This window comes from Aedes albopictus, chromosome 2 (assembly GCF_035046485.1).
Source record: "Aedes albopictus strain Foshan chromosome 2, AalbF5, whole genome shotgun sequence".
NCBI classification, from domain to species: domain Eukaryota; kingdom Metazoa; phylum Arthropoda; class Insecta; order Diptera; family Culicidae; genus Aedes; species Aedes albopictus.
In genome coordinates, this window is record NC_085137.1 from 214,032,849 (window position 1) to 214,104,937 (window position 72,089).

The following is a 72,089-nucleotide window of genomic DNA, read 5'->3' on the forward strand; positions in this document are numbered from 1 at the left end:
TTTCTTTTATATCAGGCCAAACATTTCAATAGGTCCTATCTGCATTTGAGAGGCTTTCTTTGTTCACTTCTAGATTGAGTTTAAATAAGGGCGAAAGTAACATGAGAGAGTTCTCTTCATCGACTCTCTCTTCTTCAAATTAAAGTGACAAGATGCAAGTATGGTTGAACTTTTAGGTCATAAATCGCTAGATTGCGATGCAATCTAGCGTCTAAGTGTAAAAAAGTTCGATTGAATTTGCATCTTGTCACTTTAATTTGCAGAAGAGAGAGTCGATGAAGAGAACTCTCTCATGTTACTTTCGCCCTTATTTAAACTCAATCTAGACTTTCTCTTTCAATCATTGCAATGTAATGGTACACTTTTCAACTACTTTTGCAGTACAAATCAAAAGACGATTGTCTTGACCATCGTTCAATGCAAGTAGACAATCATAATACAAATAAACAGCTCAGATATTAACGAAAGAGAGGGAAACCAAAGAGAGCCTCTCTTCTGCAGATAGGACCTTTAGACATGTTGTTACGGGTATAAATATTTGTTACATTAATAAGACAGAATAATTGTTTAATGTGTTCAAAGTTTAATATTCTTGCGTCCTTTGTGTTACATGTTGAATTTTAACTTGTATTGACGATCTTGCGCCAAATACGACGCACAGGCAAACAAAATTGTCCCACCACAAAATATGCACACCGGTTTCAGCATACATTGGTTGATGTCGCCGCTACAGTTTTCCAGTAACGGAGCGTTATTTTGGGGTGGTGCTTCGACTTATCGGTTTGTTTATGCACTGTTTCCTTTGTTGTTGGATGTGTGAACATTGTGCTGTCAAAGATTGAACATTTGCACGATCGTCGCAAAATCCTTGCAAAGCTCAATAAATATTCCCCTAGTATTAATTAACATTTATAGGGTTCTAGCAGGATAGAGGCCCATGAATTGCAATCCTACTTCGATTGCCAACATTCAGGCCATTTCGGGCCGCGATTAATTACTACCCGAATAAAATGGTATCATACATCAATTCAACAGTGTATCATTTTCTGATCATTCGTGTTATTGCGCGCAAACCCCAAAATTTTATTCCCACCTTTGGGTTTCCGCGCCGAGGACCCAGCGCCAGATTCGGCGACAAAGAAAGCTGACAGCAGTCGCCGAGCAGTTGGCAATCCTGCAAGGGGGAGTCGCTGAGCACATCTTTACTTGCGCCAATTATTTTCAGTGTGCCACCGGATATTGAATTGTGCCTCAGTGTGCCCCGAAGTGCCACTGCTTGATGATTCAGATTTTGCTTAGCAACTACCAAGACAACCAACTGTTTGTTTTCATTTTGCAGGTCAAATGCACATGGTTGCCTAGTTTTTTCACCCAAACTCAAGTGTCAAAATTGTGCCTCAGAGTGCCTCGGTGTGCCACACAGCGTATAAGACGGTGTGCTTGGCACCTCTTGGCACAATGTTCCAAGCGACTAGCCCCTTGCAATCCTGATATTTGACGGCGGTCGCCCGTTAGTCATGCGAGTGGATTGTTGTCACGCAAATAGAGCATTTCGCTGAAAATGCATGTGTATTGAGGTCTTGTTGACAGTTTTTCTGCTGTGTTAGTGTGAAATTCAGTGATTACCTGTATCGCGTAAGCCTTCGCTGGAAGGAAACGTCATGTTGCTCAGCGAAGCAAGGACAATTTTCAGTGAAAAAAGCAATATCGTAAACTGGATGAAACATAGATGATACGACATATCTTATTCATGATAGCAGTTATCATTTTCGGTGTTTCGATGATAGACCGAATGGGTTGTTAAGTATCGTTACCATTCAAAAATGCCATTTTTCTCGAACAAAAAATTTGTGGAATCATACATGTTATGATCGCTTTATCATCAACATTATCATACAGCGAATAATAAAAACAAAACGGAAATATTTCACCAAATCTGTTTTATCGACTGAGAAAAAAGCACACCCCTGCGGGCATTTGTCGGGCACTGTCAAATTTGTCTACGATTACGTGAATGATTATTTACTTTTGTGTTTTTTTTTGTGCCAAATTTCTTCAATTGGGAATTGAACCGTGTGATTTCCGAGGTTGCTTCTACTGCTTCTCGCGCGGTGTTTACTTACTCTAAATCGGATCAGTGCTCGCGGGTGGCTCAAATGCGTGAAAGTTCTTCATCTGGAGAAGTGGGTAGGTGAGAATAAAATAACAGAAGCTGCGGTAGGATAATTCCTAAGAGTAGTAAGAAACCGTCCAGTATCAACGACCGATCTTCTTTTGGTCCCCTCGCATGCTGTAGCAGCCAATGAAGGTGAGTTTTCATGAGAATTCTCGAATGAAATTGTTATTAGTCAACGGCTAGTGCACGGCGGTCGCTAAAAGTAGCTGTTTCTTATTACAGCGATCGAAAAGCTTGAACTCAAAAGTGCTGATTTCCGACGATTATAACGACACATGGAACACAAATAGACAATTTAAACCGTTTTGAAAGTGTGGCAGTGATCGAATCTCGGATTGAATGCTAAAAAACTCGCCAAAACTATTGTTATTTGCCGAGCTTACAAAAAACATATTATAAAAAATTGTTAATTGACCATTGGATGAATCATCATGAAAAGTGGTATGATACTTGAAACATACTGAATAATGCCAAATTTTCAACTTCAATCGTCCAATCATTAAACTATTATATTGCTTTTTTCACTGAAAATTTTCCTTGCTTCGCTGAGCAACATGACGTTTCCTTCCAGCGAAGGCTTACGCGATACAGGTAATCACTGAATTTCACACTAACACAGCAGAAAAACTGTCAACAAGACCTCAATACACATGCATTTTCAGCGAAATGCTCTATTTGCGTGACAACAATCCACTCGCATGACTAACGGGCGACCGCCGTCAAATATCAGGATTGCCAACTGCTCGGCGACTGCTGTCAGCTTTCTTTGTCGCCGAATCTGGCGCTGGGTCCTCGGCGCGGAAACCCAAAGGTGGGAATAAAATTTTGGGGTTTGCGCGCAATAACCTTTGTTGTAATCATTCCACGAACAAATATCTTATAATATGAACGATTGCATTGATCGTATTTTTCTATGCGGGTAGAGACGTAAACCTTTCTCTGGCACAGACTTCAAGTCATAGAGCTCTAGTATCGAAACCCGAAACGGGATGCCCGATTAGGATTAGGTTTCCTAGACAAAACCAAGCTATGAACACAGCAACAAATGCTGTGAACTAAAAGGCATACTGCCAAATGAAATACAATTTCAGGATGACTGATGGACCCAAATCTATACTAGAAACCTCGTCATCCTGTGATCAGAAGATGTTATCCATCTGGATAACAGGGCAAATTTATGTTATGTGTCGTGTTAAGTCAATTTGTGATGTTTCTTGTTTGTGCATTTATAAGGTTTTATGTGTTCGTGATATGTTAATACTTTGTAATAATTAATTTCTTTTATTTTTGTAACATGGCGCCCAACGTGGGGCCCTTGTATTTGTAGGGTTCCATGTTGTATTTTTGTAAGAATGTTTGGCCTGATATACCTATAAATTTTCACTGTCAATATAGAATCAGGAACACTTCAGGTTAGGAGTCTCCAGTTAGCCTAGTGGTTAAGGCTATGGATCGCCAATCCGGAGACGGCGGGTTCGATTCCCGTTCCGGTTGGGAAATTTTTCTCGACTCCCTGGGCATAGTGTATCATTGAACTTGCCTAAAAATATATAAATTCATGTAATGGCAGGCAAAGAAGGCCTTCAATTAATAATTGTGGAAATGCTCAAAGAACACTAAGTTGAAGCGAGGCAGGCCAAGTCCCAGTGGGGACGTAGAGCCACAAAGAAATATGAGGAAGAAGAAGAAGACCACAGGTTCTTCTCATCGTCGCCAGATTTCTAACTCCAATCTGTGAGAGAATTGAACATTATATTAGAAGTTTTGATCTATTTAATTGATTTTGATTTTGATCGGGTTGAAAGAGCTGTGTTTAGCCCTCGGTTTAGCCAAAACAGCGATAGTGGTCATAGGAGCACGCGTGGATTGATGTTTACATTTTACTTAAACGAAAAGACGGTACAGTTTTTTACTGACATTTAATTGAACCCAGTAAATCTTCAACTTTTCTGAACCCTCGGCACAAACTATAACCGTGTTCAGTAAAATGTCAAAAAATATTACTGAACATCAGTGACGCAAATGCTGAAAACTCAGTAGTTTTGTATTTTACGGTTCAAGAACCGTAAAATAAATTACAGAACAGAGAAATCGAAATTGAGTTTTGAGAAATTGAGAATTGGTCACGACAAACAACATCCAGCGAAGGCTTTAGAGCTTTAGTTGATGTGTCAGTGCTTCTCTTGCCTTTGATTTTAATTACGACAACATTCGTGTGAGGCGAGAGAGAGAAAACAACACGGCGCTGGGTTAAAACTGAAAATTTTCTAGCCAAATTTGAGCTTTTAAGACTTTAACTCAAGCATAATTTTTCAAATCGACGTATCTAACTTTTTCACTGATCTGAGTAAATTCATGGTCAATGTTGACGACAATTTCACTTAAATAGTTTTTTATAAAAAGACTTTTCATAAGTTTTTTCGTGCTTAACATCACCAGGGATATAGCACGCACTAGGTATGAAACAAAACCTACTCATTCCATATCATTTTCACAATGAATTTTGACAAAAATACACATACACCGGGTTGGTTAGAGATACGTCATGCCAGATACGTCGCTTTTGCATGGTGTCAGTTTGGTGTATTTGTTACTTTTGATTTTGGCTAGATACGTCGTTTGGTTTTCTCATATATCAAAACGGTGTATCTATCAGTAAAGTTGTAAACATCAAAATAGTTAGATACGTCGTTTCGAAACATATGCTTAGTTAAATAAATTAAGCAATAAACCATCAAACAGTGATGTGGATTCTTCAATTGGCTTCTTTAGCGGTTTTGAGATAATATCATATTCTGAATCTGCATGCCAAACTGAGCCGAAATCCAAATTTTCATGAATTTTGGTGCCCAGGAACCCATTTAAAAATCAATTTGAAGTTTGTATGGGAGCGATTTGCTGAATCACCCCTCGTCGCATTTTGTACTGGACGGAGCTGTCAAGCAGTTGCCCAGCTGTCAAAAGGTGATTTCAAAAAATCTCTTTGAAATTGATTTTAGGTACCAAAACAAAGTTTAAAATTCTGAAAAAAATCATAGCGGCTCAGAAAAAGGTGTTCTTTTGTAAAGAAATGAAAAATCGATACATTTTTGAAAATTTAAAAACCCAATTTGCTTTATGAATCATGCATGCAGTAGAAAACCCGGATTTGTTTACATTCTCGAGTTACGTCGGATTGAAAAGTTATGCTTGAACTGATGGGACATTATTTTTTATAGTGTGTCAACTTTTTTCGAGATGACCTAAATATTCGACCTTTCGTTTTTTTTTCTGATTTTTTCCGTGTAGTGTTCATCTGCGTGTTTATCATTCGCTCGTCATTTTGACAACCAGCGCGCCTTTGCCGTTGCTTTTTGCTGTGCGACTGAAAAGTGCGAGCATCGTTTCCGAATTTTTGCGAAAAAGTTGAATTTTTTACCGATAAATACTGTGAAAAGTGCAGAAAATATTCGTGGAATAGGTGCCAGCAAGTGTGATAATCAAACGAAACCTATAAAGTTGGACGGTGTGCTGAAAACAGCAGCGTGCGAAATCAACAATGAGTCTGTCGGAATCTTCCGCTCTGGTGGACTCGCTTGAGTTTGCCGGCACGATGCTGGAGCGCCACGATATCGCGGATTGCTCCACTCCCGGACTGCTGGAGGTAAGTGTTGGAACCATCAAAAGAATTCGCGTAGGTGACCTTTATTTTGTTGTGAAATCTGCGCCAAACGGGAGATCACGATCCTAACCTCCTCCCAAAGTGCATAGTAAACAAAGTATTTTTTTGTTTTAGGTGACTGGTATCAAACAATCGGGAATGGCAACCGCCAGTGGGCTGAACGACTATGATTACCAGAACTTATCCAGCCTGTCGTTGGGGTTAAAAAATCTGAACCAGCTTGCAACGGTGAACAAGATTCCCATTCCGCCGGAAATAATGGAGCATTTCAAACGTAAGTGCACTTTTTTGATTTAGATTTGTAATTTGAGCTTTATTATTAACGATAACCGTTTAGTGTATACACTTTGAATCGGGTCAAGGTAACTTATAGTAGAAACTTGAAACATTGGAAGGTAATAAAATTTAAACTACAAGAGAATATTTCATTCGATAAAGATCGGTGATACGCAGACAACGGTATTGAATTCGTTCTACCTTCATAAGGCGGCAGTTTGTTGCTGAGAGGAAACAGAAAGAGCCATACTCTAGAACAGATAGAATAGTCGTTTTGTAAAGTTATATGAGATCTTCCGGGTGAGCACTCCACCATGTTCTGATAATTGTGCGTAGAATATTGATCCTTTGTTGACATTTTTGCATAAAATAGGGTCTTGTACCATTTGGGCAGATATACCTATTTGGGCACTTGCTGCTATACCTACCTTGATACCTTGTTGGCTACAAAGTAACTTTAGGGTTCGTTCAAATATTACGTAACGCTAAGGGGGGAGGGAGGGGGTCTAGCTCCGTGTTACGCTTCATACAAAATTTCAAAATTCTTCATACAAAACTTGTTACGTGGGGGAGGGAGGGGGTCTAAAATTGTCAAATTTTGCGTTACGTAATATTTGAATGAACCCTTACTCCAATGTCGAGCGTATAGTAGAGCACCATCTTCGTCGGTCTTGGGCGATGTTCCTCCAGTTTCCCCGAACGTGTAGGGATCGTAGATCTTCTTCAACCGCGTGCAGCCAGCGAGTTCGCGGCCGCCCACGAAGTCGCCTACCTCTACCGGGTTCTCTGCTGAATATTGTTTTCGCTATTCTTTCTTCCGACATTCGCACTACGTGTCCAGCCCACTGAAGTCTGCCGTATTTTATACGTTTCACAATATTCGCATCTTCGTACACTTGGTACAACTCGTGATTCATGCGTCTGCGCCACACTCCATTTTCTTGTTTCCCACCGAGAATTGTCCGCAGCACTTTGCGCTCAAAAACTCCAAAAGCTTTTCGGTCTACCTCCTTTAACGTCCACGCTTCGTGACCGTAGAGGGCAACCGGAAGAATCAGCGTCTTATACAGAGCGAATTTTGTTTGCGTTTGCAAGTTACGGGACCTAAGCTGGCTACGCAATCCGTAAAAGGCCCTATTCGCAGCTGCAATATGCCTTTTCACTTCACGGGAAACGTCATTGTCACATGTCACAAGTGTTCCAAGATAAACAAATTCTTCAACAACTTCAAACACTTCCCCATCAATCACTACCTCAGCACTAACACCACTAGGCCTGCTTCTGTCTCTACCCGCTATCATGTACTTCGTCTTGGTAGAGTTAATCGTCAAGCCTATCCTCGCTGTCTCTCTCTTCAGAGGAGCATAAGCTTCCTCCACTGCCCTACGATCGATGCCGATGAGATCAATATCGTCCGCAAAACCGAGGAGCATGTGCGACCGTGTGATGATAGAGCCATTCCTCTGCACGCCTGACCTCCTAATCGCTCCTTCGAGTGCAATGTTGAACAATAAATTTGAAAGAGCATCCCCCTGCTTCAATCCATCCAAGGTCACAAACGACGTAGACACTTCGTCCGCGATCCGAATACTTGATTTTGATCCATCCAGCGTTGCGCGTATCAGCCTAATTAGTTTCGCCGGAAAACCATGTTCTGACATTATCTGCCAAAGCTCATTTCTTTTCACTGAATCGTACGCTGCTTTAAAATCAATGAACAGATGGTGAGTCTGCAAGTTATATTCCCGAAATTTATCTAGGATCATCCGCAGGGTAAACATTTGATCCGTCGTTGATCGCCCCTCACGAAAACCAGCCTGGTATTCGCCGACGAAGGACTCCTCAAGAGGTCGCAGTCTGTTGAACAGGACACGCGACAGTATCTTATACGCCGAATTTAAAAGGGTAATCCCTCTGTAATTGGCACACTCCAGTCTGTTTTTTTTTTTTTTTTAATTTCTTTGTATTTGTGAATTTTAACTTATTGCTAATTCTTCACACACTCCAGTCTGTGCCCTTTTTTGTAGATTGGGCATATGAGGCCATCCAACCAACTAGTGGGCAATTCTTCATCCTCCCAAATCTTTATGATAATCTGATGGATTGATTGATGTAGCTGCTCGCTTCCGTGCTTAAGAAGTTCGACCGGGATCTCGTCCTTCCCAGCAGCCTTGCTGTTTTTCAGCTCCTTAAGGGCCTTTTTAACCTCATCCAGTGTTGGTGGTTCCACTGCTTGACTGTCATCCATTAATCCTGTTAATCCTGTTCCTGGGTGCTCCTTCGCTGCTACCATTCAACAAATCTTCGAAGGGCTCCTTCCACCTGGCTGCCACCATTGTTTTGTCTGTCAGCAAATTTCCTTCCCGGTCATTGCACATGGCGGGCACTGGCGCAGTCTTGTGCCGCGCGCCATTGACAGTTGCATAAAATCTCCGCATATCGTTCCTGTCCATACTTTCCTGCGCTTCAGCAATAACACTCTCTTCGTGTTGCCGTTTTTTCCTGCGGTGGATTCGTTTCTCTTCTGCTCTTGCAACTCTGTACCGCTCTCTGTTCTGCCGGGTACCGGCCACTAGCATTCGACTTCTGGCGGCATTCTTTTCGTTCGTCGCTCGTTGGCAGTCCTCGTCAAACCAACCATTACGTAGGCGTCGCTGAGCGGTACCAATCACCTCTTGCGCTGTTGTTGTCACTGCTTCGTGGATACTTCCCCACAAGCTGTTGACATCTCCAGATCCGTTGGCCTCTCCTATCCTCTCGTCTAGCTTCTGATGGTACTGTGCAGCAACCCCTTCGGCTGACAAGCGCTGGATATTGAAACGCATCGTCCTGTTGTTTCTTGAACTCGTGACGCTGGATAATCGCGCCCGAATTTTAGCGGCTACAAGATAATGATCCGAGTCGATGTTCGGGCCTCTGTAGGACCTCACATCTATGACGTCCGAGAAATGTCGCCCGTCGACCAGCACGTGGTCTATCTGGGAGCAAGTGTCACCACTCGGGTGTCGCCAGGTGTGTTTTCGGATATTCTTACGTGCGAAGTAGGTACTGCTGATTGCCATCCCTCTAGCAGCAGCGAATGTCACAAGGCGCAGACCATTATCGTTGGTAACAGAATGAAGGCTTTCCGTTCCAATGACAGGCCGAAAGAAACTTTCTCTGCCGATCTGCGCATTTGCATCTCCGATGACTATTTTGACATCTTGTTTTGGGAACTCTCCGTAGGCCTTATCAAGGCTCTCATAGAACTCATCCTTCATGTCATCGGGTTTGTCGTTCGTTGGCGCATAGATGCTGATCAGGCTGTAGTTGAAGAACTTGCCCTTCATCCTCAACACACAGATTCGGTCGCTTATCGGCTTCCACCGAATAACTCGCTTCATCTGCTTCCCGATCACTATAAAGCCAACTCCGCGTTCTGCCTTATCGCCGCCGCTGTAGTAGATGTGGTACTTGAATGAAGTGTTGGCGATGGGATCCACCGCTCGGAATTCGCGTTCTCCAGTTTTGGGCCAGCGTATCTCCTGGATAGCGGCCACATTAACGCCGACATTCCGCAGTTCACGAGCCAGGAGCCCAACACGTGCGGGTTCATTCAACGTTCTCACGTTCCAAGATCCGACTTTCCAATCGTTGTCCTTTATTCGTTGCCGAGTCTGTTGCCGTTGAATCAATCCGTTTACTCTACTATTGCTTTTCTGGGTGTTTGAAGGTTTTCAGCAGGCTACCTTACCGGGGCCGCGCTGCCTACATTGCGTTGAAGGGGCTGCCTTCTTAGGTATAGCTGACGCAATACAGCATTTCATACTCAGCCGCTGGATGCCAGAACAGACGCTGTTTGAGCCGCACCTCCTTGGTGAACAGACGCACGGATCGTACCTCCTCAATCTAGCTGAAGTCAGAAGGACAACAGTGCCCAGGCTACACTACCAGCTAAGCACACAACTCTTAGCTGGCGGTCTTTGTCATCGTTTGACCCGTGGAAGCATGAGGTAGGAACTTGTGAGGACCAGAGCTATGTTGGACGCTCTCCTTATCGACTCACCGTTTTGCAGCCCACTTGCTGCTATAACTAAGTCAATTTCAAAACCGATTGATTCTAATTTTTGTACAGAGTTAGATACTGTACGTGCCTAACTCTTTACAAAATTTCAAATCAATCGATTTGAAATTGACTTAGTTATATTGTCTATCCGGTTGGAATCAAGACCGACATTCAATCAAAAATTGCCATTTTCTTAGGCTACAAGTGTCGCAACTGTTTCGCATCTAGTGCGCTGTGTTGCTGACAACAACGGGAAGGATGCGCACTACTTTTGAAATGATTAAAAAACGTCGCGAGTTGGGTCGCATCGCGACTTGATTGTGCGAAGTCCGGTTTGGTGGCGGCCCGACAATAGCAGCAAGTGCCCAAAATGGGTCTGGTACGTTTGGCATAAGGCCGTTTGGCATAATGCCATTTGGCATAAGGACGTTTGGCATAAAGGACATTTGGCATAAAGGACGCCTGGCATAATGGACGTTTGGCATAAAGAATATGTTAAATATATTTTCCCTCTGGAGAAAAATTAAAGAACAGCCTTCAAGGGAAAGAAGGCAAACTTGTTGTTGGTGCTATTGGATCTCTTATTTTCGAAATAACCTTTTGCTTCCATGAATATGATTTTTTCGGAAGGGGAATGTCCCTTCTTCTGTATATAGCCTATATATTTGATTTGATTTTTTCACCCACATGGAAATAATTTACTACGGTAAAGTCTCAGGTATATGAAAACCACGGGTATTAGCTTTTCGTAAAGTAGTGAAAAGTTTACATTTGCACCAAATTCTATTGGAGAATTCAAATATTTGTCAAGATTATCTTAATTTGAACCATTGTAATCATAATTTGGACCAATTTCAATCTAGATTTGAACTACAGGCGGCAGCAGCTCGAGCAATTCCACAACAGCCGTTTTTATACTAAACAAATAAAAATCACATGGTTCTCATAACTATTTTTCATTAGGCAGTACAATTTCAATTCAGAAAGTTAGGAATTCTTCAGGAATTTAGAAACTAAATTTGGATTTTTCATCCCTCAAGAGCAGTGAATCAAAATTCAAGCATCGCGCAACAATAACGACAATGTCGCAACCTGAATTTGTTGCGACATTCTACCCAATGCGACATACGTTTGTCCCAACTTGAACAGAATAGGACAAAGATCGCGCACCACGAGTTTAGAGATTTTTAAGGCTTGCATTGTGATTTTCGAGCGGTAACTTCGAATCAGTAACCACTGCAACGCTGCTGAAGATGTATCATCAAAAAGTTTCGATTTTGGGTTGGTAATAATTGATTATTCGCAAGTTGAAAAGTGCGCAACAAATTCAGGCTCCGTTTTGTCTGCAACAAAAATTTTCGAGATCATGTCATTATCTATTACCAGTTGGGATAAAGAGTAATCGCCGCGTCTTCTTTGTTGCTTGTTTTGTGCCTCTTTTGTCTGACAATTCTCTTCACTGCTCAAGAGTAAACAAAGCAACCACTAGCGCAGTCTGTCGGCCAACACTGGAAGTTCGCTCTCGTTTACTAGCTCAAAATCAAGATTACAAATGGTTCAATTCAAGATAATAAGATTCTCCTTGTAATAATTACGTAAATTTGATAACTTAATGATAAATAATGTGGAATATTATTCGGTTGGTCTATTCTACGATGAATTTGCTTTCGATTAACGTATTCATTTATTGCGTTTGCGTGCACAGCAAAAAATAAATACAACCCGCCCGATGTAATTCATTCCGATGTACTAAATAATCAATGTAATCACGATTCCTATGTACGATTACATCGTTTTGATGTAAAATCTTTTGTGCTTAAGTGTACATCGTCCGTGCAACCGACGTATTGGTCGGGTTGCAGCAGTTCAGATGTAATATTACACAACAGTTTTTTCTGTGTTTGATATAATGCGTGAGCTGTACAAGTGCACCAAAAATGTGCTTCCTCTGGGGGGAAATGGATGAGATCGCAGTAATTTTTCAATTACTTATTTTCAATGAACAAAATGCCTCATTCAATGCTACCAAGTTATATTACGGAAGCCATTTACCAACTTTTTTGGGACAATATTTTCCCAAAAAGTGTGTCATTTTAATGAATTTCGAAATAGTTCACATTAAGATTACAATTTGACTAGTTTAAAGCTAGATTTCTTACCCTAATCGTCTTTTGGCGATACCTGGAAGATTTTTCAGAAGATTAAACTTTATCATATTGTGTCCCGGAGCTGAATTGTTAGATAAAAGAAAAGTCATAGAGAACTCCAGCATGAAGAATGGTCTGTCTAGAGAGCCGTCTCCTGAGGAAGTTTCTCAAAAGAGCGGTTTAGCTGGGACGAAGTCTAGGCAAACCTTTTTTGCGAAGTTGAATATGCAGCGATTGGAGTATTCGTTTTTCTCATTAGAAGATGAGCGGTTTCGCGTGTTGCGCTCGCGAGCCACTCTCCAAAGCGTTGTCATCGAAGTTTCTCTGGAGAGACCCTCAATGAAATTTCGCCAATAACTACGCTTTTTCGCTTTCAGCAAGTTCTTCAGCTGTCTTTCGAGCTTAGCGTAACTCTTGATAAAGATCTGAAGTATCATGTCTAAGGAAAGTTTTGAAAGCATCTGATTTTTTTTAAGATGCAATTGTGCAATCATCATCCCAGTCTAGTGTGACTGGTCTTCTTTTGAAGGTCTGAGAATTCTAATGCACTCTTGTAAATCAGTTCAGACAGGAATCGATACTCATTCAAAGGTGAGAGGGGATTGAATAATTCAACTCCAAAGAATACCACTGCTGCAAATTTTTGCCAATCGATACTCCTAGTGTGGCCAAAAGAAATCTGAATTGTTTCACCTGACCTTTCACTATTGATGCTGGTTATAATGGGCAAGTGATCACTACTATGAGGATCTTCGATCGCCTTCCACGGGCAATCGAATGATAATGAACTTGATCCCAGTGATTTGAAACGTTCAAGGTGAAATCGTCGCATAAATCATATAAAATAGTTGATCTGTGATCGTCAAATGGTTCGCCTCACACAATATCATGTGAGTTTATATCACCCAGAATTAAAACATGATGTTATACTTAGTGCAGAAACAGCATTCCAAAGATGACGGTGGTTAATTAAAATGCATGAAGGTATGTAAACGGAAGCTACGCAAAGATTACCCTTTACGTTTAGTTAGCAAGCGATCTACGCCAGGAGGAGACGAGATTGGAATTCTATAAAATTAGTAGGGAATCGCGCCACTTAGGTGGTGGCTTCTATATTCGTCTGTTTCCACTATAACTCAGTCAAATTTGAACCAATTGACACAACTTTTGGAATGTGGTGAGATAGGTATAGTATCTGTATAACATTTCAAGTCAATTGGTTCAAAATTGACTGAGTTATAGTGGCAAACAGACGAATATAGAAGCCACCGCTCAAGTGGCGCGATACCCTAAGTCTGTTTGATCCCCATAATGATCATCTCGATCCTGGCGTATAGTGTTAAAATCGTGGAAGTTAGGTTCATCTTCAGAAGAAAGCCATGTTTCACAAAGTGCACATATATCACAATCAGTGTTGTGAATCAGAAACTAAAACCGGTCTAATGGAGCCGACCTACTGATGGCAGTTCCACTGTAGCACAGTGATCATACAGTATCGGACAATAAAAATGCACCAAAACCGTTTTCCCATACAAAATAGTCAACTATAGATTACCATATCTCAGCTATCTCTCAACCGATTGTTTTTATTTTTCTGTGACGAACTACAAAACATTCCAATTCTCAAAAACTATTGAAAAAGTTCGGTGATAACTATTGATGCAAAAGTTGCAGATAGGCTGAATTTTGACAATAAAAATGCACCAAGACAAAAGGTTGTATAGCAAAAAAATATGAAGTCATACCATGTTCGTCTCTTCAGCAAATGTATTCGTCATTACACAAGAAACATATTTGCCGAAGGTACCATGATTATATAATGTAGCAATTTTTTGCTATACATCTTTTTAACTTGGTGCATTTTTATTGTCAAAATTCAACCTATCTGTAACCTTTGTATCAATAGTTATTACCGATTTTTTTCAATAGTTTTCGAGAATTGGAATGTTTTATAGTTCGTCACAGAAAAATGAAAACAATCGGTTGAGAGATAACTGAGATACAGCAATCTAAAGTTGACTATTTTGTATGGGAAAACGGCATTGGTGCATTTTTATTGTCCGATACTGTATCTCGCACCTCACTTGATGAATTATTCATCGAAAGATATGATTGAAGCAAGGTGGAGCCATGATTGTGTCAACTTCCGAATATATTTTTCTACTGTTGAAATAAAAATATCATGAATGCCTCTGTGTTTCGGGAAGTCCGAGGACCGAGGGCATCATATAAGCGATCCATGAGAACCCAAAAAGTAAACATTCTTTGCTTGGGTTTAGGAGGTTTGTTTGAAATGCGAGGAACTTTTGTAGTTTTGTTCTTGCTACTTTGTCGAATAGATCCGAATCTAACGGAACCTGATTCTTCGGAGTTTTCAAGCTTTGCGTTAGGCAAACTTTTAAGGGCAGACTTAAAAAATACCTTTCGGCGCAATCCCGGGGAAGATGATGACTTCCTTTTTCCAGGTGCTTGTACCTCCAAAAGAGACCCACTCTCATCAGTTTAGCCATCGTCCGTGGTACGGTCTGGGCCCATTTGGGCAGGGAGACCTATTTTGTGCACTTGCTGCTTTGCTATCTGCATTTTGGGCAAACTTAAGTTAATGTCAGTTTTCGATCTTTCTTCGTATCTTCAGATGCGTGAATATAAATACAGGGGGTGGCCAAAATGTTTGGGATAGGCAACAATATTCTTTCACAAAAAAGTTCAACATGCTGTAACTTTACATGGAGTGCATCGAAAATTCTCAAATTTTGACTGTTTGTCGTTCTATTATATGTGCATCATTGGTACAAATTTAAGCTACATTGGTTAGAATTGATGCACATATAATAGGTTGACAAACAGTCAAAATTATCACGATTTTTTTTAATTTCACATAGAAATTGAATTTAAAAACTTCACGAGTTTATTTTCTCAATGTCTACTTTTTACAGATGGGACTGACTCGCGACTCACGGCAAATTTTTGGGACATGATCAGATACGTGCAGTATCTAGCCATGATAAAAAATTCAAGTCAATCGGATTGAAATTGACTGAGTTATAGCAGCAAGTGCCAAAATAGGTCCCCCTACCAAAATGATCTTTGATCCTAGTTAGTAGTAGTTAACATGTTTCAGAAATTATAAAAAAAATACCCAAAAGCATAGCAACCTCTTAAAAATGTCTATATTTTAATAATAATCATACAATCAACATTATCATGTCCATTATCAATCTTATTTAGTGTCAGGTATATAGGTTAGAGTGGGTCATCGTTTATATGGAAAAATGAAAAATTCAATGGTATCCCATCAGATCAAAGCTTTTTTGATCCCATTTCAGGACCCAAATAAGTGTGCAAAATTTGGGCACGATCTGTTATGTCTACGTTTTGCGCATCGCGTTTGAAGTTTGTATGGGGTTTTACATGGGAAAACACACTTTTTTGCATTTCTCTCATAACAAGCTCGAATTGACGGGCTTGGTGGTCTAGTGGCTACCGCTTCTGATTCATATGCAGAAGGTCATGGGTTCAATCCCTGGCCCGTCCCTTTCATCCTACTTTGTATCCTTTCTATCCACTTTCTCTCTCTCTCTTCTCTACATATACAACTCATGTATATTCATATGTTCATAGCCATCGCTAGAACCAGAAACGAATTGCAAAAGTCGTTTCCCTCCCTCCCGTTTCCACTCACAGCACAGTGTATATAACGCCTACAAGTTATCCAACCAAAGCGTGCTGTGCCGCTTGACCTTATTCACCACACAATATATCACCTTACGAACACTATAAATAACCCCCAATCCATGGATCGCATCACCGACCCAACGGTGACTCCCAGATCTCCCATCCTTTCAATCTAACAAATACCCCGTCCGTGCTGATTGTGGGGATGCAGAGGTGATCTCGGTCTTTAGTAGCAACAACCAGCACACTCTAACATTTCTTTCCCTTCCCAACTGGCTATAAGGACGTGGCCGGCGCCGTTATTGATCCAAAATGTATGAGCTGCCTCAATTGCACTTTGAGAATAAGTGGAGTGTCCCAGCCCTTATTTATTTGGATCTCGGTGCAATTGGAACCAGCTCAGATCAATCACGGAATAGCAACCATTGACATGTATAGTCAGATTTGATCGTTTTTTTCTCTCATAACAAGCTCGAATTTTTCTAAAACCGTGTAACCGATAAAGTGAAATCATAGCCTAGGGTGTCCTGAAAAACTTTGTCGAAGACCGCGAAGTGATCTGATGCTTATGAAAAAAGGTATAGCGTTGGCATTGCTTGGCGAAACAGCATGATTTTGTTGCTATTGTTATTCCTTTACATGTTAAAACATAAACACATGCATGCGGTTCGTTGGTTATTGTGGTGATTTATAATACTGCCTAGTAGGCCGTGATGTTTGAAGAGCCATTATTAGTCAACCTGTCAAGAAGTGAGGATCGCAAAATACCACATTGGCGACGACCAACAAGAACCCACCGTAGAAAATCGAAGTAGATTGGAATTTAGTTTGGAATAATAATTATCAATGGTAAATATATACTGTCTGATCCCGACGGATAGTATCTGATCGGGTCAGACAGAAAAGGGCAAGGTGCCTCACCGGCGGATGAAAATCTGGCCGGTGCAGGCGAAAAGAAAAGAAAAGCTGCCGTAAGAGGGAGCTAGATGCTTGTTGCGATAGGTCGATGGAGTTCTTCCAGCAGATATCAAATTACTCCCGATTCCGTGATAATCAGCTTAAAGCTAAAACATGTAATATATTTAGATATGTTTACAGATAGGAATGATATACGTTGCACTTACAATTCAGTCTCCGACCTGCTTCTGACCTTAATCGCAACAAATTGGTGTATTTTAGGCTTACTCCTACAAATTAGCATATAAGTATAATTCAATTAATGTTAGACAAATAATAATTCACTATAAATTACAAACTAGAAACTTACAAACGATCTCCTCACTCAACACTCAACACTCAACACTTTATCTGTTTTGTCTTTCCTAGATGTGCATTGAACCGTTGAAACGTTCGTTTAGTTTTGCATAGGGATGGTTGGGGCTGTTGTGGCTAACAATGCTGAAGCGATGGATTCGATCCATCGGGTCCAGCGATAGAATGCCTCCGTAAGAAGGAGGCAACCGAAGCGGCAGTTTCGAACTGTCGGGTCCGGTAGTTGTCAAAAGGCTCGCCTTTCGAAGGGAGCTGCTGAAGCGACGCGTCGATCCGTTAGGTCCAGCCAAAGTCCCAATTAAGTCGTTCATCTCCCATACATTGGTTTGAAATTTTGGGGTTCATGAAGTACTAGACCAAAATACTATAATACCTTCGCATAATGATACCTTGTACTCTACTCTGCTAATGTTGCTATGAGCAACGAACTAATGTTTATTCAAATAAAAACATGAAAAAATTAGGCTCCGTGGCTTCGGTAGGTAAATAACATATTGAGTAATCAATTTGTTCAAACTATTTAACATTTGTTTTATTTTAGGTAAATTAAACTTTTGACCTTGCTGGGAGGACGAAGGAATTGCAAAGACGTGCGATGATCTAACAGGATTTCAGCGGGCGATTCCCCACCAGGTGCGCCGTTGCTGCGGTTTAGCGCGTCTAAGTGAAGCGGTTTGTATGGTGCACGAACCCTAAGTTTTGAAACAATTATCATTTTTCTTTTTATTTTAGGGTTCACGGAACTGACCATGAATCGTCCGGAGGTTTCCCCAGAATTGCACAAGGATCTGTGAAACCCGAGAGTTCCACGGCATAAAAAAGGCGTGTAAATTTGTGCGCATGAAGCAATCATGATTGTGTCATGTAAAACTAGCAATTAAAATTTCTCAGTATTAATTTCCTTTTGAATTCCCTCATCAATTATCTCAAAAAATACTCCTTGAAATCGTCCTAAATTCTTAACTACCAATCTCTTATATCTCCTAAAGCTCATGACTAAACAAATATATATATTGCGGATTTTAAGAAAAATTTCCACTCTGCGGTAGCCGCCGAGTTCTACCGCAGCTGTCAAAGTCCTACCGCAGGCTTGAAAATCATCCTATCATTGAAACTGAAGGCCAAATCAAAGCATGCTTGCAAGGTGAATTGAACTGAAAACCAACAACAAACAATGATCATCGGCGTCGTATTCAAGGCTATCCAAGGCATCGCTAAGGTAGATCGATGATACCTCAGTGAAAATCAGTAGTCTGACAGCTGCGGTAGCTTTTCGTTCTACCGTAAAACGGAAAGTTTTCTCTAAATTAGCAATATTTCTGCCAGAATTTTCCTCACAGATACCAGACTGCAACAAGATTCTTATCCAGAATACCCACTAAATATCATACGCTCCCTTAGAATTCCCATGTAATTAGTTCTGATGCTGCATGCTGGGATATGAGGGAATGTAGTTGGATGGTGGTGTAGATAATGAAGGATATTGGACGTTACTGAGAGGCCTGGATGTCAGGGAGGGTAGAGAGTTGTTGACTGTATCAACAATACATGAATTAAATATGTACTCAGTGTTGAATCAGGAGCTTCAGACTAAAGCTTTTCTCTGACTCCACCGGAATTCGACCAGCTTCAGTTCCGACTAACGCCCCGTTGGTGGGAATCGGCAGCAAGGAATCTTAACAAACTGAAGAATTTCAGGCTATTTCTTTAATTATTACGGTGGTACATAGAAGCCTGATAACTTCGAGATGACAAATAATGCTCAATACCAAAAGTTATCTAAAAAGCCTTGTAAACAACATCCGGTTCGAAACACTTTTTTGCGAGATTATCATGACACATTGAAATAAGTTTGCTGTTTTGAACTACTACATCATCGTGAGCTACTGCGTCACAAAGTTAGTAAAATATAAGGTAGTCAGCCAAACGTCAAACTTGGGTACCGGGGACCAAATGTAGTACTAGAAGTGGTACCCGGTTTGAGACTGAGTGCTACGACTTTATTTGGACTTTGGTCCAGCGCCAAGAATGCTCACCTTATATTGCGGATTTTTAGAAAAATTTCCACTCTGCGGTAGCCGCCGAGTTCTACCGCAGCTGTCAAAGTCCTACCGCAGGCTTGAAAATCATCCTATCATTGAAACTGAAGGCCAAATCAAAGCATGCTTGCAAGGTGAATTGAACTGAAAACCAACAACAAACAATGATCATCGACGTCGTATCCAAGGTTATCCGAGGCATCGCTACGGCTCGCTAGGGTAGATCGATGATACCTCAGTGAAAATCAGTAGTCTGACAGCTGCGGTAGCTTTTCGTTCTACCGTAAAACGGAAAGTTTTCTCTAAATTAGGGTGCCGTTATAGTTACGCGTGAGAGTGGGAGTGCGCGTGCGCGAAGCCACAAAAAAAGAATATCAACAACAGCAAATCCACGAAAATCCTTTGGACGCGCACTCCCACTCTCACTTTGAAGCGGCACTATGGCAGCGTCGTTAGCAATAAAAGAGCAACCGTAGCGGCAAATACGATCTGTCGGGTCCGGTGGTCGTAAAGAAACAAATAAATACATTCTGCCAGGTTTGGCAGCGGAAAAAAGTTAAGGTATTTAGAAGGTATCGGAGACGGAATTTCTAGGGCACCATATCTCCCAACACGGCGCGTTAAACCAACGGAAGATAAAATAATGTAGTGTACTGTACAGTATACTTTATTTATGCTCACGCGAATGTTGTCGAAGATCTAGTTAGGATTTAGCTTTCGATTTTGAATAGATAACTGTAGCTATGACTACATTACAGGACTTCTGAAGTGTGACGCTTCTGTTTGGGAACATCTTTGGAAACTTTCTCTCACTTCACTTGGAAGAAAAGGAGATGTGGTGATTTATAATACTGCCTAGTAGGCCGTGATGTTTGAAAAGCCATTATTAGTCAACCTGTCAAGAAGTGAGGATCGCAAAATACCACAGTTATAACTATTTTTACAAGTATCGGATCGCTTTGCGGTCCTCAACAAAGTTTTTCAGAACATTCTAGGCTATCATTTTACAGTATTGGTTAAAAAGTTTCAGACCAACTTTTTCAACTTATGGCTAAAATGCAAAAAAAAAGTATGTTTTCCCATAAAAAATCTCATACAAATTTCAATTGCAATGCGCAAAGTGTAGATGCAACCGATCGTGCTCAAATTTTGCACAGACGCTCAGGACCTAAAACAGTAACAAAAAAGCTTTGATCTGAGAAAACGGTTCCGATGACCCACACTAATATAGGTGAACTTATGTATTTTCTGCAGTATTGTTCTCTTCGTCATGGTTTTTTTTTTTTTGAAACCTGTTGAACTTAGAGTTGGCCTCAAATCCATATGTTAATCCATATGTTATTTCTTTTTAGATATAAAATGCCACTGTATGATGGGACTTTTTCCTGAAATTGGTCGTGCTTGGTTGACTATTGATTCGGACATTTATGTAAGTATTCGTATTATAAATTATCAGAACAATCTAGGAAGTTATCACTGATATTGGCGGTGCCATTTCAGATCTGGACCTACGAGCATACGAGAGACGTTGCTTATTTTGACGGATTGTCACACTTGATAGTCAGCGTAGGACTGGTCGTCCCAAAACCAGGGGTTTTTATATCCGACGTCAAGCACCTGTTGGTGCTGACCACCCCGATCGAAATCGTCATTCTAGGGGTAACCTTCGGCGATTCGAATGCTTCTCCTAATCGGTCGATAACCTCCTCGATCGAGGAAATGCAGCTGTTGAACAAACCGATTTTTGTTTTGAACACTGATAATGTTGCAATTACGTGCATTGAAGGAACATCGGATGGGCGAATATTCTTAGGTGGTCGAGATGGGTGCTTGTACGAAATTTCCTACCAGGCGGAATCCAATTGGTTTGGCAAGCGTTGCAAAAAGGTCAATCACTCGCAAGGACTGATGTCCCACTTGGTTCCGGGGATATTCAAAGTATTTTCGGAAAATGATTCAATATCCAAGATAACGATCGATAACTCTCGTCGATTACTGTATGCCTTGACCGAGAAAGGAGCAATCGAGGCTTGGGACATCGGTGTCGATGCTAATTCAGTGAGACGCATTGCAAGAATATCACAAAATGATGTTGCCTCCAGCGCAGGAAATATTCTCCGTACAATTGAACCATCCGTTTTTAGGCCAGTAACGGCTTTGTGTCCTTTATCGCACGAGGACTCGCCTCAAGTCCATTTGATTGCTATCACGCAAACCGGAGTTCGGTTTTACTTTTCAACGGTCCCCGTGTTGTTCAGCATCCAACAACAGCAACTTCAGCTACAGCAGCAGCAACAACAACCGCAACCAGGAATGTCTACATTTGACCATCAACAACGTCCTCAAGGCCTGTATCTTCTGCATGTACGACTTCCTCCAGGATATACTCCAAACACGACCGTTGGGAAGCCGAAGCAAGTTCATTCAGCATTCTATAGCCAAGGATCGTTACTGATGGTATCGACACCTCAACCGGATCAGGATCTGCTTTGGTCGCTCAGTTCGGAACCCTTCCCATCGCGACAAAACCTGGTGGAATCCTCCACCGTTATGACCATGGACGGCCAGGTGTGGGCCATTGCGGAAGTCAAGCCAAAAGACAAGGTCACCGTGGATACGCCCCTTAGGGCCGCACAAGTTCCCAAGAAGGTTGCCCTCCTGACCAACCAGGGAGTGCACATAGTGTCCCTGTTGAAGTCCGTGGACATATTGCAACAGCTGCTGCTGGCTTGCCACGGTCCTCACAACGAAGCGGTCAAGGCTTACTTCCAGGTGCAGTCGGAACCGCAAGCCTGTGCTACCAGTTTGCTGTTGGCGTGCATCGAAACATTCAAGGGAACGGAACTGGGCGAGTGGGCTGCACAGGCTTTCATTTTGTATGGCGGGGAACCCTACTTCGATGTGGGTGCCTACATGGGTGGTCATTCGGCCGCTGCCAGACCGCTGAGTTTTAACTCACCTGCTGCTGGATTCGGTGGTAAGTATGAACAGGGTGTCTACTATCTGGTAAACTTGGAAGTCTTAGGAAACTCTAGAATCAAAATTTGATCCCTATTTAATAGGGATTTATATTTTTGAGTACACATCCTATTTATAACAAGCTCCATTCCCAGGATAAGAAATTCATTTTTATTATTTTTCAATAGATAACCAGCAGGGAGGACCCCGGATGTACATGTCCACTCCTTTCTCCGCTTCTCGACCAGCTTCGTCAGTGCAGCAGAGCTTAATGCAACAAACACAGTTCCCAAATAGTCCAAGTATGACAAGCACATTCTAACTATGACAAACATCTCAGCTAATCCACATTCAAATCTTTAACAGTGCCATCGGCCATGAACCACAGTTTCAACAACAACCTCCCGCTAACGGCGGATTCCTCCAACTTCCATTATTCGGCCAAACATGCGGGACTATATCTGCACATGTCCCGCCTATTGCGGTCTATTTGGCGCAAGCGATGCATCGATGACAAACTACACACGACCATCAGCCAGCAGGACTGTGCTCAAATCCTAGAAGACCTGTTTGCCATAAAACGCTTTCTGGAATCGATTACGCTGACAAATTTGGTCGGACTGGTAGGCAAAAACATGTCCAATGCTGGTAGCATGAGTGCTGGCCCAGGTGGTTATCTCCAGCAACAACAACAGCAGCAGCATCATCAACAACAACAGCAACACCATCAGCAGACCATGTCCGGGCTGGGTATGCAAAGTCCTTATGGGCAACAGCAGCCACCTCATTTCGGCAGTCAGAGTGCCTTCTCTGGGGTACCAGGACAACAGAAAAGCTCCGCAGAGGACGCCCTGGTGGAGGAAAAGAAGTCGCTCGATGCGTTGACACGATTGATAAGTAAGTATTTTTTCATTAGAGTACAAGTATCTCATCCATATGGCACATCAGTGCTGCTGTATGCCAGTAAAACCTGTATCAGTACAAAACATTCATGGATTTTCATGATTCCTTATTTGAATAAAACTTAGCTAAACCCCTAAATCATTCTCGTTCACTTTCAGAGCACTCCTGTGAAGTTCTGACACTTTGGAAGATCCTGTGCGAACACCAATGCCACCAGTTGGTATCGAAACTGACCAAGGATCAGCAGGCCATTTTGCAGTCGTGCACCTTCCGGGATCTAATTTTGTCTCGGTCGGATCTATGCGGTTTGCTGATTGTGGCACTGATCAACTCGTACCTCAACGATAACGCCAGTGTCGGTTCCATTTCATCCAAGCTCCGTGAGGTGTGTCCCAATCTGTATCGCCATGAGGACGCCGTCTCGCACAAGGCCACAGAGATTCTGCTCCTGTCCAAAACGTGCAACGATCCGGACGAGAAAAACGAACGATTGCGAACGGCGCTTCAACTGTGTAAAAGTGCTGCCCCGAATTTACCGTTGACGTCGATTTGTCAGCAATTCACCACCGCGGGATTCTACTCGGGAGTCATAGAGCTGTGCTCGATTTGTGCGGCCAAGAGTGATCCCAGTGAGGCGGCACTACATTTCTATCGCAATAACGAACCCGTTGAAGACCAGGAAGGGTTTATGGCGTATCAGAGTCGCATGAATTGCTACAGGGAGATAAAATTGATGCTCGAACACGTCTATACAAATGTCTTGAACAGCAAAGGTGGTAGCATCTATCCCTCGTTGGAGAGTGCGGATCGGGATAAGCTGGCAAATAATCAGGTATAGCAAACAAATTTTAGAACAAAAATGGAAACAGAAACTCTCATCCAATATATTTTTATCTTTTCAGCTGATTTCAATCATAAGTTTGTCACTCCAGTGCCAGGATCAACTGCTACACATTTCCGTTTATGAATGGCTTCTGTCGCACAACCTGTTGGGCGAGCTGCTTGAAATTAGCGAACCATCACTGGGTGCCTTTCTAGGTCGTGCCGTAAATCGAACCCCGGAAAACTTCGCCCTCGCCGATCTACTGTGGAAATACCACGAACGTAACGGTCAACACGCTGCTGCCGCTAAAATTCTGGACAAGTTGGCCAACATTCACAGCGAAACTATGACCCTTCAGCAGCGTATCGAATATCTAGCTCGGGCTGTCATGTGCATGCGAAGCGATACCGTTGGATATTCCGCACACAATGGCGTGCTGCTAAAGGACCTCGAGGATAAACTGGAGGTGGCACAAATCCAAAAGCAAGTGCACGACGCCTTGTCGATCGTACCGAACAAACCTTCCGTTGGGCCAGCCCTGAAACTGCTGAACGCCACGCTCTACAACCTGACTCAGCTTTACTCGGACTTTGCCGAGCGATTCGAGCTTTGGGAGTGCAAGCTTACCATTCTCAACTGCTCACACCATAACGACCCGTTGCTCATCGAATCGGTCTGGACGCACATCCTGGACAAGGAACTCGAACGGCCAGACTCGAACACGGAACGATGCCGTCGGTTGCTCTCCAAGGTCAAAAGCCTGGCCTTAGAATACGAAAGTTCCGGTCACTGCTTCCCGTTGCCGTTCATTGTCCGAGAGCTGGAACTGCGGTGTTTCCGTCTGAAGATGTTCGATTCCCCTGTCCCGGAGGCATTGATCGAAATGAATCTGGACGTGGATTCCCTGCTGAACATATATTCAAGGTGCGTTGTCACTGCTACCATCTTAAGCCGTCACCAATAATTTCCATAATCTTTCTCCAGACTTGTCTCCATGAACGAGCGAGTGTGGGTGACGGACGACGACGAGCTGTACCTGGTACGTTCAACCGCGAAGCTGCTTTCCCTCGTTGCCTCCCAGCCGAATCTGGTACCGCTCAAGGATCGCCGAAAGGTGATTGCCAAATCGCAGGACCTCATATCGGCTTGTTTGAGCATCCTGTACACGAAACCGGACGGACAGGCCCACGTAGACAACCTGCGGGAAACGCAATCGAAGCTGAACCGAATTCACTGCTAGCTGGCAGTGCGGTATTCGATGAACTACGGTAACAGTAGGATGTAATTCGGACTAAGCGGTAAGCACTATTTTGCGTAATATAAGTCTGTAGTTGATTATTGACCACTGCCCCTGAGGGCACTTGGAGTTTAGTGTATTACGCCCAAGCACCGCAAGATACGATATTGAATATTTCCAATATTTCCTTATGAAATTGAAAGGCAGCAGTTGGTGTACTAAACTAAACTGCAAGTGCCCTTTACTTTGTTTAGTGCGTTTTTTGTTTGTGTTAACTGCATAGTTTTCTTTTTGATTCATGCATTAATATCATTAAGAATGCGAAAATCGCGTTACAAATTGAACAGGCAAATTGTATACACTACTAAATGCTTAAAACACAATTGCGTACTTTCTGTGTTGTTACGATCGCAGAAAACACCAAAATTGGGAAACACGTGCCCAGTAAAAACAGCAGATAACTCGTCTACGTTCACAAATGTCAATAAAGTATTAAAATACTGAAACAGCAATCTTTATCCTGTTCGAAAAACCTTCTCTTTGAGATCAAATTATCACAAAGGGGTAAGTATAGTGCAGTGCAAGTGCGTCTTGTACCTACAAGTTGCACTTAGTGCGATTCTATAACATTCCCCAGAAAACCAATCCCCAGAATTCCATTCCCCAGAATGTACCATTCCCCAGAAAACCATTTCCCAGAAACTCATTCCCCAGAATGTACCATTCCCCAGAATTCCATTCCCCAGAATGTACCATTCCCCAGAAAAAAAATAAAACTATTGCTTTAATTCTGAATGGTTTATATTAATAGCTAAAAATCAAATATTTATTCGTAAAAAATCACCGGAAGAAACATCCTGCCAAAAATTCTTATTTGACAAGAAAATCTTCGGAAATAAGCATGATTTGCCTTTACAATTTAGGCTATTGGTATAATTATTGGCATCGCAACTGCTTACTTTTTCAACATACATTTTTCCTTCTTTTCTGCATAGGCTGTTCTTTCGAATTGTACTTTTCAGTAAATTATCGGCATCAAAACTTCTTACATTTTCTATGTAGTTTTTTTCCTTCTTTTCTGCATAGGCTATTCTTTCAAGTTACACTATTCAGGTAATTATCGGCACCACAAGCACAGGTGTTTAGAAACTTAGAAAAAAATATGAAATAAATATAACAGCAATTTTAACACCGGTGGAGGCTGTAATGCCCATAATTTCCCGAAAAGTGCAATTCGAAAGAACAGCCTATGCAAAAAAAGAAGGGAGAATGTATGTTATTCTTATAACGACTCAAACATTTTTTTTAACGAAGAAGGAAACGTAACACTCTGATAATTGCCATCGTACATCGATTTAACGGTTTATTTGAAAATTTGAGAGTTAACCAACTGCCAATTCGCGGCGCTCGCATAGTTTTTGTTTGAGTTTGACGTTTGCTCACTACTGCCACCTAGTTGATATTTGGCCAAATTCAGTCCTTTTAGAATTAACCCTCTCTTTCCCATGGTAGCACAGGTGATCCACTACATTGCACTGTTCATTTAACTCTACAACAAAAACGAGCAGAGAATTTTTGACCAAATCTGGCATAATAGTTCATTAAACATATACAAACATCTGACGAAAAAATGGGAATGATCTAACTTATCCTGTATTTGTATGAACAGTGCAAAGTAGTGGATTACCTGTGCTACCATGGGAAAGAGAGGGTTAAGCGAACCTATTTCCGAGACTAAAATTTAAATCGAAAAATGTGCAAAAGTGCAAAAAGTGTTACGTCTGTTTGTCTGTGGTGACATTGTTTTCCTTGCGGCATTCAAAAACCCAACACTGTTCCTCTTTTTATACAAGCTTTTTTTTAGAATTTAGGCAATGGTACACTGACCCCACACGTATGAATCATCTAAAGGTTTTTGCATCATAAAAATAATAATACAGAAGAAAATGAACCATATATTTAAATGTAGTCAAAACCAAACAGTAGGATTATGTCTATACTTCTAATTCATGAACACTTTGTTCGTTGAATTTAATGAAAAATGTTAAAATTTTGACTCTCTCGAAGAACGCCGGAAACCACAGTTTATGAATCAGCAGAATACTTGCCCACAGATATGAATCAGTTGAGACACTATTTATGAATCATCGAAATTTTGGCAAATTTCTTAAAGCTCATGACACCATACACCTCAATGGCAGTAGAACCATCATCTCAGAACACATACTAGACATCTGCCAACAATCTGAATCAATTTCAGACAGGTGTGTCTACTTTTAAAAAGAACAAAACTGCAACATAGTATTCTAACATTCGATTTGCATGGGCAATTTTACAACTATGCAACTATACATGCACATAAAGGTATCGCAAAACTGGTATTAAAGAGGTTTAAAGACTATTTATAGTCAATTATTGAAGATCGGGATCAAGAAGCGTTTTTCATCGCTGCTTGATATTCTCTATTGGTGTTATATAGCGTCAGAAAAGGTTCAAATGAATAAGGCGGTGATTTCATCGAAAATCTTATTTAGACCCAAGTTGAGGCCACCAACCAAGGATGCTTTCACTCACCTGGCAATCATTTAATTCAAGCGTCTATAACTCAGTTCAGAAGCTTGTTACTACGATGAGATGTTCGTCAAACTTGTGAGGTAGTGTTTATCTTACAATTATCTCCAAGGACGCCATATTATAACTTATATTTACGGCGTGAAAGTGTTGGTACCTCCAACTGTTACTAAACGATTGAATTTTGCGATCATTTAGGATGAGTAGGTAATACTAGCGTTGTCACGCCATAGATATGGGAGTTATAACATGATGTCCTTGCTGATAATTGGTGGGAAAACACTGCCCTACAAGTTTGCCGAACATCACATTGTAGTAACAAGCTTCTGAATTGGGTTACAGACAAATGAATTTAAAGATTGTCAGGTGAGTTAAAGCATCCTTGCTACCAACATGTTTTCAAATTTTGTTTTGTACTATCTCATCACACATATTTTAATCAGCGTAGCCCCAAAATAAATAAAATCCTGTGCTTTAGATCAATATTCGTTCCTGATACGCTCTTTATCAAGTGTCCAGGAGCGATAACATCATACAAAATGGCATCGAATCTGTCGAAATCGATCAAGGTTCTATAAGATGGTGAGCATTTCTTTCAAAAATAGAAAACCTGGTGAATATAATTTAGAAATGAAAAAGTTCAGCAGATTTTCACCTGATTCATAAATTGTGCCATACCCGTTTTTTCCCCACAATTTATGAATCAGATGTTTTCTTCCATTTTTATGTGAAATCGTCATTCCACAACACTTTGCCTTCATAAACATGCTGATTCATCATGTTACAGTAGGTTACTGTTCGATTTTTCCTCAAAAAGCTGTACAGAATCGTCTAAATTGTCAATTTTTTCTTATCAACAACAGCCGTGTGTCTTACAAAAGCGACTAAAAAATGGCAACAATGACAGCATAAAAATCACGCCGACAATTTTTGTTGATTTCGGAAACAATATCGGATTCCGCGCTGTAACAACTGTTGTGACGTTCGATATACACAAGGGTTTGTCTAACAAAAATACTTTTTAGATGTTTTGTGACAAATTACCTTCTGATTTTGTTTCAGACATGCTCGATAAACATGGAGGATCCGCCAGGGCTTATTAGAGTCTATTCCCAAGCAATAGTTCCAAGTCGGTTGGATTTGAGAAGGTTTTGATGATCGTTACAAATCCAAATAAAACTATTATAGGATTTGTGACAAGTTTTGGAACCTTTTACAGCCAGCTGACTTCAAAATGTTGTTTGGGCTCTATTTCCCACGTTTCTCGGTTGATTTTTATCAGTAATTTATTAATGTCATAGTCGTATTTCGAATTTTTGCAATGTTAGTTAGTCATATTTTCTTTAAATTAAGCAATAAAAATCGACCGAAGAATCAATAGTGAGAAGGAGATTTGCAGCACTTAATTGTGCTGATAGATTCGAAGCTAACGTGCGAACACTTAAACGCATTGTTGACGTCAATGCGTTCGACGTGACATTTTGGACAAAAACTGACTGCTTGTTATTAACTGAACAACGTTACTTATGTATGACTAGGTTGACATTTCTAGGCTACGCTTGAGAAAATGATATGGTTTATCTAGGTAGGACCGATAGGACAATTGAACGAATTTGAATATTGTTCATAGTATTTGTAGCGGAATGAACGTTGACATGAAATCTTTATTATTTTAAAATTTTATTGCAATCAACTGACCAACTTGGCGTATTTTTGATTATCTCTTAGATGGTATTATGACGACAACAGAAAAATATCAGAAGTTCAGTTACATGTTTCTGTGGGTTTTGGACCGATGACAATTTAAGGACACATGAGATGAACACAGAGAAGTAGAAAACGATTAGCGAAATCAAGAAAACAGTTTGATACAGGATTGACTATATTTTAACATACAGGGTTCGATTGATTCGATGAAAAAAAAAACGAACATACGTCAACTGATTTAACGAGAAATAAAACATATTGGACCATACCACAAAATCAAACAAGAAGACAAACACAAATTGTGTGACCATAACACTACCATAGGCAAATCCTGACTGAATGACCAATTGAAAACTTTCCAATCTTCTACCGTAACTTTCTGAGTCAGTTGCAACAGTGTCTTAATGGATATCATTTTCCGCGTACGGCTGGCAAACTGCTTCTGAAAGATTACGTACTCTTTTCTATCTTCGGGTCTAGTGTAGAGGTTTCAACTCTATTCAGAGTGCAGCTAGAAACCTAGCAACCCAGCAACCTTTTCGCTTGTGTTCGGCCTTGGTGGTTTATTTAGGCGGTGCTGGTAGGTCTGTATGTACTTCGTACATGCAGTGCGTACGGCTTCAGCATTGTGGTTACTTGGGTAGTGTAGGATAATTGGCTTCTTTAGCGGTGTTGAGATAATTCCATATTCAGAATCTGCATGCAAAACTGAGCCGAAATCCAAATTTTCATGAATTTTGGTGCCCGGGAACCTATTTAAAAATCAGTTTGAAGTTTGTATGGGAGCGATTTGTCGAATCACCCCTCGACGCATTTTGTACTGGGCGGAGCTGTCAAGCAGTTGGCCAGCTGTCAAAAGGTGATTTCGAAAAATCTCTTCAAAAGCGATTTTAGGTACCAAAATGAAGTTCTAAAAATCTGAAAAAAATCATGGTGGTTCAGAAAAAGGTGCTCTTTTGTATAAAATCAAAAAATCAATACATTTTTCTTAATTTAAAAACCCGATTGGGTTTGGGACTGAGGGGGTCGTCATTGATTCTGCCGACACCATTGAGTGCTCTTTGTTGGCGGTTGTGTTGGTGACGATTTCTCCAGCTTTATAATCTCATTTATACCACGCACAAACTTTGGGAAGAGGGACTGCTTTGTAATGCAAGAGAGGGATTTAAACTCTGCGTTACGGGTTGGGTGAGGTCATACAGATAGAAGCAACCCAGGTGACCGTGCGGCTCGGGTCGTGATGGATGCATGAGTGCAGTGTGTGTGGGGTGCGCTACCCTGTGGGTGCAGTTGAGTCCGGGTTGGAGTGGAAAGAGACTTTTCTATATTTCTTACTAGAGACCTTCTCTACCCTAGATCGGTTTCGGTTGTACGGGCGGGGTAGTGTTTGTCTTATTTGTGACGTGTTGTGCGTGATTTGCGGCCCGAGCTGAATGCTTACTTGGGAAGTATTGTGCTCTGCAATCAACATTTTGGTTTTAAGGTGAAGCTATGGCTAGGCTATGCCTCGGATTTGTTGGGCGCAGGTCGGGAGAGCTAGTGGTGGTTTGTTCTGGAGGGTTTGCTCGATTGGTTATTCACTGGTGGTGGCCAGTCGATCGACTGTTCGCGCAGCCTGTCATTTGGTTCTTGGGCTTTGTGCTCTCGAGGTTCGTGGCGTACCTTCGCTTTAATACTAATATTCCTTGTTTGATTAACTGTTATGTACAGGCGCTCAACTCATTCTATTTCATAGATTGCCAGATTTAGGGGTAATGGTTCAATAGGGTGTTAGCAATCAGAGTGGATTAGAACGAGTTGGCGCCTACAATACACCAACACTAACACACATACACCAATACTTACACGCACACATGCACCTACAACTAGCTGTAAAAGACCAGTGGGCGGGACAATGGTGCCTACCCAACAGTTGTAGGTGGGGTGTTTGGCTTAGCTACATGACTTGGTCCGGCAAGCCCATAAACATCAATTGGTAGACGTATTGCCTAGTGAAAAGACAACGCAGATGGGCGAAAGCCAGGGGATGCGTTGATAATAGCAGAATAGCAGAATTACCTTCTGATTTTGTTATTTAAAGCCAGCTGATTCATAAACTGTGGGTGATTCAACGGTGTGGGGTCACTGTACAATTATTGGAATTATAACTGCTTTCATTTTCAACATAGACTTTTCCTTCTTTGCTGCATAGGCTGTTCTTTCCAATTGCACTTTTCAGGAAATTATCGGCATCACAACTGCTTACTTTTTCAACATAGATTTTCCCTTCTTTTCTACATAGGCTGTTCTTTCGAGTTACAATGTTTAGGCTAGTTACAATCGGCACCACAAGCACAGGTGTTTAGAAATTTGAAAAAAATATATAATAAATATAACAGCAATTTAACACCGGTGGTTGTAATAATGCCCATAATTTCTTAAACAATGCAATTCGAAAGAACAGCCTATGTAGAAAAGAAGGGAGAATCTACGTTGAAAATGTAAGCAGTTATAATTAAAAAAAAAATACTAATTGCCTTAATTATAAGAAGAATATTGTTTAAAAAGAAGGAACATTGTTGGGTTTTTGAATGCCAAAAGGAAAACAATGATACTTTTTCCCTTCTTCATTAAAAATAATTAGATTTGTTGGCATTAAAATTGCTTATATGGAGTTTGGCAACACTGGTTTGCTACGTAAACAAATCAATTTCTTGCGTTGCATTTTTTTTCGAGTTTTTTCACGTTCTTTCGCAAAGTAAAAACGTGATTCGGCATTCTGAATCCGCCGGTAGTTCCAGAGGACCCGAGTGGACAAAATGCGGCAACGAAAACGTCGCAAAAATCCCTCCGAAGTCAACCACAATCCAGACAGAAGCGTAGCTTAGAGTCGGAGCATAACCTCAACGACCCGAACCTCCACCCACCCCGACCGAAGAGCCCGTACATGTCCGAAATGTCACAGACAAGTAGACGACCACCCGGCAGCAGCAGCACACTTCAAAGCGGAATCAGCGTAACCGTGAGTAACGAGTTCGAATTACTATCGGAAGAAGAGGAGCACAACGACACAATGCCTACTCTTACCCCAATACTGGCTACGACGAGGACGGCGCCAAAAACTAAGAAGGTTCGTGTCCCCCCGATAACGATTGTTAACCAATCAAGTAAGCAACTGCGAGAGCTGATGTCAAACAACAACATCGCACAGACGGACTACAATATGCGAATGACCAGAACGGGAGTGCAGCTACTGTGCATGAGCGAAGAAAGTTTTCACATCTCCTTGGACACGTTAAAAAAACTCAACATTGAGTTTCACACCTACACTCTCCCCTCCGAACAACCGGTGAGAGTCGTTCTATCCGGTTTACCTGTGTACGATATCGCCGAATTAGAGGAAGAACTTGCTACCCTCGGTGTAGTTTGTGCAGAAGTGAAACTACTTTCCCGCAAAGTCACTGGGCCCGAAGAAAGTGCTTTGTACGTACTGAACTTTGTAAAGGGGAGCACAAAATTGTCGGAGCTGCAAAAGGTGAGAGCAGTTTTCAACACCACAGTGAAATGGCGCTATTTCGAAAGAAGACCTACTGACGCCGTGCAATGCCACCGCTGCCAACGTTTTGGTCACGGAATGAGGAACTGCAACCTCCCCCCTCTGTGCGTCAAGTGTGGCGAAAAACATCATTCTGCAGAGTGCAAGCTACCGAAAAAAGCTGAGCTGGAACGCGTCGACAAAAGTGAGACCCGAGGACTGATCAAATGCGCTAATTGCAGCGGTCAGCACACTGCCAACTACCGTGGTTGTCCCAGCCGAAAAGTCTACATCGAGAAGCTGGCGAAACTGAGGACGGAACGTCGGCATCCAGCTCCCCCTCCGCTTCTCTTTCGAACAACTAAGGGTCGTCCAACCAGCTCTACCGCTCCTCCACCGCGTGGCTCGTATGCCCAGGTCCTACGAACACAAACAACCGTTAACCAAGATCTCTTCTCAATGTCTGAATTTCTGTCTCTGGCAAGGGAAATGTTCGAGCGTCTGGCGAGCTGCCAGTCCAAACAGCAACAAATTCTAGCTCTTTTTGAGCTTACTACAAAATATATCTACAATGTCTAGTTTAGATAATTTGCGTGTTGCTAACTGGAACGGACGTTCCGTTCATAGCAAGAAGCTTGAATTTTTTGACTTCTTAGTCCGTCATAAAATAGACATCGGTATAGTAACAGAAACTTGGTTACAACCAAATGTTCCTTTTTTCCATCCACACTTCTCCTGCGTTCGTTTTGATCGCACCTCCAGCGATGCTGAAAGGGGGGGAGGAGTCCTGATTGCGGTTCGCAAAGGCATTAAGTTTGCGGAGCTAAACATCTCTACTAAAGCAATCGAAAGCGTAGGCATCACGATTAACACGACAGACGGCAACGTTCACATCATTGCCGCCTACTTCCCTGGAGCAAAAAGGAGAGCAATCTGGACTCAGTTTCGTCGCGACATCTCAACTCTGACAAGAATGGCTGAACCGTTCTTCGTGGTGGGTGATCTGAACGCTCGTCATCGCCTCTGGAACTGCTCGAAAGCAAACAAGGCTGGAACACTGCTGGTACAGGAGGCAACAAGCCGCAATTTTTATGTCCATTTTCCGGACGCCTTCACTTTCCATCCTACGGGTCGCGGTCGTCCCTCCACACTGGATCTTGCTCTTTCCAACAACCTGCTAGACATGACTAAGCCGATTACATTAAACGACCTTTCATCGGATCACTCTCCGGTAATCTTCAGTGTAAGCCTTTCTGCTCCTGCCATACAGACATCTCCGAAGTTTCGTTGCTACGCGCGTGCAGACTGGTCTCGGTTCCAACGGGAAATCAATTCAAAGCTGAACCTACTTGATCCAGTCATCTCAACCCTTGACAACGAACACGAGATTGACACTGCAATTGAGTTTCTGTCGAAAATCGTCGTAGATGCAGAATCAGTTTCGGTTCCTGAAGTACAACAACGACCATACCAAATAGCCACGATTCCAGAGAGTACCCGCAGACTGATCGCTCTACGAAACAAACGGCGGCGTCAATGGTATAGAAGAAGAGACCCCATCTACCGGAGCATAGTGCTGTCGCTGAACCGAAGAATCCGGGAGGAATGTGATCAGGCCAACTGTAGGAAATTCCAGGAAACGCTCTGCACTCTGAACAACGATCGAGACACACTTTGGAGAATCTCAAATGCACTGAGGAAAACAACCAAATACAGCCCACCCTTGCGCCATGGAGACAATATCATCGCTTCATCCTCAGAGAAAGCTCAGTTACTTGCCACGAGTTTTTCTGAAGCCCATACCAACCAAATGGCTGATGATCCGGAAACAGTGATTGCTGTAAACACCTCCATCGCACACATCGATCGAATTCGTCTGACTGGTGCCCACCCATGGTTGATACATCCGAAAGAGGTAATCCAGATTATCCGCAGACTCAAGGCGAAGAAGTCTCCTGGTCAGGACAGCATCAGGAACTGCGTGCTCAAGAAGTTACCCCGAAAGGCCCATATTCTCCTCGCCAGAATCTTCTCTGCTTGTGTTCGGTTGGGGTACTTTCCCTCCAAATGGAAGCACGCGGTAGTAATCGCTATCCCGAAACCGAACAAGGACTCCACGAATGCGACCAATTACAGGCCAATTAGCCTACTCTCTGCCTTCAGTAAGCTTCTTGAGCGCATAATCTTGAAACGTATCGAGCTACACCTAGAAAACACGCGGATTATCCCCGACGTCCAATTTGGCTTCAAAAGCGGTCATTCTACCAACCACCAGCTTACCCGTCTTGTGAGGGAGGTTCGAAATAATTTTGCAATGAAGAAGTCGTCAGGCATGGTGCTTCTGGATGTCGAGAAGGCATACGACTCCGTATGGCAAGAAGCAATCTTGCACAAGATGCTACTTGGGAACTTCCCCTCTTACATCTTGAAAATTATTCGTTCGTTCCTGATAAACCGATCCTACCACGTGACTGTTAACGGTCATACATCCATCAGACACGAAGTACCCTTTGGCGTACCTCAAGGGGCAGTTTTGAGTCCGACTCTTTACAACATTTTCACCGCGGACCTGGTGATGCTTGATGGCGTACAGTATTTTCTTTTCGCCGACGACACCGGGTACATTGCAGCGGATTCGGACCCAGTTATCGTAGTTACTAAACTTCAAGCAGCCCAAAACGCTATCGAAAACTATCAACGAAAATGGAAGATCAAAACCAACGCTAGTAAATCTCAAGCAATTTTCTTCACACGAAAGCGAAGCCCGCAAAATCTTCCGCAACAAAAAATCTGCATCTGGGGTCAACAAATACCATGGTCGGACGACGTGGTATACCTGGGCCTTACTCTGGACCGAAGGCTAACCTTTGCCACTCATGTGAAGAAAACTTTGAACAAGTGCGACAGGCTTACCAGAATGCTATACCCGCTAATCAACAGGCGCTCACACCTGGACAAGAAGTCGAAATTACTCCTCTACAAATTGGTGTTCAAGCCATCGATGACGTACGGTTTTCCTGCCTGGTTTGATTGTGCCGCTACCCATCGGAAGAAACTCCAGGTGAAACAAAACCGATTACTGAAGATGATGCTCAACCTGGACCCGTTTCACCCCACTGAAGATGTCCACAGTTTAGCGAAGGTGGAACTCATCGACGAATGGATCGAACGTGTACTTCTCAAGTTCTGGTTGGGATGTGCAACTTCAGCAAACCCGTTGCTGGAACAACTGATGGCGCGCAGACTGTGATATTAGCATAAGAATATTTTTCCTTTCCTCTAGCTATCCCAACTCTATTTCCAATTTCTGAAGGGTTTTTCAATAGTTTTCCTTTCCAATGTTTAGTTCATTCCATGTTACCAGTAATTTTGTTTTGAATATTGAATAACTAAGCTGCTGCAAGGAAGTCCAAATCTCAGCTAAGGAAATTATATCACATTTGTAATGCTAAAATAACTTGAAAATAAAAATGAAAAATGAAAAAAAAAAAAAAATTGCTTATATGTTCACTCTTTCTATTCCATTCCATAGTATTGGAATAATGATGAAAGCCCTTCTCATACCGCATGAATGGAGAGCCTTTGAAGCGAATAATTAGGAACAGCCATTGGGATGGATCCCTCCAACCGTTTGCAAAGAAAAACGTGGTCAGTTGAGTCTTTAGTATCTTGTATACTGAACAACATCAGAAGAATATACGTTTTCTCTGTAAATTTTGCACATCACTTTTAAAACGTTATTCATCGTAAAACAAGTGCTGCACAATTTTCACAAATCTGTCAAAAACAAAAGATTTTATAACAACGCAACTAACAGTTTGTAAACTTTCAAGATAGGTTTAAAGATCAACATGCAACTGTGTACAATGGTAATTAAACGTTTGAACCATTGTAGAATATTTTTATGGATATATATGTATGTATACATTTTTACCTTAATTTGTTACATATACCGTACAAGAAATAGATATTTGCTCGTAATAACACTATAATGTTAAAATCCTTGCCTATAATACTTATGACACACATGTGATACAAGAATCACTGTACAATTACGCTTGAAATGAGTGCCATACTAAAAATTCTCTCAGTTCAAGTCAGTCTTGTTATAATTTTCTTGACACTGCGTACCGTTGTACAGGAATCATACTCGTATCACATGTCTGTCCGGGATATAACATCTTCTTCTTCTTGGCGTAACGTCCTCACTGGGACAAAGCCTGCTTCTCAGCTTAGTGTTCTATGAGCACTTCCACAGTTATTAACTGAGAGCTTCCTCTGCCAATGACCATTTTGCATGTGTATATCGTGTGGCAGGCACGAAGATACTCTATGCCCAAGGAAGTCAAGGAAATTTCCTTTACGAAAAGATCCTGGACCGACCGGGAATCGAACCCGTTACCCTCAGCATGGTCATGCTGAATACCCGTGCGTTTACCGCCTCGGCTATATGGGCCCTGCTATATGGGCTATATGGGGTATAACATATCATTATGATCAACATTTTACTGTTTGTGTATCGAATTAAACTTTTTAGCAGAGTATATTAAGCTTTTCTGGGGAATGGATTTCTGGGGAATGGATTTCTGGGAAATGGTACATTCTGGGGAATGGTACATTCTGGGAAATGGTATTCTGGGGAATGGAATTCTGGGGATTGGTATTCTGGGGAATGGTTTTCTGGGGAATGTTATAGAATCGTAGAACCATCATCCCAGAACACATTATAGACATCTCTGCCAAAAATCTGAATCAATTTCAGGCAGGTGTGTCTAGTATCAAAATAAATGAAACTTCAACATGGTATTCTTGATCGATCTCTTGGATCGTGACTTTCAACCGAGTTAGACGTTTTTATAAGAGTACCTCCGAAAATCAAATAACTAACTTTACAACGTCATCAGCGGAAGTCGGGCCTTCTACGGGCTCCAGAAGAAACTGCGGTCGAAAAAGATTCACCCACGCACGCTATGTCCAAAGGGAAGTATTATGAAAACTAAATGTACCTCAAAATTTATTCGCTAAAACCATATTTTTGGACCTCTAGATTCAGAAAATGTGTGGTTTAAAATAATCCATCTCTGGACGAACATTTGAAAAGGGCCTATCTGCTTTTTGTAAACAAACATGTTTCTGTCTCTGTAGGGCCCATCTGCATCCACCCACGCACATCAACACCCTTAACAGATAGCTTGAAGAACACTCTTTCTGATAAGGGTGTTGATGTGCGTGGGTGGATGCAGTTGGGCCTTACAAAGACAAAAACATGTTTGTTTACGCAAAGCAGATAGGCCCTTTTCAAATGTTCGTCCAGATCTTGGGTTTTTTTCATACATTTTTATATGGGACGAAATTGACCTTAAAATGACTTGTTTCGATATTTGTATGGAAAAACAGGAAAAAAATCAAAAATATCAAAAAACCCAAGATGAAATATTTTAAACCGCACAGATTCTGAAACTAGAGGTCAAAAGCTACGATCCTAGGGAATAACATTTGAGGTACATTCGATTTTCATAATACTTCCCTTTGGACATAGCGTGCGCCAGGTCACGCTCCATCTGGTCCGCCCATCGTGCTCTCTGCGCTCCACGCCTTCTTGTGCCAACCGGATCAGTTGCAAACACCAGCTTTACGGGGTTGTTGTCCGGCATTATTGCAACATGCCCTGTCCACCGTATCCTTCCGGCTTTGGCCACCTTTTGGATGCTGGGTTCGCTGTAAAGTGCAGCGAGCTCGTGGTTCATCCTTCTCCGCCACACACCGTTCTCCTGCACACCGCCGAAGATCGTCCTTAGCACGCGTCGCTCAAAAACTCCGAGTGCTTGCAGTCCTCCTCGAGCATGGTCTCGTGCCCGTAGAGGATTACCGGTCTTATCAGCGTTTTGTACATGGTGCATTTGGTGCGTGGCACGCTATGTCCAAAGGGAAGTATTATGAAAATCGAATGTACAGGGGATGGCCAAAATGTTTGGGATAGGCAACTTTTTTTCTCTCACAAAAAAATTCAACATGCTGTAACTTTTCATAGAGCGCATCAAAAAATCTCAAATTTTGACTGTTTGTCAACCTATTATATGTATTATTATTGGTATTATTATTGGTACAAATTTGGGCTCGATTGATTAGTTTTTCGTGAAGTTATAACCGTTCGGGTAAAACACTATTTTTTAGACAACTATTTTTTGAACTGTCATATCTCGGAAACCCGTGAACCGAATTGAATGAATTTTTAAACGTTTATCAACAATGTATTGTTGTTGTTTTGTTTATTTATGACATTTTACACCACATGGTGCATTCATGTCAAACAATGTATTGATACTTAATACGACATTATAAAATGTAAGATTTTCTAACGGCGAATTAAGTTATAACGGGTTGAAATTTTTACTCATATAAAGGAAAATAAGTAAAATTTACAATACCACACAAAAATTATTAAATGTGTTCTTCCTTTAATCTAAATAGGTTCTAATATATCTGATTAGAGATAATTTGAGAACAGAAGTGAAAAATCTAGAGTTCCAAAAATATGGTTTTAGCGAATAAATTTTGAGGTTAAGTTTTCATAATACTTCCCTTTGGACATAGCGTGCTATTCATGCCATATAATTTAAACATTATTTTATTTTGCATGGACTGAAAATTTTTCGGTCGGGTCAGGTTGAAGCGGGCGTCATAAATTCGGATCAATATAACTACTTGGTCAAGGATTTTTTTCTTTCAACTCTATTAAATAATATTCCCGATTTTGCAATTTAATTTTGGGTTTTATATAGATACCATTACGTACGGTCAAACTAATTTACAATCTCTGCTTGTCTAGACTCTGTCAATTGTTCGGTGAAACTGCGGAAGCTAAACTTGCTAGACTAGAGGCTGTACTGCAACATATTCAATCTTAAGTAAACTATGCAAAGAAAATCACATGTTGTAGCGAACAAAAGTATTGGGCAGCTGCCAGTAAGATTGATTGAGTTAGGTATACTGCCCCAACTCGCATAACAGTCCCATCTTAGCTGGATTTCCTATTCATATGGAACTATCATGCGAGTGGGGGCTGTATACGTGCGCGTCTATCGGAACAAGTAATTACAAGGTATTGCATCAACTAAATTGAGACGGATGTACACTAGGGTGCAGTTTATTTTTTGAAATTGCTTGTGTTGTGAAAATAACAAACATGTTGCTATGATTTTTCTATGGTGCACATTTACGATTCACATGAAACGTAAAAAAAAAAATCGAATACATCTCAAACGGTACCATTTTTTCGTTCTTTTTGTAAGAAACAAACAATCTTTCGTTTCGAATAAAATATAAGAATGGCAACAGTCTGCTAAACATCTCCAATGCATAAAAAAGTCTAGCGCAACTCTGATCGAATTTTCGCATTGGGGAATTTCGAAAAATAAAGGGCACTCTAATGAACATGTAAACTAGGATTATTATTGCAAAATACATAAAGTGATAATAAAACAAGCTATGTTTGGTATCCATATTTATATTGTTAAACTTCAGTTCAAAAGTTGCATAGAGTCTAGTCTTAGAAAGCCATATAAATTTGGCCATAGCTAGGAATTCTTCAGCAAGTCAATGCAATAATGCAAACGTTGCAATAATCTGAATGGTTCATCTGAGCGAGCCGTAGCAGCTACATAACACAACTTTGCAACCTGTTATCTCTCTACTAGTGACGAATATGTACAATAGGCCTAGTGACGAATCTAAGCCAACGATAGAGCACTTACCGCCGGTCGTCCAGGGGCCTGGTGGTAAAATGTATATGTTTATTTCCAATCTTTTCTGTTTTTGCTGTGAATGGTGACTACTCTAGTACGATTTAGCAATTGGGTGCGCCGTTGTTCAACCGATTCATCGTGCATGTGAGCTGGAACCGTGGAAAGCCTTCACGACGAAAAATCCAACGATGGTTGCTGCCGCTATACCGAGGCCTGCCTTCCACCACAGCAACGGATCGCTGGACATTAGACCGAACTGCTTCAGGTGACTGGAAGGAAGATTTGCAGAGTGAATTAGAACATTTCAGAAGGTGTATTTAGATGTAGATTTTTTTTAGAATAAGAAGCAGTATAAGTTTGATATTATAACAAAAGCAATATTGAAATAAACTGAATACATTCTTCCGAATCATCATACATAAAATAATGTTAGTATAATTTTGATATTTCAACTAAAACAACACAAATTAGTAGCAAACTAATAAATATTATAGGTTATGGTGTTATTGAAGAGAGGAAAAACTAACTGACAGCTGCTTGACATAACACTAGTTGCTGCCAATTTAGAAAGACACGTAACATTTGTGTATCATTATGCCAAATAACGTTATGCCAAACGACGTTATGTCTGATAGAATAGAACCTTCTACTGTAAGTTGTAGGCCGTTTCGAATACTATTGATGATCATGTTGATTCTTTCAAAACATACTGCGCCCAAAACTCTCCGTCATTAGCAATATATGGTACGACCTACAACAACTGAAGTGACCGCCTACCGCCATTGCGTACGCGCAAAATCTCCAGGAAACGTTGTCAGACGAGTCGGTGACCTCGACGTGGCCCCTCTATAGGACTGCTGGAATACAATCGCAGATATCAATGATGCAGCCGAGATCACAGTTGGGCTCGACTGGTTTGACAAGAAAACGCAGTTGATCATGCTGCGCACTGTACCCGGTTGAACGTGGAACGATACAAGCAGAAACGGAAGCAGCAGGTCCGCTAAACTCTAGAACAAATGTCACCTGGTAGAAGCAAAGTTCGAGGATAGAAACTGCTTTCCATTCTCAAGAAACGCAGAAGTTCTATTGGAAATCTACCAAAAATGTCATGAATATCTTGACTCAACGTATCACATGTTTATCGACTTAGGAGGCATACGGCAGAATCGACCGCCTAAAGCTGGGGATAGAAAATTTACGATAAGAACGGCTTTCCTGTGCACCGTCCAAGAAGGCTGATCAAAGCAACGGTGGACGGTGTACAATGTTAACTTAAGGTTTCGGGTGAACTACCTAGTCCGTGCGGAACTCACCGGGAACTGCGACAAGGTAACGGACTCACATGTCTGCTTTTCTAATTCGTTCTGGAAGATGTAATGCAACAAGCTGGATGCAATCCACGAAATCCGGTCAATCAGAACATATGGGACAATGGCCGAACTCAACCACGGACTTTTTCTGCTTCTAGTTCTACCAAGAACAGGTTGATCTCGTACAGACTTTCTCAAATATGACCAATGGTATTAAGGGGTTTTCGGCCACGCTTCCAGAAAATAGGGTGGTGGACGTGTTTTGGCCCGGCACAGTAAAGGCTGGGTATGCTGCGCAATTCAGATCCCATTGTGATCCACTATAGCTATAGCCTCTGCCCAGCAGATCCTATCCCTACCTCCTCGTGGTACCGGCCGAAAACTACGAGCAACCTTAGGGTAGATCGGGTAACCAACCCCGGTGGGAACTTTGGTCGTAGGCTGATATGGAAGGGGGGGGGGGGGGGGTTGCTTCTGTAAACCTGAGCGTCTGATCTCCAGAAGAAGCGGCTCACAATAGCGTAAGATCATTATGTTAGGGGCGGCTGATCAACGTCCGAGTGCCAGCGAAGGACTCAAAGCTCAACTGTACACTATGGTCCTCCGGAAAGTTGGGAGTTGGTGTCAGGCCTTACGAGCCAGCCGTAAAGAAATCATTGTAACGGAAAATCAGCAACAGAATAATACGAACCGGGACCAACGGCAACGACCCCAGCGAACAAATAGGACTTGCGATTGGAAACTCGGTACGTGGAACTGCCGATCTCTCAACTTCATTGGAAGCACCCGCATACTCGCCGATCTACTGAAGGACCGCAGATTCGGCATCGTAGCGCTACAGGAGGTGTGTTGGACAGGAACCATGGTGCGAACGTTTAGAGGTAATCATACCATCTACCAGAGCTGCGGCAACACACGCGAGCTGGGAACAGCTTTCATCGTGATGGGTGATATGCAGAGGCGCGTATCGGTTGATGGCCGATTGACGAAAGAATGTGCAGGTTGAGGATCAAGGGCCGATTCTTCTACTTCAGCAAAATAATCGTGTACAGCCCACACTCTGGTCAAACTTCGGCCAAAACTTTACGTCATCAATAATGTACGTTACCGACGACCGCCACGGTACAACCTAGAGCGACTAAAACAACCGGATGTCGCCTCAGCATACGCGCAGAATCTCAGGGCCGCCTTGCCAGACGAGGGCGAGCTCGATAAGGTCCCGCAGGAAGACTGCTGATGTACAGTGAAACCAGCCATTGAAAACGCAGCCGAGAGCACCATCGGGTACGTGGAACGGAATCGACGGGACGAATGGTTCGACGAAGAGTGCAGAACGGTTTTGGAGGAGAAGAACGAAGCGAGGGCGGTAATGCTGCAGCAAGGGATCCGACAGAACGTTGAACGTTACAAACAGAAGCGGAAACAGCAGACCCGCCTCTTTCGGGAAGAAAAGCGCCATCTGGAAGAAGCGGAGTGCGAAGAAATGAAACTGCTGTGCCGTTCCCAAGAAACACGGAAGTTGTACCAGAAGCTCAACGCATCCCGCAACGGCTTCGAGATCCGGTTGGTATAAGTTGGCGTGCCGCTCACGATTAGTAGACCAGGTAGAGAGTGATGTGAAGAACGTTGGGTGTGACCAAATATAATAAATTAAGAATATGACCCACTCTGACGCAGAGTTGGCGAACGCATTTTACCGATAGCAGTGCCACGGTTGACTCGCGGTCGAACTAATTTATTGCCGCAAACCGGCAGGTGACTATGATCGAAAAATAAAAGGATAAACAATGAAAATTTTGATCGAGCTCCAGACGTCACTTTCTTGGTGTTCCAAAGTGATGGATGCTTGAATGCAATTTTAATGTGAAGGTAAGTAATGTTGAGTTATACAAGTTACAAACCCACATCTCACCATAGACCACCTGCAATGGCTGGAACAGGAACTCCAGTCTTCGAACGCTCCGTTAGCCAAGCTGAGTCGGCCGTAAGATGAGACCTCTAGCCGCATTATTCCAAAGATGACAACAATTGCATGTCTACTGCAACGTTCCCAACCACGCGTAGGTTGGCTATCGTGCAATGGAGACGACGACGATGAAAGCTGATGATTTATTTTTATTTGATTGAAGTTAGGTTGAAATTAACTAGGAATATTAAACTTTTTCTTTACTCAGCTCTCGTCTAGTAAAGTTCGCTTTTGTATTTTTTTAACTTTACCCCGAAGTCCCAACTTGTATGTAACATGTTTGCAAATAACGATAGGAACCTAGACATCACTTACTCAAGCCCAGACATGACCCAGGGTAATCCACGGTTTTGGTGGGGACATTACCGTAACGGAATAAGTAATTCCAGCCTATGTTACAGAACATTGCGACATTTTTAAAGGGTATTACTACAACATCAAGTTGTGAGTAGGACCACATTTAAATGCGATAATCTCCGATTCGCTTACACTATAAGAGACCGAGCTTTGGAGTAACCAGAACAACTCTAGGACAGCGCAAAAACCCACATCCCAACTGGATAAGGCTGGAATATCAAGAATAGGTAATATCAACACTAGCACGTCGTGCATTGACCGATATCAAATTTACACACGAGAGCAAATAAAGCATTATGCTCTTTTACATGAACATTGAACTTTGATACCTTTGCTTTGAATTGCAATAAGGTCTGAGCTACGTTCAACTACGACTCTCTAGAAATGCTCAAAATTAAATGACGTCTACGGCGCAGCAAAAAAAAACCATAGCTACCTCGATTATATTTGTTCAAATTGTTAGATTTCCCGCCGTAAGTAGCACTATCTTGGAACGAATCCGTTCACCAATCCAAGAGTGGGTTATCTTGTACTTAAAAATCCAATGGGTGTGACCCATTCGGTAAGAAAGCGTTCCAACTAACATCGTTTGGCCAAATGATCGGACACCGTTTTTCAAGTTTGTGTTTCGTGAACAAGCGAAACCGGAAATATATTGTTCATATAATCCTTACGTTTAGCCCTTTCTGGGCATAGCTTGAATTTTAAAGAAGTTAGAGGTCGTCCATAAATGACGTAGCATTTTAGGGAGAAGGGCGAGTCTCGTATTATGCAATGAACCATGTATTAGGTATGGGAAAGTAGGCTACGATGGGGGAAGGGACGTGTCAAAAATCGTCAAAAAATGCTACGTCATTTATGGACGGTCCCTTAATAAAACATAAACATCAGAAGTACTCGATTACAACCTTCAACACTCTTAATTTATAAGCTCATTGTGTTCCACATAATGTGATTGAAAACCAATTCCCGATCGCAAACATAAAAGTGAAACTGAGGGACATAATTTACCAATCTGAGGAGTTATTCTCTTTTCAAGCTAAACTTTAATCAGATCGGAAATAGGTGAACAAAAAGTCACTGTTAAGGAGGGTTAGTTAGTTAGTACTACGAAAAGACACTGTTGTTATGGCGCACAATTAAAGAGGTTTTGTACAGGTACTAGTTACATTGTGTTTTACCAACTGATCCAACATTTATAACTTACGTTTGTTCCCATAACTGCACCAATCTATGCTTATAGAAAAGAATCCACGCGGCTTGGAAACGACTAGATAAAGAAAAAGTGTGCTTTACTTACAAGTAGGTATATTGGTGGGTGTGAAATAAAAAAAAAGAAGTGCAAATCATTTCAAACTACAAAACATTCCTACAACGGAATCACACTTGCAGAAAATTTATGAAAGTTGGTGAACGTAGAAAAGGCCTGTAGAAATATCGGTGACACTTTTGATTTCAGAAAAACAAAACTTCTGAAAGAATCCGTGGCATAGAATTAGATCTTTTTTATGTATCACGGCTCAACATTAGTTCAGATTTGAAATTAATTTCAATGAATTTGAAAATTCAGCAAGAACTATCAGGAAGTAAATGCTACTTTCACCAAATCTACCAAATTTGTTTGTTTCTCTATAATTTATAAAATATCAATAAATTTATCTGAGGATAAAACTTCCTTTAGAAATGTTCAAGCTACAGATATTGAATTGATCACGAAATAAAAGTAACAAAGGGTTGGAACATCTCTATTGCTGATACAGCGATTCAAATAATAGACATACACCAAGAAAAAAAAAACTCAATACATTTTCCAGTCGCCAATACAGTGCCACTCTTTGTTAGCCAAAAAACCTCTATAGCCATCTTATAAAAAATCAATAGAAATTAAATTTTTAACGATCAAATAAACTGTATGCTTAGCATTATCTGCAAAATAAATCGAATCAGTAAGCATACTGCTTGAACTGTCGCTATAAAAGCTTCTTTCCCAGTTAAAACTACTTCTACTTTAATAAACGCAATCCACACAAAAAACTGAACCCAAAATACTCACGGAAATGCAGCCATCGTCGCCAGCTTGGTGTAGATGTCCTTTTTGTTGTGCTTGATGCTGAAGTACTGCGGCGGCAGTAGTTTGTACTTGTGGCAAAAGTCCGGCGACTGGAGCAGATACTCCTGCCGGATTTCCTCCATGTCCGCTTTGGCACCGACTATCAGGACGGGGATCTTACTCTCGGCGAAGTATTTGATGTATATCCGGGCGACGTACTCGAACGATTTGGGATTGTTGATATCGTACACCAGACACGCAACGTCGCAGTTCACTTCGCTCGGTTGCAGAGGGTCTAGCACCTGGCGCACGTCAATGTCCCGCAGGACCAGGAACTTTTCCTGGCCGTACACCTGGACAGTGTTGATGGCATACTGGTTCGTACCGCGGATGTCTTTGTCCGTTAATTTCTGAAGAAAGGGGAAATGTGATTAGACATGAGAGAACAACATGATGTACACTGTTATAACAATTGTGTGTTGTACTTAAAAAACCAATCAAAAATAAAAGATATATCATTGATTCATTGATCTTCCAAACCTTTCTTTCCATATTCTGACTATCAACCTGTGCAGGCAATTGGCCAACTTTTATGGACATATCGAGCCAACCGATGTCGGTGCAGTGGGACAAAATAACAATCATAATAACCAATAACAAAGCATACTTGCACCACTATTGTTAAATTTGTAAGTTGTTATGAACATTTTGTCAGTTTATTTTGTACGTCATACTGTGGTTTGTACATCTGCCCCTGAACTACCTATAATGCGCATTCGTAGCGTTCCAGCCATTTTAGGCAGCGATCCAGTAGAAAATACACAAGCCGTCCCCTATAACGGACATCAAACGATAGACGGTCTTGTGTTGTTACCCAAATCAGGATGCCCCTTAGGTTTAGAAATTTCTAGACCAAACACAAGCTATGTAAGCAACTAACGCTGCAAACAAAAAGGCAATCCACCAGAAGAAATACAATCACAGGATTGACTGTGTGAAACCTCGTCATCCTGAGATTGGACTTCGTTATCTATTTAGATAACTGGGCACAATTTATATTATGTGGTGCATGTTTGTGTTTTGTGCATTTGTATTGTTCCATTTTACTTTACGTATTCTTTAAGTTCACAAATATGCGGCCCGATACGGGAAAAAATGTGCATTTGTAGGGTTCTGCTAATAGTTGTCCCTATTATGTCCCCCAACGTGGGGCACGATGCATTTGCAGTGTTCAGCATAACTTTATTAGACTATTTTCTTTGTCCGTTAATTTCTGAAAAAGAGGTTTGAGATGGCCCAAAAAAGCGCCTTAGGGAGAAATTTTCTCCATATATACCTTCCAGAATTCCGCTAGAGATTGTTACATCAATTCCATCTGGAATTATTCGAAGTGTTTCTACAGGATTGTCTTCCAGAAAAGTTTACTAGAGATTATTCAAAATTCATTCAAGGAATTTATTTGAAAATTTTGTCCAAAAAATCCCTTAGGAGACTATCCAAGTATTCCTTCAATAATTCGTCCAGAAATTACTGCATACATGAATTTCTTCGGATATTTTATCCAGGGATTCCCACAGATATTCTTTCGGGAATTCGCTAAGAAAGCTCTCCTGAGAATCCCTAAGAAATTCCTCATGTGATTACTTCCGGCATTCATCATGGGGGCCGTCCATATACCACGTGGACAGTTTGGTGGGGGGAGGGGGTTAGCGAAAAGTCCACGCTTGTCCACGGAGAGGGGGGTGAGGGTTCGTCAAATGTCCACGTGGACACCATTAACATATAAATTAGGAAACAAGAATCAACAAACGTACAAATTATGTCGCATTATTGATGAGATTCTCTTCAACAGTTCTTTCATACATTTTATTTTATTATACAAAAAAAATATGGTACTGATTCTCAGATTAATTTGTTTTAAATTTTCAGAATTTCTAATTACTTAAGGTACACCGGGGCAAGTTGAAACGGGTGGGGCAAGCTGAAACTTGAAGTTTTGAAAAAGATTTCAATATTTGTTGGAAATTTGTCCTTCGCTAAAAGATTGTTTGAATCAAAAACAATGTGTTATGGCGATCAAACTGTTTATCATTATTAGAAAACATCATGTTAACCCGCTGTTTCATCTTACCCCACCCGTTTCAACTTGCCCCGGTGTACCTTATTTTTTTCATCGAGGAATATACTTTAGATTTAAAATGGAGTGTACACCATGCAAATGTTGGTGTTTCAGTCAGAAAATTTTCTTCGAAGTTCCTTATAAATTTTTCTAAGTTTCATATCAATTTTTTAAGCTACTTCAAAGTTTCAAAATACATGTAGGGAATTGCAGACGTATCTCAAAAACTTTTTTTGTAGGTTCCTTTAAAATTTAAGATGTTTCTAATGAATATTGAAGTCTAAGCCTCACCAATACAATTAAGTTGCTGTAAATTTTGGTTTTTGTAAGAATCTAAGAAATATAATCTTATCTCAACAAAAATCTAAGATTTAAAATTACCTCATCTCAACAAAACAATCAGACAATCATAGATTGAATAAATATTCTGAAAAACACCGTCTTCAACCAGAGGCTATACAGACTGAACATTGAACAATCACGAACATTAGGCGATAGACATTACACGAAAAACACCCAATGAAAAATTTCCGTTTGACGAAAATTTTTCACCAACTGGAGAAAGAATCGAACCCACACTCTCACAAACATTAAGCTGAATTAAAAACAATGTTGAAAACTTGTAGGTACCGTAATCCGGGGTAACATTGATCAGAATTTCCGATCTTTCTTGAATAATTCTCTTGTTAAAGCAAACGTTACATGTTTTATATTTTTAAAACAAGTACTGGCCCTCTGAGTATGTGTTAAGCTACTCGAAAAACTATTGTAAAACTTTTAAACATGTTTAAATAGGCTTTTTAATCTAATTTTTGATTTTGTTGATTTGGGGTAACATTGATCATATCAGTGAAAAATGTTCGTTTATGTTGAAAATACCCTTACTTACTAAATTCGAGATAGCTGATTTCGAATATGTTGTCCAAATTCTTACAAGTTATGTACTTTTTAGGTTATTTAAAGAATAAAATCCTCTAAACTGCGAATAACGCCTAAAGGTAGGCAATAGCTTAAGAAATTTAATGCCTTCCTTCAAAAATCGTATATTTTATTGAAAAAGAGCACTTTCATAAAAGTTTCATTTATTTAATCCAACTTCTGGATATCATATGAAAGTAATACAGTGATTTCGAACCTCATATTGTATCTAGTAATCATGCCAAGCATGAATGTTTGACAATGTATCTCATTCTGTTGCGAAACACAGTTTTGGAAATATAGATTTATTTCAATGTTTATGTAATTCAATTTTCATGAATTACATGTCATTTGATAGCTAAATAATAGCAGATTACGATATACCATTCGAAAGCAGAAACCGATTCATTGTAAAATGCTTGTTTGTACATTTCATGAGGTCGGTCATGCCGATCAATGTTACCCCGCTGATCAATGATACCCCGTATTACGGTACCTATTTTGTGCTACTTGTTTGTATTCTATGTAAAGCTATAGAATATTTGTATTTTATAAAGTTTTCAATTATATTTAAGACATGATTTATGAAAAAAAAAATAGAAAAAACTTTTCAAAATCACTTTTTCTATTTTTTTAGAAATGTGAAAAAAAAACTTTTTATTCTGATGTCCACGTTGACAATGGGGGAGGGGGGTAGGGGTCAATGAAAAATCCACGGGGAGGGGGGAGGGGGTCAAAAACCATGAATTTTCTGTCCACGTGGTATATGGACGGCCCCATGGGGTATCTCCAGAAATTCCTTCAAGAATTCCTCTAGTGAATCATCCGGGAATTCCTTCTGTGATTCTTTCAGGAACAACTTCAGGGATTATTTCAAAAATGCCTCCAAGAACTCTTCTTGGGATGGCTTCAGAAATATCTTCTGGAATTCTCTCAGAAACTCCTCCATGAATAAATCCAAGACTTTCTCGCCAGGAACTGTTGAGAGGTTTCCTTAGAAATTCCTCTCGGGATTGCTTTCGAGATTCCTCCTGAGGTTTCTTCAGGGATTCCTTCAAGATTTCCTTAACGTACTCTTTTTAGAATTGCTTCAGTATTTTCTCAGGAGTTCCAGCAATTTCTTCAGTACTTCCTTCTGGGATTCATTCTGAAACTCCTGGAGTTTAATAAGGAATTGTTCCTTAGATTTCTCCAGACATCCTTCCTGAGATTTCTCCAGGAATTCTTCAAGGCATTCCTCCAGAAATTCATTCAAGAAATTCTACCAGGATTCCTCCGGGAATTCCTTCAGTGATTCCCCCAAAAAAAATAGAGGGATTCATTCAGGAATTCCTCTAGAAATTCTTCTAAAAATTCTTCTAGGAACTCCACAGATTCCTCCAGGTATTTCTCTAGAGATACCTCAAGCAATTCCTCCAGAGATTTCTGCAGGATTTCTCCAGAGATTCCTCCAGGATTTCCCCCTATTTCCTCCAGGAGTTCTTCCAGAGATTTCCCCAGGGATTCCTTCTGAAAAAGCTCCAGTGATTCCTCAAGAAAATCCTCCAGGGATTTTTTCTAGGAATTTCTCATAGAATTTAAGCAAGAAGTCCTTCAGAAATTCCTCTAGACTCTAGAGGTATCTCAAGGGTTTTGCCTCCAGGAATTTCTCCGGGCATTCCTTCAGCAATTCTTCTAGGGAATCCTCTAGGGATTGCTCTAGGAATTCTCCAGGGATTATTCCTTTAAGAATACCTCAAGGCATTCCTCCAGGAGTTCCTCTAGAGATTTCTATAGGGATTCCTCCAGGATTTTCTCTGGGAATACTTTCAAGAATTCCATCAAGAATTGAACCAGGAATTCCTTCAAAAATTTATCCAGGAATTCCTGCAGAAAATCCTCCTGGAATTGATCCGGGAACGTTCATAAATTACGTCCAACATTTGGGGGAGGGGGAGTCTAGAAAAGTGTGACAGTACGTATATTAGGTATAGGGAAATAGCGTGATAGAGGGGGGGGAGGTGGGTCTAGAAGATCAGCTCGGTATTTTTCCAATGTTTTTACTGAGTTCTCAACAGCAGATTTAACTCGGTACACTCGGTTGTTTCATTTGCAGATATTCTGTAAATGTGTTACCGAGCTCAGCTAACAAACTGACAAAAGTTGCTGATTCACGGTAAATATCGTTACTGGTTAACGGTAAATACGATTACCGAGTGTACCGAGATAAATCTGCTGTTGAAAACTCAGTAAAAAGATGGAAAAAATACTGAACTCAGTGAAAAAAATACTGAGCTGGAACATCTGAATCTTAGTGTGTTTCTCTTTCAGGGATTCTTCCAGAGGTTCCTCCAGAGATTCCTCCAGGAATTCCTACAGTAATTCCTGGAATAATTCCTCCTGGAATACCTTCTGAAATTCTTTGCAAATTCCTCTAGGAATTTCTTCAGATTTTTTTCCAGGGATTCCTAGCAGATTTCATCTTGAGATTACTTCAGGAATTCATTTAGAAATTCCTCCAGGGATAGTTGTAATTGTAATTGTAATTGCTCAGTCCACACCCAGGCCGACAACTGTCAGCCCATCTGCTTGTAGGCAGATGTGGACCTACTAAGCATCCCCCGTTAACATGTCCTACACCGAATTAGCACACCGGGATCTTCCACAGGCAGGCTCTGGCGTTACCAGTCCCAACAAGATACATTAAATAAATGGGGTAGAGGATATAAGAAGATGTGGGAATAGGATGGGAAGAGGCAGAAAATGAAGAGATAGTACAGAGGTTTCGATTTTGTTGCTGAAACGAGAAAAAGAAAGAATGATAAAGAACATTAGCGATATGTTCATAGATTTTGATTTGGTCGATAATTTCTCATCTATTTTGTTTCCATATCGTTGCATCGGTGACCATTTTCATCGCCTTTCTAGTTTTTGTTAGGGCCAGCTCGCGTTTTTTCATCATGTCCTCTTTGCCGGTTGGCGACGTTTGAAATGTAAGTAGAAAAGCATGCATTTAATATGATTAGTACGACAGTAATTGTGATTGCTCAGTGCTTCCAGCCCATTTGTCCGCAGTACATATCAGGCATCCCGTTTTAACAAGTCCTACACAGATTTAGAAACCCGGATTTTCCACAGACAGTCCTAACTAGTGTCAGATAAGTTCAATTGAGGATAGGAAGCGGCAAAATGAGAAGATCGTAGAGAAGGTTTGGTTCATTGGTAGCTGTGTTCATGTGATGTTTGTCTGATATTTAAAAACTATTTTCCGTAGGAAGTGTATAACTCTCCACCCCAAATTTACCACCGGAAAAATATCTGATCAGATGTATAGTTTGGCAATTCTTTGTCCACATTGAAATGCTTTTGTCAATACATCTTTTATCAAGAAGGAATAAAGTTGTTTACTGTTATAAAATAATTCAGTTAAAGGACAGCTAATGTATTGTAATCCAGAATAAACCTACAGAAAATGTCTCAAAAAAAAGTTAACTCTAGTTCAACTAACTACACAACCTAAAAAGTGTTATTATATTTTACCAATGATTTCATCCTAGTCTTGACCCTAACATAGTTATGCGCTTAGTGTAAGTAGACGCCGCTTATAATTTTGTTGGACAATGACCAAAACTATTTTTGTTTCGACAATAGTCACATACTATGCCCTACGATATTGACGATTCTATTGTCTATGGCTCACCTATTTCGTGCCACCCAGCAGGGACTTGGTCTGGTACCCAATTCAGTATATCCGCTCCACGTAATGTACCGCACCTCTTTTGATTTGTGATATATTACGCGGAACATTACTCTCTTCATTCGGATAGCGGCTATGTAACCCATTGGATTAAAAGCCTCCATCAAACATGAAGCGATTAATTGGAGACTGAAGACTCTATACCAAATTTGGCTCAGAGACAGGTAATCAGTGAGGTCAGTTTTTCTCGTTTGTCAGAGACGATTGATACGTATTAAGACAAACTTTCCACTGCATCTGCCAGCAATAATCGGTGATCGATCAACATTCCGAGTACCCCAAGTTACACAAGAATGCCAAGGATCACCGCTCATGCTTTACAATACAGCTGGAAAAACTAGAACAACACCTGGCCACAATGATGCATAAAGCACTAAAGCGGACCGGAAGTGTTGGTGAGCCAGCCCCCACCCTTTAGAAATTCCTCCAGGGATAGTGCAACAAAATTTCTCCAAGAATTCCTCTGAGGATATCTGCAGGAATTCCACCAGGAATTTGTCCAGAACTTCCTCTTGAAATTCCTTAGTCCTGAGGGATGGAAAATAGCGAGGATTGCAGCTGAGCAGACACAAACGTAAAGCAAACCTACTCGCGAACAACAGAGGCCTCAATATATTCGCACTTCTTCACTCGCGAGCTAACGAAGTTGGTACACACTCGTCTTGATTCGCGAAGCCGCTCTGAGCATTTTTCACTTTAATGAAAAACGCATTTACACGGCTAACAGTTCTTCTTTTCAGGAACAATGAAGCACAAAGCATTACTGTCTGATGGATAATTACATTATTTTTTATTAAAAATGTACTTCCCGGACTTCCACTAGCTCTTTGCAAATAATTACTCATGAGTGTTTTTGTTTTGCTTCGTGCTCATGAAGCATGCGGGTGCGAATAAACTCACACACGGCTTACTCTCGAAACCGTGAGTAAGCTGTTTGTTGGTTTTTCACTCGCGAACTGGAGTGATCTCGGGAAGAATTTTTGCAGCATTTCCTAAATGAATTCCTGGAAAAATTCTTGGATGATTCCATGGAGGAATTCCAGCAGGAATACCTGGAGGAATTCTTGGGGAAATTGCATGGAACTATGCCTAGATCCGAAAGAATTCCTGTAGGAATCCCTGGGAAAATTTCTGGAGAAACCTCTTGAGAAATTCCTCGAGGAATCCTCAGAGAAAATTCTTGAGAAATTCTTGGGAGAAACCCTGGGAAAATTCTTGAAAAAAAAAATCCCCGGGGAAATTCCTGGAGCATTCCCTGATGCATTTTCTGAAGGAACCTCAAAAGGTATGCCAGGAGGAAGTTCTGGACAAATTCCTGGTGGAACCCCAGGTGAACTACAGGAGAAATCCTCAGGGGAATTATTGAATAAATTTCGTGGAACTATCCTTGGAAGGATTCCTGGAGGAATATCTAGAGGAATTCTGGGAGAAATCCCTGGAGAAATTTCTGAAGAAATTCCTAGAGAAATGTCAGGGAGGGATGTCGTGAAGCTGTAATGATATCGGCCTTCAAAGCGTTGCAGGTTTGTGGATTTTTTCAGCATAACGAATTGTACTCTACAGTAGCAGCTGCTTTGTTAGTGGGTACACTTAATCGATTTTGTTCATGTTTCCACATCTTCCGGGAAATTTCCCGGTGATGGAATAGAGTGCAGTAAAGGCAACCCCAGTGACAAGTGATTGATTTCTAAAAACCGAGTTGGGTCGCTGTATGCCCAACTAACATTTATTGTGAATGTAAACGTCAACAAAGCGTCCTTAATACGGCTTGATGCTGAGTTACTGTGTTATACATATGGAGGGAAGCTTCTATGCAAGCCCTATACCAATGAATCTGGCGAACTTAATCAGCTTGTACATGCTGTGCGATCAGCTTCTATGTCACCTAGTCATAGCTCTTTTCTCGGCTCCTATGTAACCACCAACTGAATAACATCTTGAGAAGGCGCTTTTTCAGCCTTTTCGCAATTGTTAAATAATAGTTTTACGGCATCTCCAAATTAAACGATTAAATATAGTTAGGTTATGGATACCGTGATGCAATACATGTGGAACTGGAATTATCATTTTCAAAATTGAATAATTAAATACTTGCCGCTACTTGGAATCGAACTCCCGATCTCCGTATCCACTGGTCCCGATGATGTCCTCGCTGCCACACTGCTATATATAAATAACATAGAAAATAGCCCGTTTTGTTTTACTCCAGACAAGGCTTCATAATTGTGCCACAAGAAACCTTACCCAACTTCATCTTGCTGTAAAAGCTTGTGAAACGTCAAACGCAATAATGTTTACGTTGAACAAGCTGTGTGATTGCGCCAACAGATTCTTCTTCACAGCTTCTAGCTGAAAGAGTGTTCCTTAAACGGCTACGAAGCGCTGCTGTTTTGTGTTTTGGCAACATTACAAAACGTACTGTATAAAAGCAGCTGTTGTAGTGGCTGGGACTCTTACTCGATTTGCACATCTTCCGGCAAATCTTCCGGCATTGAATTAAAGTGCAATAAAAGCAACCCAAATAATTTCACAGCACATACATGGATAGCTGTAAAGAATTTGTGTAGTAGCTATATAGTCAGATTTCTTGAAACGTAAACACCGCGCGGTCGTTGAAATGTTTCAAAAAGGGGCTTTGCACAAAAGTTCACGCGGTCTATCGTTTTCGAAAGGAACAGCCGCACCGTAGGAAACGCCGCAATGTTATTTCCCATAAGCATGAAGTAAACAGGGGGTGAAAACCGCGGTTGTACCTTTCGGAAACGATAGGCCGCGTGCACTTTTGTGCAAATCCCTCAATATATCCCGCTTAAAGTTTGTTTTGACAATAATGTTTATATCCGACAAGCCGTGTTGGTAAACCAACATTTACAGCTTATAGCCGTAATGAAATCGCATAACGGCCTTTAAAGCGCTGCTGGTTTGGGGATTTGTCAGTATAATGAATTGTACTGTATAGTAGCAGATGTTTTGTTAGTGGGAACTCCTATTCGATGTGTTCAAGTTTTCACATCTTCCGGGAAATCTCCCGGAGTTGGAATAGGGTGGAGTAAAGGCAGCCCCAGTGACAACCAATACATTTCTGAAAACCGAGTTTGGTAGCTGTATGGTGCTTGTTTTGCAGTCGTGTATTAGCTTATGATTTATATTTGACTAGCTTTCCTTTTATTCAGCGTTGACTGCTTTTACTCGATGGTTACACAACAGAAAGCAAATGACTGAAGCTTATAGCGCTGAAAATGTTAGTTGGGTGGTGCTCGTTTTGCAGCCGTGTATTAGCTTATGGTTTATATTTGACTAGCTTCCGTTTTATTCAGCGTTGACTGCTTCAACTCGATCGTTACACAACAGAAAGCAAATGACTACAGCTTATAGCATTGAAAATGTTAGTTGGGTTACTTACCCGCATATCTTCCGCTAGGAAAGCCCGACAGAAGGCCGTTTTGCCGGATCCTTTCGGTCCAATGACGTGACACATGTAAACGGATCGACTGTTCTGCTTCTTAGCCAAGTCTATTCTTCGCTCCCGAGTGATGTGTATCGCAGCCAGCTGGGACTCATTCTCGTGCACGCTGAATCCCAAATAGGCCAAGTATTCTAGGGTTTTGTTTAAATCGACCAGCGTCATCAGCGTCCACCGGCACATCCAACCGTGCAGCGTTGGCCAACCGTTTTCGTTGGTAGGAACCGTGCGCTTGATATCGGTCGAAAAAGGCGGACAAGGGCAAGCGCTGAACACGACGCGGAACTCCTCCGGCGAGAGAGCATTGTCGCCGTCTCGATCGCTCCGCTCGAAGAGCGAGATCAGAAACTGCTGACCACGGTGGGATAGTTCGGTACTGCTGCCCGGAGGGATTTTGACTGCTGGGTGAAGGTATTCTGAACTCATTTCTAGGTTTTCGTTATATCCGAACCGACGCAGCACAGCCCAGGTTGTTTCGTTTCGTCCCCGCTGGATGAAGAGGCAGTGCAGAAAGAGGAAGCCCTTTAGCGTTACGGAGTCATTGCGGATGCCATCCGGGGTGTTTTTCATTAAAACGGCCTTCACTTCGTCCAGGACTTGCGGCTGCAGAGGTGCATTGAAACAGCGACGTTGAAAGTGGTTCAACTCGTAGTCATTCAGCAGACCATCACCGTCAATGTCGCACACTTTAAATATCCGAATCAAAGCTTTCTTGCACGCGTCCGTTAGCTGGAAAATAAAAAAATGCGTCGAACAATCAATAAAGTTCTATTTTTACAAACTACTCAAAGAACTATACTCACATCTTGCTCTTCCATGATATAAAGCGGTGCCGTTGGATGGAGAACGGCTTTCTGTGCATAGTAGAACATTTCCGAGATGTTATGCAGTGTTTTTGCCGAACATTCCACACAGCTTTCCACCTCAGGGAAGTCCTCCATAATGGACAAGACATGCTGAATCACATATATGACACCAAAACACAAACACGTTATACAAACGATTTTTCTTATAACTCTTCCAGTGCTACTTACGTCTATAGTTGAGTAATCGATGAGATCGATTTTGTTTCCAACTAGGACCACTGGCTTCCGCTGCTCACCGGAGTACTCCCGGATCACCGGCAGCCAGTGGGTAGTGATCCTGTCCAACGACTCATCGCATTCCACCGAGTAGACTATGCAGACGACATGGGCCTTCTGGATTTCCTCCGCTAGGGCATCATCCGATTGTTCGGTGGCTATTTAAACGAGATATAGATACAATCAACAGCTATCATAAGGTTTTTTCGATGTTTTTTTTTTTATTTATCTGTGCTAGGTATAAGAACAGGAAGGGTGTCTACTCGAAAGCATGATCAACGAGTTTTCTCACTGCAGAGGAGCAGAGTGGCCTACGAAAATCTGAACTATGTTTGTGTATCGTTGGTTATCAGACTATCCTTCTTTTCTTTTCATCTAAAATGAAAAAAAAATTAGCTCAGAAGCTCGTCTCTTCCATAGTTATTTTTTGCCAACTGATTATTTTTAATCAAGAAAAGAAAGAAAGAAATAGTCATTGCTAAAATATTCTGGATTTAGAATCAAACCTAGACTATTGGAAGCGTTATAACGCCACGAATAATAAATATTTTTGAATTTTATTTAACCTTCCGTAACTTGCGCGGTTGACTACCTGCGTCAGCACCACGCTAATGCTGAGTACAAAAAGCGAGATTTTTTCATCGTGTTCAACAAAATACAACAGCGCGATCGCTCGTGGGTTAACAACTGTGTGATCACGTGTGTGGGCTGCAAAACGGTGAATCGATAAGGAGAGCGTCTAACATAGCTCTGGTCCTCACAAGTTCCTACCTCATGCTTCCACGGGTCAAGCGATGACAAAGACCGCCAGCTAAGAGTTGTGTGTTTAGCTGGTAGTGCAGCCTGGCAACTGTTGTCCTTCTGACTTCAGCTAGATTGAGGAGGTACGATCCGAGTGTCTGTTCACCAAGGAGGTGCGGCTCAAACTGCGTCTGTTCTGGCATCCAGCGGCTGAGTAAGAAACGCTGCACCACGCCCAGCTAGATCCAAGGTGGTAGCCCCATAGCGGTATGCATCTCCCCAGGGGGTTGTGTTGGCCGTCTGACAGAGATCGTTGAAGCACGCCCGCTAACGCGCCTTGATCTCTTTGTTCAGTGCCAACTTTGCCGCCCTGTATGCCACCTCTCGCTCCGCTCTCGACTCATCGGTCCGGGCTCCGGGCACGGAGCTCCGCGATTTCTTGACACCACCAGTACACGCACCGGTCTTCGTCCATTCCTGGGTATGGATCGCCTCGGCATTGTCGCATCACACGCTCGTCTCAAGGTACCAACTAGACCGTCGCTAGACAAGTAGTCTGTATTCTGCTCCATGAGCAGCCGCTCCACAAATGCCGGCTTATCGAAACTCGAGGTTAGCCATCCTCGGTGAGTGTCGGTTATCCTCGACTGCTGCCGTCTACCGCCCTGTTCGATACTGTATCGAATCTCCAGGTGCTCACTATGCGTGTACCCGTTATCAACTCTCCAGTCTGAGCTAGGGTTAAGCCCTGGGCTCCAGAAGGTCACATCAATGATGGACTCCGCACCGTTTCTGCTAAAAGTGCTTACACTGCCGACATTCGCGATCTCAACGTTCAATCCCGCCATAGCTTCGAGTAGAGCCCAACCTCTCTCGTTCGTAGAGCGACTGCCCCACTCGACCGCCCACGCGTTAAAGTCCCCACCGATGACCAAGGGGCTCAGTCCAGCTAGAGCGCTTGACAGCGAATCTAGCATGGACGAGAACTGACCTACCGGCCACCTAGGTGGGGCATAGCAGCTGCAGTAGTAGACTCCGCCGATCTTCGCAATCGCGAAGCCCTCGCACGTCGTGGAGATTATCTCCTGGACCGGGTACCGACCGGTCGTACAGATCGCCGCTTTCTTGGCCTTATCCGCAACCCAGTTCCCGTTATTGGGGGGGATGCGGTATGGGTCCGAAAGAAGCGCGATGTCTGTACTCGACTCCGAGGCGGATTGCCACAACAGCTGCTGCGCGATACTGTATCGAATCTCCAGGTGCTCACTATGCGTGTACCCGTTATCAACTCTCCAGTCTGAGCTAGGGTTAAGCCCTGGGCTCCAGAAGGTCACATCAATGATGGACTCCGCACCGTTTCTGCTAAAAGTGCTTACACTGCCGACATTCGCGATCTCAACGTTCAATCCCGCCATAGCTTCGAGTAGAGCCCAACCTCTCTCGTTCGTAGAGCGACTGCCCCACTCGACCGCCCACGCGTTAAAGTCCCCACCGATGACCAAGGGGCTCAGTCCAGCTAGAGCGCTTGACAGCGAATCTAGCATGGACGAGAACTGACCTACCGGCCACCTAGGTGGGGCATAGCAGCTGCAGTAGTAGACTCCGCCGATCTTCGCAATCGCGAAGCCCTCGCACGTCGTGGAGATTATCTCCTGGACCGGGTACCGACCGGTCGTACAGATCGCCGCTTTCTTGGCCTTATCCGCAACCCAGTTCCCGTTATTGGGGGGGATGCGGTATGGGTCCGAAAGAAGCGCGATGTCTGTACTCGACTCCGAGGCGGATTGCCACAACAGCTGCTGCGCGGCTTCACAGTGATTCAGGTTCAACTGTGTGACTTGCGTCATTTTCGGCCGTTACGTCCACTTGTGCTTGGGCACTTAGGCCCACCCGTCACATGGCCCTTGTTCGTCGTGCAAATCAGACACTTTGGCGCCGATTTACACTCCCTGACGAAGTGGCCTTCTACTCCCCATCTTCTGCAGAGTTTGCTCCTATCAGGGCCTTTGCATGCCCACGACTTGTGGCCTCGTCCGAAACACCTGAAGCACACTTCCGGCGGCTCACATACACTAAGCGGACACTCCGACCATCCGACTTCAACCATGCCCTTAGCAGTCGCTTTCCTCGCTTCCCCGACTGGAAGCTTGATCGTTGCGATCTGCGTACCTGCTGGGCCTCGCCTGATGTGGATCGATGCGCTTGGCGCGTCCACATTGCACTGCTGTTTAAGAACAGCAGAGAGCTCCTCCGCGGTGGCGATCTCATCCAAGTTCTTGCACTGGATAGTCGCCTCCGGTGTCAGAGCCCTCACCCGTACCTTATCACCAAGCACCTCTTGTGCTAGAGCCGTGTAAGAAGAGCCCTTGTTAACGGCATTTTTCTTAAGCTCTAGCATCATCTCTCCAGTCCTAGTGCGCCGGATGCTTTTAACATCCGCGCCTAGTCCCGAGAGGCGATCCTCGCTCCGCATAGCCCGCAGCACATCTGCGTAGCTGTTGCCCTCTGCTTTGAGAACCAGTGCGTCGCCTTTCGTACGCTTACGCACCGGCTTCGCCTTGGTTTTGCTCGAAACCTTCTCTTTTTCTACACGCCCTCTCTTGCCAACCGTAATCCAAGGGTTCACCTTCCCTTGGACCGGTTGGTCACTGCTACCGCTCTTAGCAGCCTCACCTCGGGGTTTCGGCTCTTTGCCCCGAGCCCGTTTCGCGACCGGCTTGGCGTTGCTCGCACTACGCGGGCGTTTGCCACTCACCGGCCGCTCCTCGTCTATCGATCTCGGCCGTTTGGTTTGGGCCGAGATTTTTCCTCTCTCTGCAGCCCCACCTGACTGCACCTTACTCACACTCTCTGTAGAGGAGCGGTCCGTTTGCGTGGACCTCTCTTCTCTACCCGCACTAGTCGTGTTACGATCGAGCAGGAGATCGTACTCCCTCCGGGCAGTGGCGTCTCGTAACCTCACTTTTTACCTGTTCAACGACCCTAAAACTTGCAATTACGGAGGATTCAGGATCAGATCCAAACTGCAAAGGGACGAAAACGGCTATTCTCGTCATTTTCCACAAATTACAAGCCAATTTGTTGAGAAAATTCAATAATTTACATTCGTTGAACAGGTAGAATTGAGGTTAGGGAATCGCCACTGCCTCCGGGCCTGGGCGACCGAACCGCGGAGCCTCAGCAGATCTTTTTTAAGGTCTTGCTGATGTTATTCCGCCCACTGGTGTATCCGTTCAGCTCGTCGAGCTGGTTCAGAGACCACCAGCAGCTTCGGAAGCCCATCTCTGTTGCGGGTCAGCGCACGCGTGAGCTCTGCTCCACTCATCTGCGTGTCCTCTATTGCCGACCCGACCCTCGGTGTGCCATACTCTGACACTTGCGGGGATTCCACCTTCGCCGCCTGTGTTGGTGATCTGACCAGTCCGCTTTTCGCGAACGGGTTGATCACCTCACCCTCCATATTCTCTGACTCCCTAATTAAAAACGTATCCATCTCTTCTGTAAGGGCCCCCCTTAGAGTCGCTATCCCTCACTGCCACTGAAGTAGTCGCCCAAGGATCCCGGTGGTTATCTATGCAAGCAGGGAGGCCACCCACGGGTTGGCACAGGCCCTTATGGGACCTGAGCTCAGAGCCAGGATCAGCGCATATCAGGATACTTCAACTGAACCTACCTCCACCCAGTTAGTTTCCTAAGCTGGATACAGATCGGGAACGTACTCTAAGGCCTTGCCAAGGTTGGAACTATGTGGAACTCCCCTGTACAGCCCCTCAAACACCCTATTTCTGTTGGTGGTGTAATCCACCGGCTCTGCGGATATCGAAGGAGGTCCAAGGCCAACTACCCAACAATTTTTTTTTTGGTCCTTCGAGCCGGATGGAATCCGGATGCCTACCATTCCTTCTGGCATTACTGCAACAACAAGCGCAGCTAGCAGTGCGACTTATAGAGATAACACCAGGCAATCAACTATCCTGAGGTATCGCGATCAACCTACTACTTCCAGCTAACAAAATGTGGTGATTGGCCGCAGGTTTGCCACACCCTCCGAAATACTGACCGAGAATAGTTCAATCATCTCCCATACATCGATAATCACTTCACTACCCCTATTCGCATAACAGTCCCATGTTTGCTGGGTTTCCTATTCACATGGGACTGTTGTGCGAATAGGGGCAGTTCAGCAAAGTATCAAAACCGGTACAAACGATAGCGTCGTGATACCCACGTTCCAGGAGCAGCCGTTTTTACAGTTCATCAAAAATAGCCACCTACATAACGAAATCTAACTTTAAAATCGATGTTGTTGTTTAGCTCCGTAGAGAAGTGCCCTATACAAATTCATGTGAGACCCATCCCCCAAAAGGGGGGGGGGATCATTACAAAGAATTTATCTTTAGGTTCAATGCACAATGGTCCACGAACCAGATTTACGAGGAATGATGCATGCAGCGCCTTCAAATGATTTTTTAGACAAATATGGTCTTTTACAAAGTCCCCTGCCCTTCAGTTCAGAGAGGGTTTGGGCAGCGTCCTGCCAACTCGGTCGAGGCAGGATCAAGGATGGAAGAAAATCATTTCTAGTGACAAATGATACAGGATACGAACAATCCAAGATTGCCTTTGCTCTTGCAGTAGCATGATGCCGACACCCTCGCCCGTGCTTGTATCATGGGATCACAGGCAATCAAAGCATCTGATGCACGCTTTATCATGGGATCACACGTTATCGGATCATGTTACAAGTCGTGATAAATTTTATTCACCACGATTTTCATCACGATTTAAACCACTTATGGACCAATAAACAGAATTCATGGTTAGAATTAATACATTCATTTGCATATCTTAATATTAAAGCAACAAGAATTCACAAAAAATGGATGATTTTCGGTATTTATCATTTCGACTTCATGATAACGATCGCATCATAGCCGCACATGCCTTGCGATTCAATTTTCGCGGAGCGTGGTTTGTTATAATGCTTGACGACAACGTTCTATCGTTGTTGCTATGATCGCGCGATGCGCTTCAACCGCGACACATTCAGGATTTTATCATGATCACTAGATTTCCATCCTTGGGCAGGATTCTTGGGAGAACAAGTAAGGGGTAGTTGAAAGATTATGTAATGTTATTCATTGTGTAATTAAAATCTAATCTTTCCTAAGCATGTTACATAATATTTGAACAGCTTCATCAACGCTGATATTGCGCGCAAACTCCAAAATTTTATTCCCACCTTTAGGTTTCCGCGCCGAAGACCCAGCGCCAGATTCGGCGACAAAGAGATATGACAGCAGTCGCCTGGCAGTTGGCAATCCTGAAATTTGAAGACGGTCATCCGTTAGCTGAGGGAGTGGATTGCTGTCATACAAATAGAACATTTCGCTAAAAATGCATGTGTATTAAGTTATTATTGACAGATTTCTTGCTGTGTTAGTGTGAAATTTAGCGACTTGTTGTATCGCGTAAGCTTTCGCTGGAAGAAAACGTCATCTAATTCAGCGAGGCAAGGAAAATTTTCAATGAAAAAAGCAATATTCTAAAGGGCTAGAATGATGCATTGAGCTTGTAGTGATCCCTTGAAGATGGGATGTAAATCATTATCTCGCGATCGCGTGTTTTCGTACTTTATGGAAAGGGTACATTACATAAACGAACCATTTTAAAAACACATCCGATATGTTACAATATTTAATGATTTGCTATCCATGTCCGTGGAACCATTCTAAATAGCCATTGGCTGGATTGTTTTATATTTTCATCTTGCGAATCGACCAGCCATATAGAAACTGAATCCAGTGTATCACCACAGCCTCTCAAACTTCTGTACTGAATAACAACTACTAATCATATTCTTTCCTTTCCTTCTTTTCTTTTCCTTTCTTTTTACATGAGCAAAATAACTTCTCCGAGTATTACTATCACCACGCCCGAAGGCAAAACACCATGCATCATAAACAGCGGAATCGAATGAAGAGGAATCGTGAGTAAAAATCATAAAAAACACCTAAGGTAAGAACGTAACTATTTTGTTTCCAACGTGTGATTAATTATCAAACAGATTCACTGGTCACGTGTAAGACGGATTTTTGACGCCGGAACGTCGCGGCTTGACTAAATTCGACAGAAATGGTTCACTACTTGACTAGGTTGACATCGTGACAGGTTCTATACGTTGACGTTTTCAATGTAGTTGGCATTATAAAAATAAGACAAGTTTGCTTACAGTTGAAGTTTTTATGTTAACATTCAAATTAACTGCTATTAGAAGATTATGAAGATAATCAGTATTTTAAAATGAATTAATTTCTCATTATTATAGATTCCGTTAGGGATGAGTACACCATAGTTGATGAATGATCTGTATTAGTTTTAATTGCTAATACAATAACCAACTAACCGACCTTGCCTTACAACCTTACTTAGACAATATTATGACAATAAAAGCAAAAGAGCAGGAGTTATGTTGCTTTAAACAATGGTGTGATCAGAATTAAAACTTAATCTTGTTCTTTTGTCAGGATCTAGAAACATGGAAAACTGTAGTAATTTAAATGTAATATAAACTATGTTATGATACGGTGGACATAAGGATAATTCAGACTTCATAGGGATACAAGAGGGGCTGCAAAACGGTGAGTCGATAAGGAGAGCGTCCAATATAGCTCTGGTCCTCACAAGTTCCTACCTCATGCTTCCACGGGTCAAGCGATGACAAAGACCGCCAGCTAAGAGTTGTGTGCTTAGCTGGTAGTGCAGCCTGGGCACTGTTGTCCTTCTGACTTCAGCTAGATTGAGGAGGTACGATCCGAGTGTCTGTTCACCAAGGAGGTGCGGCTCAAACTGCGTCTGTTCTGGCATCCAGCGGCTGAGTAAGAAACGCTGCACCACGCCCAGCTAGATCCAAGGTGGTAGCCCCATCAGCGTGGTCGTCCCAGTGTTGGTTGGGACGTTAAAAAGAACTGGCACGATGGCCCTCCGGCGAGACAGGAGTGTTGGCGTAGGCCCAATAAGCCACCCGTAAAAATCCCCATTGCGAATAACATAGGAGAAAATACGACTCGATACAATCGGCAAAGACCCACGCGACGAAATAAGGACTACGATTGGAAACTTGGAACATGGAATTGCAAGTCACTAGGTTTCGCAGGATGTGACAGGATAATCTACGACGAACTACATCCCCGCAACTTCGACATCGTGCCGTTGCAGGAACTTTGTTGGACTGGACAGAAAGTGTGGAAAAGTGGGCATCGAGCGGCTACCTTCTATCAAAGCTGTGGCACCACCAATGAACTGGGAACAGGATTTATAGTGTTGGGCAAGATGCGACAACGTGTGATCGGGTGGCAGCCGATCAACGCAAGGATGTGCATGTTGAGAGTTAAGGGCCGTTTCTTCAACTACAGCATCATCAACGTCCACTGCCCACACGAAGGGAGACCCGATGACGAGAAAGAAGCGTTCTACGCGCAGTTAGAGCAAACATAAGATGGTTGCTCGCCGCGTGACGTGAAAATCGTTGTCGGCGACATGAACGCGGAAGTAGGAAGAGAGGAAATGTACAGACCGGTAATCGGGCGAAACAGCCTGCACGCCGTATTGAATGATAACGGCCAGCGATGCGTAAACTTTGCAGCCTCCCGTGGTATGGTAGTCCGAAGCACCTTCTTCCCCCGCAAAGATATCCACAAAGCCACCTGGAGATCACCCGACCATCAAACAGAGAACCAAATCGACCACGTTCTAATCGACGGTAAATTCTTCTCGGATATAACCAACGTCCGCACATACCGCAGTGCGAATATAGATTCGGACCACTACTTAGTCGCTGTATGCATGTGCTCAAAACTTTCGACAGTTATCACCACGCGTCGAAGTCGAACGCCGCGGCTCAACATCGAGCAACTTCGTAACGTAGAAGTGGCTCAAGACTACGCGCAGCAGTTAGCAGTGGCTCTACCAACGGAAGAGCAGCTTGGCGCAGCTACACTTGAAGATGGCTGGAGGGACATCCGATCCGCCATAGGTAGTACCTCGGCTACAGCACTAGGCTTCGCGACTCCGAATCACAGAAACGACTGGTACGACGGCGAATGTGAACAGTTGAAAAACGAGAAGAATGCAGCATGGGCGAGAATGCTGCAACACCATATGAGAGCGAATGAGGTACGTTACAAACAGGCGCGGAACAGGCAGAACTCAGTCTTCCGGATGAAGAAGCGCCAGCAGGAAGAACGAGATCGCGAAGCGATGGAAGAGCTGTACCGCGCTAAGGACACACGAAAGTTCTACGAGAAGCTGAACCGCTCGCGCAGAGGCTTTGTGCCACAAGCCGACATGTGCCGAGATAATCACGGGAATATTCTCACGAGCGAGCGTGAGGTGGTCGAGAGGTGGCGGCAGCATTACGATGAGCACCTCAATGGCGACGTTGCAAGTACCGAAGGTGGCGTGGTAACAGATCTAGGAGTATGTGCACTGGACGAAAGACTTCCGGCCCCTGACCTTCAAGAGATTGAGGAGGAGGTTGGCCGGTTGAAAAACAACAAAGCCGCTGGAGCAGATCAACTACCGAGCGAGCTTCTAAAATACGGTGGAGAAGCACTGGTGAGAGCACTACACTGGGTCATTACCAAGATTTGGGAGGAGGAAGTATTACCGGAGGAATGGATGGAAGGTATCGTGTGTCCCATCTACAAAAAGGGCGACAAGTTGGATTGCGGGAACTACCGCGCGATCACACTACTGAGCGCTAGAGTAGGTCATCGTTTATATGGAAAAATGAAAAATTCAATGGTATCCCACCAGATCAAAGCTTTTTTCATCCCATTTCAGGACCCAAATAAGTGTGCAAAATTTGGGCACGATCGGTTATGTCTACGTTTTGCGCATCGCGTTTGAAGTTTGTATGGGGTTTTACATGGGAAAACACACTTTTTTGCATTTCTCTCATAACAAGCTCGAATTTTTCTAAAACCGTGTAACCGATAAAGTGAAAACATAGCCTAGGGTGTCCTGAAAAACTTTGTCGAAGACCGCGAAGTGATCTGATGCTTATGAAAAAAGTTATAGCGTTGGCATTGATTGGCGAAACAGCATGATTTTGTTGCTATTGTTATTCATTTACATGTTAAAACATAAACACATGCATGCGGTTCGTTGGTTATAACTTTTTTCACAAGCATCAGATCGCTTTGCGGTCTTCAACAAAGTTTTTCAGAACATCCTAGGCTACCATTTTATAGTATCGGTTAAAAAGTTTCAGACAAACTTTTTCAACTTATGACAAAAATGAAAAAAAGTATGTTTTCCGATACAAAATCCCATACAAATTTCAATTGCAATGCGCAAAGTGTAAACGCAACCGATCGTGCTCAAATTTTGCACAGCCACTCAGGACCCAAAACGGAACCAAAAAAGCTTTGATCTGAGAAAACGATTCCGATGACCCACACTACTGAGCGCTGCCTACAAGATACTCTCTCAAATTTTATGCCGCCGTCTATCACCGATTGCAAGAGAGTTCGTGGGGCAATATCAGGCTGGATTTATGGGCGAACGCGCTACAACGGACCAGATGTTCGCCATCCGCCAGGTGTTGCAGAAATGCCGCGAATACAACGTGCCCACACATCACTTGTTCATCGATTTCAAATCGGCGTATGATACAATCGATCGAGAACAGCTATGGCAGATTATGCACGAATACGGATTCCCGGATAAACTGATACGGTTGATCAAAGCGACGATGGATCGAGTGATGTGCGTAGTTCAAGTATCAGGGACACTCTCGAGTCCCTTCGAATCTCGCAGAGGGTTACGGCAAGGTGATGGTCTTTCGTGCTTGCTGTTCAACATTGCTTTGGAGGGTGTAATAAGAAGAGCGGGGATAAACACGAGTGAGACGATTTTCACGAAGTCCGTTCAGCTGCTTGGTTTCGCCGATGATATTGATATTATTGCTCGTAAATTTGAGACGATGGCGGAAACGTACATCCGACTAAAGAGTGAAGCCAGGCGAATCGGACTAGTCATTAATGTGTCGAAGACAAAGTACATGATGGCAAAGGGCTCCAGGGAGGAATCACCGCGCCCGCCACCCCGAATTCATATCGACGGTGATGAATCGAGGCGGTTGAAGAATTCGTGTACTTGGGCTCACTGGTGACCGACGACAACGACACCAGCAGAGAAATTCAGAGGCGCATTGTGGCAGGAAATCATGCCTACTTTGGACTCCGCAGAACTCTACGATCGAATAAAGTTCGCCGTAACACGAAGTTAACCATCTACAAAACGTTGATTAGACCGGTCGTCCTCTATGGGCACGAAACATGGACCCTACGTGCAGAGGACCAACGCGCCCTTGGAGTTTTCGAACGGAAGGTGTTGCGTACCATCTACGGCGGAGTGCAGATGGAAGACGGGACTTGGAGAAGGCGAATGAACCCCGAGCTGCATCAGCTGCTGGGAGAACCAACCATCGTCCATACCGCGAAAATCGGGAGGCTACGGTGGGCGGGTCACGTCATCAGGATGTCGGATAGCAACCCGACTAAAATGGTTCTCGAGAGTCATCCGACCGGAACAAGAAGACGTGGAGCGCAGCGAGCTAGGTGGGTCGACCAAGTGGAGGACGATCTGCGGACCCTACGCAGAGTGCGGAACTGGAGACAAACAGCCATGGACCGAGTTGAATGGAGGCGGCAACTATGTACAGCAGAGGCCACCCCGGCCTTAGCCTGACCGGTAAGGTAAGGTAAGGGATACAAGAGATGAACACAGAAAAGCAAAAGACGACTAGCGACGACATAAGATACATTAACTGTATATTAACATAAGGCGTTCGACTGATAAGTTCTGTCCACAACATCGAATGGAAGCTCAAAAAGAGAGTTAATTGAAGATGATTCCAGTGCTGTAGATTAGACCGGCCCACATTTGTATGGCGAGAAAGAAAAGTTGGAAAAATTCACGGGGCACCCTCTAGAATCGTGCCTTTGGATGAGAAGAATAATCTGTGAAAGATTCAGCTCAATCGGTTTAAAACTGAGCTGGCGCAAATGAGTTGAAGGTTTGTATGGGATTTTCAGTCCAAATATATAGGAAATTGGATGGCCTACAGTCTCTCACTCAATACGCCGGTTCAGCGAGCTCGATTTAGCTCAGAATTGAAGGAATGGTAGTTGGTACCCTAAGGAACAACTTTGTAGAAGACCATATCATGATAAAACTTAATTTTGTTGCGGATTCAGCTAACGAAAGCAGGATGAGGACATCTTCCCCCGTTTACTCTCGGTTGTTATATACAGCACGTGTTTGTCGGTCGTAGCTTGCGCGCTACATCATAGGCAGCTATGTAATTCTTCATTTTTTCGATACCCGCCCACGTGCGTGAGCAATTGAAATGAAGGACAACATAGCTGCCTATGATGTAGAGTGCAAGTTTCGAACAGCAAACACGTGCTGTATATAACAACCGAGAGTAAACGGGGGAAGATGTCCTCATCCTGCTTTCGTTAGCTGAATCCGCAACAAAATTAAGTTTTATCATGATATGGTCTTCTACAAAGTTGTTCCTTAGGGTATCAACTACCATTCCTTCAATTCTGAGCTAAATCGAGCTCGCTGAACCGGCGTACTGAGCGAGAGATTGTAGGTCATCCAATTTCCCATATAATTGGACTGAAAATCCCATACTAACCTTCAACTCGTTTGCGCCAGCTCAGTTTTAAACCGATTGAGCTGATTTTTTCACAGAGTGCTCTTCTCATCCAAAGGCACGATTCTAGAGGGTGCCCCGTGGAGTTTCTCGACATTTTTGTATTTGGGCCAGTCTACTGTAGATGACCAACATCGGTTCATCATAACAAAATTGGTGTTTAACTTGAAATAACTTTCAGAATGCACAATGTAACTTGGGATATTTTTTGATTATTGTTTGGAGATGATGTCAGAAAAACTAGTTGCCCATACCGGCTAAAAACGCTAGTTCTGGTGATTGTCACTGAGTAGTCTTCAAAAGTATCAGAACATTACATTTTTAGAGCTTCCACAAAATACAGGTGGGATGGGAACAGTAAGTGACACTGTATTTTTTGATAACTACTACGACCCAATACTAAATACTGCACACTTTGCTCAAGTTGACGACATCGTCTAGTCCATCGTGAGTATTGGTCCTAGTAGGGGGAAAGTTGGAAAAGGGTCCAGGCTTTGCTATCAGCTGTCCTGCAGCTCCACCTGGTCACTCTACAAAAAAAAAACAAAAAAAAATATGGTCTTTTACAAAGTTGATCCTAAAAATAAAGCCCTCTTTCAATATACATGAAAATTAGAGTGGTCCATATTTTCAAAGAAATTAGGAACCAAACTGTTTTATTTGTAAGAATAACCATATCCATATAAGGAACACTAAGCGAGGCAGGCCAAGTCCCAGTGGGGACGTTGAGCCATAAAGAAGAAGAAGAAGAAAAAGAACTATGTACATTCTTCAGAATAGTTAAAGATTCATCAGTTTTGAGCAAGTTTGCTGAAGACACTTTTTATGTAGCTTTAAAGTTGACTGATCTAGAGGTATTTTTCTGAATAAGCTTAGGGTGGTTCAAGATAAACCGGTTTTCTGGCGTTAACTTTTTAGTTTCGATTTTTCACCAAAGTCGCACAAGAAACACTTGTAGAGAATTTGAAGACGCATCGTTTCGTGCACTGAGATGATCGTTATCTCTTTTGGTTCAAAAGTTACAGGCATTTTTCTAAAAAAACATAGTTTTCAAAAAGGTGTTATGACGGGTTGGGGCAAACATAAAAAATATCTTATTCTTGCAAATAAAAAAGTTTGATTACCAATTTCTTTGAAAATATGGACCACCCTAATTTTCATGCACATCTTAAAGAGGGCCTTATTATTAGGGACAACTTTGTAGAAGACCATATTTGCTTAAAAACTCATTAGAAGGTGTTGAATACAGTAACAAATTTTGAAAACGACGTATAATCAATCCTACACCACAGACAAACAGACGTAACAGCTTGAACGATTTTCATGGAAATCCATCGCCCAGGTCACACTACCCTCACCTGGTGGAAAAGTTGCACGAATCACTGTGTTGTGCCATATCGTCAACAGAAGGCGCTAGTGTGAAACGTCAAACGCATAGAAAAACGATGCGCGCGCCTCTGGTCGTGAAATCCACAACTATAAAAATTTAAAATGATCGTTAAAAGCGTGGTCGATGGAAATTTCGCAAGTGTTACGTCTGTTTGTCTGTGCCTACACACCGCACCGCATCTTTCCTCGTAAATCTGGTTCGTGGACCACTGTGCAATGTAGTTAAATAATCTATTCAGGCACAAATGCCACTTAAGTGGTAAAGAGTCCTAAATATATTTATGTGAAGAATTAGCCATAGTTTAAATTCAATAATAAAAAGAAAACATAAAAATATCTTGAATATCTATATCATAGTATTTGGAGGGATCTTAATGAAAATTCATGAAAGTTTCCTTAGTATGCTGAAGGACCGATGAAATGACTACTCAAATTTTAGGACAAATTTGAAAGGTACCGTAAATAGGGGTGAATA

The 72,089-nt window shown here is 42.3% G+C and overlaps 2 protein-coding genes and 1 long non-coding RNA gene across 5 annotated transcripts in view; 2 read left to right on the plus strand and 1 right to left on the minus strand.

Annotated features, from left to right (window-relative positions):
• The first annotated feature begins 5,411 nt into the window (after window positions 1-5,411).
• Window positions 5,412-25,718, plus strand: LOC109420405 (nuclear pore complex protein Nup154). The gene is made up of 9 exons (XM_062851100.1): window positions 5,412-5,819; window positions 5,952-6,111; window positions 20,644-20,720; window positions 20,792-22,268; window positions 22,438-22,551; window positions 22,616-23,146; window positions 23,311-23,984; window positions 24,055-24,899; window positions 24,960-25,718. The coding sequence occupies exons 1-9, from the start codon at window positions 5,715-5,717 to the stop codon at window positions 25,213-25,215; spliced, it is 4,239 nt and encodes a 1,412-aa protein (XP_062707084.1). The 5' UTR covers window positions 5,412-5,714; the 3' UTR covers window positions 25,216-25,718.
• On the plus strand, window positions 17,602-18,157 carry LOC134287014 (uncharacterized). The gene is made up of 3 exons (XR_009996951.1): window positions 17,602-17,734; window positions 17,794-17,924; window positions 17,985-18,157. It is a non-coding gene; the product is annotated as an uncharacterized LOC134287014 (long non-coding RNA).
• A 14,038-nt stretch (window positions 25,719-39,756) lies between the features above and the next one.
• The window catches only part of LOC109401715 (mitochondrial Rho GTPase), a 34,318-nt gene continuing 1,985 nt past the window's right edge, over window positions 39,757-72,089 (minus strand). For 2 of the 3 annotated variants that reach the window (XM_062851101.1, XM_062851102.1), the window contains exons 3-8: window positions 57,706-57,911; window positions 57,475-57,627; window positions 56,612-57,400; window positions 46,439-46,845; window positions 45,593-45,655; window positions 40,435-41,018 (exon numbers count right to left, since the gene is read on the minus strand). In XM_062851101.1, coding sequence (XP_062707085.1) covers window positions 40,883-41,018; window positions 45,593-45,655; window positions 46,439-46,845; window positions 56,612-57,400; window positions 57,475-57,627; window positions 57,706-57,911 — 1,754 coding nt within the window. In that variant the 3' untranslated portion in view covers window positions 40,435-40,882. Of the gene's footprint in view, window positions 41,019-45,592; window positions 45,656-46,438; window positions 46,846-56,611; window positions 57,401-57,474; window positions 57,628-57,705; window positions 57,912-72,089 lie in introns of all 3 variants that reach the window. The other variant, XM_062851103.1, reaches the window with a different exon arrangement.

What these genes read in the sequence shown, in the direction of transcription:
- LOC109420405 (XM_062851100.1), top strand. Translation starts at nt 5,715, where the DNA reads ATGAGTCTGTCGGAATCTTCCGCTCTGGTGGACTCGCTTGAGTTTGCC. An exon ending in CTATTGATTCGGACATTTAT is followed by an intron (nt 20,721 to 20,791) that starts GTAAGTATTCGT and finishes GTGCCATTTCAG; the next exon opens with ATCTGGACCTACGAGCATAC. An exon ending in ACCTGCTGCTGGATTCGGTG is followed by an intron (nt 22,269 to 22,437) that starts GTAAGTATGAAC and finishes ATTTTTCAATAG; the next exon opens with ATAACCAGCAGGGAGGACCC.